Consider the following 72,089-nt stretch of genomic DNA (forward strand, 5'->3'; position numbering starts at 1 on the left):
TTTAGACGTAGAGCAGAGTGATATGGCTTAGTGGAGGACTTATGGGGCACAGTTTACACCGACGTGGTTACAAGGCGCTGGGCGCCCCTCCCCGTGCCCGGCGGGCCCCGCGAGGCGCCGCCGCCCCGGGGCTGTTTCTGGGCAGAGGCCGTGGGCGCAGCCGCCGCGGCCCTGGCACCGCCCGCTCCCTGCCAGCCTCTGGGACCCGGCGGGGGCGGCCTGGCCGCGCCGCTGCCCCGGGCCTGCCCTGGCCGAGCAAGGGCCCCAGGTGCCCCCATAACACATGGGCGGGCGCTGCGGCTGCGGCGGCTCCGAGGCGGCCGGCCTCGGCTATGAGGAGTAGTGCTTAGTGTCGTGATTACCCAGCTCTGATACAATCAGTGATCTGATATCAAGAACCATCTTGCTGATGCATGTTTATCAGAAAATACAATGAAAACAAACCCTGCCTCCTCTAAACTTCAGCCTGTGAAGTATGAGAAAAATATTTACATGTATTACAGATGATCTTAGAGGTTATTTCCCCAGAGCATTTTAATTGCAATGTAGTGTTACTATGCATATTTAAAAGATTTTTATCATAGTCTCTTAAACCTTGGACTTGGATTGGACTTGGATTATTCCTGCAGGCCAAGTCTCTGGACCTATCAACCTACATTCTAGATTTTGCTTCTTTCAAAGTCCAACCCCGCCTGTAGTGAATACAAATAGTCATCCACCTTGGTGATCCCACGTGGATGGATAGCCAGTGCCACTTCCCTGGTATTAGAAGAGTCCTTCCAAGCGTTTCTGTATGTGCCATTTTCATGTTAAGTCAGCCATGGAACAAGGCATGGTGGTAGGCCACTGCCAGCTACTGCAGAGTACAGCCTGGGAAGTAAGCAGTTACATGTGTTTTCTTCCTTTCTCAAAAAAAAAAAAAAAAAAAAAAAAAATCTCAAGGAGAGGCACTTCAGATGAGTCAACAGGCCTCTATGCTGTCAGTGCACTGACAGCAGGATCAGACTGGACAGTGCATACAGACAACACATACAGAAGAGGGCCATGTTAGAGAGGGGTTACTTCTGAGCACTGCCACTGAAGTCACATGCTGAGAATTTTGTTTATAAAGTGAATTCCATAGGTACAAGTCATCAGGAGAAGAAAAAGCCCCATGGACAATATTATATAATCCAGATAAATTTACTAATAGGGGATTTTCCAGTGGAAGAAACCTTACATCATGCTTAAGCAAGTAAAAATAAACCTGGCAGTTGCACTTGTTCTAAATACAAGAAGAGTCTTGATGAACTACTAGTTACATTTTTTGGCTAATTATTAGTCATGCTGAGCATTGTGGTGTTAGTTGCAAACTTATTCCATAAATGCCTCCTAACCTCAATATTAAAGTAACATAGACATTCAAAATCAGTTTCTCTGTAAGGCTCGCTGTTTCCAGAGAAGAATGCATTTTCCTTTCCTAATTATTCCTAATGTTTTAGCCATTATTGAACATTTTATGGCCTTCCGCAGATAATAAAATAGCAGTGTAATTTGAAAACAAACAAGTTACTTGTGAAGTAAAAGAAAATAAAAGAATAAAATAAGGTTTGCATAATCCCCCTCATCCATCCCAACAAGTCAGATACATTTAATAAATTTTCTTGTAGATGAAAAACAATGACTTTCACTGTATTTTGCATCTGAAGGTCAGTAGTGAAAGAAGATGTGGCCCAGTGTTAATAGCTTGCTTTTTTTTTTTTTTTTTTTTTTTTTTTTTTTTGTTAAAATAGCACATGAAAAGCAAAAATTTTACATTGTTTTTATGATAGAGTGAAAATAAAAAAGATGCAGAGATTGAAAAGGATCCAAAGTGTGACTGAAAAGGGAAGCTCTGGCCATAAGAACAAATAAACACATAAAAGGTCTGTTGCCTGGGAAGAAAGAGAAAGAAAGAGAGAAAGAGAGAAAGAGAGAAAAGAGAGAAAAGAAGGAAAGAAGGAAAGAAGGAAGGAAGGAAGGAAGGAAGGAAGGAAGGAAGGAAGGAAGGAAGGAAGGAAGGAAGGAAGGAAGGAAGGAAGGAAGGAAGGAAGGAAGGAAGGAAGGAAGGAAGGAAGGAAGGAAGGAAGGAAGGAAAGAAAGAAAGAAAGAAAGAAAGAAAGAAAGAAAGAAAGAAAGAAAGAAAGAAAGAAAGAAAGAAAGAAAGAAAGAAAGAAAGAAAGAAAGAAAGAAAGAAAGAAAGAAAGAAAGAAAGAAAGAAAGAAAGAAAGAAAGAAAGAAAGAAAGAAGGGAGGGAGGGAGGGAGGAAGAACGAATGAACGAAAGAACAAAAGAGGGAGGGAGGGAGGGAGGGAGGAAGGGAGGGAGGGAGGGAAGTAGAAAGGGAGGGAGGGAGGAAGGATTCTAAGTCTGTAACTTTTGATAAAAAATGGAATAGCCAAGTAGACAAGGTGCTTCTATTGACTCACAGCATCACTTGAAAGCACTTGGTGAGGTAGACACAATTTTCTGTGACTGAGCAATTTAATTATCCAGAGAGAAAAGCATATTTGGGTTTGGCAAAGCCTAAATGGCTACTTTTTATTTACAGAGCCTTACCATTAGGTCCATTTGAACCAACTCCATCTGAGCAAACTCAAGGTTGTGGCAAAGAGAGGTTGTTTGTATGAAAAGGGAAGTCTTCTGAACCTCTGCTGCATAGAGAGCCAAAACCAAGGTGGGCTTGCTTGGGTGTCAGTTACAGCTTGTATGTACTGATCTTACAACCAAGATAAGTTACAACAGCTTTAGACCAACTGGCTGCAAGTCCCAAAGGGGCAGATAAGAATGAGGGAAATGCAGATGTTCCTTTTCCTTCACACATCTTTCGCTGGGGGTGGACAGTGCATCATATAGAAGTTGGCCGGTACTTGTTGCAGCTGTCTAAATTTGGCTATTTAGCCTTTCCCTCCACCCCCACCTTCTCCTCTTTCCAAGTAGCAAATGGAGCATCTCAGCAAAACAGCTGACCTGAAAAGTCTATATCAGGTACAGGGGTTTCCTACTGGGGATGGTCATTCCTTTACCACCTTTACCTTTGCCAAAGGGATTTGCCAAAGGAAATAATTCCTGTCACATGTGAATTCCTTTTCCTACACTGCGTCTTGGCTTCACTAGCATCTTAACCACTTCTTTCAGCTGGGAGAGAATCAGCCCAGCTCCTGTAATTCTCAAACTTGTTCCAGCTTTCTTCAAAAATAATGGGCTTCTGTTGGAGCTATTTCCAGGCAAGTAGAGGTAGCAAAGTCTATCCACAGTGGACTGTAGATTTTAGACTTTCTTAGAAATGAAAATAGCAAATTTGATCATGTCACACTCCTGTCAGTTCCCAGCTGGCAGCAAGGACTGAACACAGCTATAGCACGCCATCTCAACACCCCTCAGGAGAAACCTGGAGAAGCCACATCAGCTGGCACGGGTGTTCAGAAGAGGGTAACTTACACATGCCAAGCCAACCTTAAGAAAACAGACCGTTTCTGAAAGGAGTTACGTGGAGATGCAACTCTCAGAAGGCCACCAATGTCCCTCTGCAGTTTCCTAGGGCACAGGAATTAGAGTTGAAGCTCTTTTCTGATCTATGCTTTGCTAGCTGACTCCACTCTCAGTTGAAATGGTTAACTGTGAGTGAAAAGCTGGTGGTCTCTATATAGTTTTATATATCATCACGAGTGGACCTTCAATACCTTCCTTTCAATGAAAATCTTGAACGTGTTTTCCTTTCCTCTTCTATCTGAGATGGTTACAATGGTATAGGTGGAGGCAGCAAGAGTCAAACTCAAAAAATAGCCACTTAAAACTAAGTGGCTCAATGAGGACATTTAGTTTTGGATCTGTGAACTTCATTGTTAAATATATATATATCCTTATACTGCAAAACCTAGCACTGAAAAGCAATGTATAATATCCTACCAGCAGAATATGAAAGGAAAAATTCTGTCTTGGATGGAATGTGTGGGAAGTTTATGTCTCTGAATTTGCCTCTGAATCTTGAATATTCATTCCCCCTGACCTTTCTACACAGTGCATGTTCCAGAATCTGGAATCTGATTCCACATCAATCTAACTTAAAAAAAAAAAAATATATATATATATATACATATATACACACACACACACATATATATAGTTCTGATACTTTTACAAAATAGGAATATTATCTTGCAGTTTGGATTTTCTTCATGAAAGTATTCACACGTTCTTTTTTTGTGCTGACCTTTGGCTTTGGGTGATGATGCCAATAACCCTTCTGCCAACATGCTGATGTAAAAGGGGAAAAATGGGGTGGGGGGTTGGGGTGTGTGTGCAATACTACTGTCCTAGCAATTGGATCCAGCTGGCCTCCTCAAATAAATTCAGCCACCGGGGGGCGGGGGACACGACAGAAAACAACTTAAACATAAAAGCCATCATTTCCAAAGGTTTTGTGCACCAACAGCTTTTATGAATTTGGACTAAGTGTTCTGCATGTTTGGAAATCAGTCCCAGGAGTAGAATTATTTTATGCCAAAAATATTATGGGACAGCTATTGCTGACTCCCCAGTTCATCCCCTTGCATTTTTCATGATATGTTGATGTGTTTTTTTAGGTTGGAATATAAGCTATATTTCTTTGTACCTGTCTTTCCTAAGCCTTCCTTCCTGATTGCTCCCCTTTTCACCTCCCTTCTTGTTTTCTCCCTGTGTTTGTTTCAGCCACTAGACTGATACTTGTGGGGAAACTAAAATCCTGAAGTCATGGGGTCATGGATTTTACAAGACTTATACAAAATGACTCTGTGGCTTCCGCTCATTTTTTAATACCTGGTGCAGTTCTTGTTTTGGCAAAGACCTGCAGTAGCTTAGCTGAGATCAAAAAGCCTATTTCATATATCCTACACACTGGGATGACCATCACTGGGAAATAATTGTGAGGTTCTGTGGAGGTGAAATGGTGATCTAGACATGAAAACTTTCTATATCTGCCATCACCTACCAGAACTTACCAGAACTGAAGTATTCAGCTGCATCATTTCTGTCTTGGCATCTGATGGCAGGCACTGTCAAAGAGCTTAATCTGGGCAGAGAAAATAAAGACACCAAATAAGATGTTTCTGCTGACTCAGATGTTAGCCGCAGGGAGCCTGCGAGTTTTTAGCCCTGCTGCGTGTCTTCCAGTTCTTTGAGAGGTGTGTTTGTTTGTAAGAAGGGGCTAGGAACATGCCCAAAGTTGGATGGTATCAGAGGACCTCTGGGTTTACAGAAGTGAGAAGCATGCAGGAACACTTTGTCTTTCTCAGTACAGCTGCAAGACTGCCACCCTAAGGCCAGAGGGATGCACAATAGTATCGTTTTGCTTCCTCTAAAGGCTCACACATTTGTCAAAGATGCCTTGATCTTGGCAAAACCATGGGTCTATCCAGATGCTGCATTAATTCCCACAACGGTCTGCTCTGCTTTCATGTTTTAGCAGGATGGCACTATTTCCTAAAGCAAGTTGGAAGGCTGGGTACACACCTGTACAAAGCAGAGCAAGACAGTGTGCATGCTCAAAAGCAGCGTGATCAGGAAAATGTGGGACCACAGGGCAGTGTCTCCTGCCCATACACTGCCCAGCCACCCTGCTTTGCATCAGCCCTGGGAAGGGCAAACACTCTCCACTGGAAAATATGCCTCAGTGCTTTATTGACTGCCCGAAATTCACATTCAGCAATGTCACCAATCCCAAGCTTCACAAAATACTTGGCCATACCTTGGAAAGCCAATGAGGTTGAACTAAGATTATGAAATGGGAACTACCATACATTTACTTTTTTTTTTTTTTTTTTTTTCATTTTATTTACCCTCTGATGTTGCTTTATGCAAGTTTGTTTCACAGGCTTTCTAGGACATTTCAGGGAAAAAAAAAATAAAAAAAAAAAAAGGTACTGAAGAACAGAAATAAAATACTGAGCCACATCCTCAGAGGACATGAGTCACCTTGACCCTGATGACTCTAAAAAAAGACAAAAAACAGAATGCTCAGCTGTTCCCTATTCCACACACTCACATCTTGGCTGAAAACTGAGGCTCTGCCATGTAAAAAGCTGCAGTGGCACCATCAAAACCCGTAGCCAGAGTGCCCTCTCTGCTCACACTCAGCGTGTCACCTCCATCTGCTGTCCTTCACTGACAGACAGCTTGGGTGAGTCCATGGAAGCCCTGTTGTATCACAAGACATGTGGAGGAGTTGTCTCCTCGTTAAAGCTGAGCAAATGTAGATAGAAGGTATTTGGTTGCATTGCTGGGGTTATCTTTGGTCACATTTGTGTTGAAGGAGAAAAGGTTGCTTCACAAGCTCTAATTTTATGTCTCATTTGATGTTCACTGAAGACAAAGAACATTCTCCCCTGGATTTTCGCCCTGTGCTTTACATACTTCAGGGCACACTATTCACCCCTATTTCATCTGTTTGGTCCAGTGGGTACAAAGATACTTTAATCTTTGCCAGACCCCCACCCTTATCATTCCTGTACACACCGTTGTGCTTTGTGCTGGTTTCACAAAAACTGGATTCTGAATTATTAGCGTTATGCAAAGTTTTTCTTAATTGAGCTTCCTCTTCAGAACCCTGTTTCTTCAAATGCTCCAGAAATAATGAAGGTAAAATTATTGTTTTAGGAGGGGAAGAGAGGAGGAATCTTCAGTTTTAGGTTTCGTTTCCTGGTATTTTGTGAGCATACTCTCGTATGTTCAGTTTTTATTTAGCGTCAATTACTTTCACTATGGGGGTCTCATCAAGCTATTCTTTTGCATGATGGAAGTCGTTATTTTATTTCTCAGACCAGAGGTATCATTTTCTTTCGCATTTCACTTGCTCTCCTGTCAGCCCCTCAACCAAGAAGCTGCACAGCAGTTGGAATCTAACTGCAATTTAAGGTAACACGTATCCATGCTGCTGTTCACGCTGCACGAGGTAAATTTGAAAGGTCAAAGCAGCTGGATTCCATTAGAGGAAAGCAGGGAACTCAAAATAGACTTTGTAAATATCTTCTTGAGGAATTCAGGCAGCTGCCTTAGGCACCCCTGGGCCTTGTTGTTTCAGAGAACTTTAGTATCAGCTTAACTCAGAAATTACTAAATTGTTCCCCCTCCTCCCCCAGAAGAGAAATTTCCTCTGGGTGAACATTAAGAATTAAGAAACAGTCAAAAGCAAAGATATTTCTGCTTTTACATTTTTAATAATAAGTTTTATTGCAATAAGTACTAAATCAAGAAAACTCTCTTCCATATGTGCTCAAGAACCATTTCCATTTTTTTTTCTGCACATATGACATTTGTTTTACAATGCTGCAGTTTACAAATCAAATAGTTTCTCACAGAGATAGTATGTTTTTATTCCATTTGTCCTATTTCAAATAGTCCAAACGGCTGTGGTTTTTTCATTAAAAGTCCAATTGGCAGACATATACGGAAAGTTTATGTTTTCCAGCTGGGCAACTACCAGTTACACATACTCATTATTATTCATATTATCATTATAGTGCTCATCATAACTGTGGAGGATAATGCCATGTGGCTTACACAGTCAACATTCAGCGATCAGCACAGATATTTTCCTGAAATCATTGGAACTTAACTCTTCTTAAGCTCTGTGGACTTCTAGATATAGATCTGAACCTCCTGACTTGACCTTTCCTTTAGGATAAAGCTAATGGCCACTCTGATCCTGATTTCTGGAAGCTGCTAGTGGTTTTAAACATTTTCCTTCAGGATAAATATCCTCAGTTCAGAATACCTTCTTGAGAAGGGATAGCTGGGGTTCATTTCTCCCATAGTGTATCTACCTCACTGTAATTTTATTGACTGTATTGGAATTGCTTTTGACCTACCCTGTTGGCAAAGCAGGGGTATACCCTCATCCCTGTTGTGAATGTTTTAAATCATGGTGCTATTTTGGTGGGATTTGCAATTGCTGTGAAAAATTCCAACTCCCCAAAGCTTTATTTTCCCCTCTTGCTCTAATTGTAAATGACCACACAAAGAGTACTCACTCTTGGACATAATTTTCTTATGCCATATTATAAATCACCAAATGAATGAGAATGTCAGAGAAGATGAGCAGACTCTAAACTGTAACCATCCTAGTGGGTGGTACTATTATACTAGGCTAATTTATTGTAAAGCTTCCGCTGACATGAGCATATTTCTGTTGTCTGACATAGAGTAGTTTATGAAGGATACCAGAACTTTTCCATTAAGTCACTTCCGCAGTATTCATATTGTGACCCTGTGCTATATGAAGAACATGATTGTGCAATTTTTGAGGCATAAAAACCTTAAGATTCCTAGATTTGTAGTTTTACTATTTGTTTTATTAAGTTATTTATTATTGTACCAAAGAAAGAAGATTGATGAATGGGCAGTCAGAGAAGTTTTTATTATTGGGATAGTAAGAGCAACACCAAGCACCGTGGGAGAACAGAAAAGCAAACTTTTCCCTCCCTTGTGTATATAGGGCCTATTTCTATAGGCTGTTGTGCACTTAAACACTTGGCTGGAATGAGATCCTATGCAGGAGAAAATTGGGTGGATGCAGATGTATTTTTCCCTTGATTTGCAATCAGAGAGGCAAGCAGATATATGCAGCTGTTCACATTTCCCCCAGGAAATATGGTCATCCAAGCTGAGAATATTGCCTTCCTAGATATCTCAGGGCAAAAATAAACCCTGCAGAAGCAATAAGGAGTGGAGAAAGCTCATCCTTGGTCAGCTCCCATGGCCAGCAGCAGGAGGGTATTGTGTAGGCGCTTTAGCCCTTGTCAATACACCTTGACTTTAAAAGACAACATTTTGAAGAATTCATGGAGGTAATGATGAGGATTGCATGACTTTAAACATTTTGCTTCCAGTTCAATGTGTTACCCTCTGTTAGGTCAACCTGCTGTGGATGGTGTTCTCAACTAAGAAAAATGTGAAAGACACGTTTTTGATGGAGTTCTTGGCAAATCATTTGATTACATTCCCTGATATTCAACAGATGTCTGCAACCCACATGGCAAACAGATCCATAGAGACAGTAGCTCACTATAGCCCTTGATATGAAGAACTGATATATAACATTTAATAGAAATGATCTATTATGTATGCCACACTCCCACAGCTTAACACCGCACTTTTTTTTTCTTTTTTTTTTTCAGGATAGCCAACAGTACACTGATCAACTTAATTTATATTTTATTTCAAATCATATCTAAATGTATAATATGAGAGAATATTGGAATCTGAGGAACCATACAATGAATGGGACATCACTTCGCTTAAAGATAAATTTGAAAATGAAACCATTGTTCATTGCAGATGTACATTCCAGACCATGACTTTAACTGGGGAACTAGAGAGGAAAACTAATTGGAAGCATTTAAGCGCATTCTGAAAATTGAATTTGAAATCATGTTTGGAAGCATTTTTGTTTCTTTTTAAGGATCATTGCCCTAAGTCAAATTTATTTTTTGCAACAAAAATTCCAGCTAACAGAATTATCAGAGTTCCCTAGATGTGTTTTCTAGTTGCTGTTGTATCTCAAATGCAACTATTAGATAGCTGGCTACTGGCAACTGTTGCCTTTCTTATTGGTCCCCAGTTAAGGTTTAAGCTATAATTCTTTCACATAAGTAAATACTAAAATTTGGCTCACAATCCTAATGAAAAACAGCATCTTCAGTTCTTATGTGAGTTATTAGGTAGGATTAACAAAACCTTTATTTAAAAGAAAAATACTTTTCTTTATTATTCACAAAATATTCACAAAAGACTTCCCAAATACTATGGAAAGAGTTCAGAAGTATTCCATTGACTTTGGACAACATCCAAACTTTTGGGGTGCTTATTATTTCATGTATTAAGTTTAGATGAGAAATGTACGTTTTCTGGGTGTACCTTTTTCTTTATTCTAGTTGACATGTATTTATACAAAAGAACTAGTGTATTTGCATTCACTACATATATAGCCATTTCTTTGGAGATACTAAGTGTGATATTTAGGGGATTGATTGCAAAGAAGAATGATATCCAGTTCCATTTATCAGAATTATAGTTGTATATGAAGAACTAAGAGTCGATAATGGAAAAATAACTGCTTCTTCCCCATAAAATTTTACACTTAGCCTTGCTAGTGCATTTGCTCTGCTAGTGAGACACACAGTGACAGATGAAAGCATTTCTTTTTTGATCTGCTAAAGAAATGACAGCCAACTTCTTGCAACTGCTGCTTCTTTTGTGGGTAACATCTTATTGCTGTTTAAATTTATTGAAAGCAGGTACTTTGTGAAATAAATTCATTATTCTGCCTGTCACAGACTCAGAGAATAAATAAATAAATAAATAAATAAATACATACATACATACATAAAAACCTCTGCTTTACACACATCTTGCTTCTTGACTTTTTTTTTTTCTTGGGGTTTTAGAATATTGTGAAAGGACAAGACCAGATGTTCCAAGCATTTGGTCACTACCAGCTGTTGTTCTTGAGCATTTGAAAAGCACGTAGGCATACTAATCAAATATCTCCACTGGAAGCCCACAAGGAATTCTTTGTTAGTAACACTGTTTTCTTCAAAATATAACAGTCCCTCATGGAATAATACTTACGCTTTTTCTTGTGTAATGTTTGTAGTATTTGTTTTCATTACTGGTCCTAGAAAAACTCCAATTTGACCTTTCATTGTAGAGTTCCTTGTTCTACAATATTCCACATCAGTTAAAAACACAGTGGTATAAATTAGGTTAAAGAGGGCAAATAGTTCATGCATGTTATTTGGATATGCAGCATATGTTTATACCTTATTCAGTATTAATAGAGGACCATAGTTATATGTTTGACGGCAGTGGCAAAGTTTCATATAAGTGTATAAATTGTATGTGAAAGACCACCATTTTCTTTCAATGTTCTGCATTGAACAATGATAATGAAAATTTTCCAGAAAGTATTGCTCCAGCTCCAAACAGCAAAGGTCTACACTGGTGGTAAGGGAGTAGTTATCTGTCCTGGTCCTGCAAAGCTGAAGTCAATGACCACTTTGATTTCTGAGGAAGCAGCAATATATCTCAAGTTTTCCCAAGCTCTTACTCTGCATAACACATTGCAGATGAAACAACAGAAAGCAGGCAGAGTCACTAGGCTCTTTTGCAAATTAATTCCTTCCAGGAAAGAAAATGCTTAAAGCCAGACTAATGGGCACTTCCATCTCTCCTTGCATTGCTCTACAATGCAAATTCTTTCACCAGCTGCCTCACTTCTGGCTGTATGAATTGTGCGAATGGCTGCCATGTTTTTGTCCCAAAGGGACTGGCATATGATATGAATTCTGCTTTAGCCAGTTGATAAAGCTGGTAAAGTGCATTGGGACCACACCAGGCAGACCATTAATAGATCTGTGACCTTGTTAACACCATTTCTTTTTTTTTTTCTTGACCTCTCTGTGCATGCTCCTTACTATTAGTCTGGAACAAGGTCATGAGTAGATTCCTGCTTTTTAAACATGAAAAGCTTTTCCCCTGGCATCTACTGGCACCTAATAATTCAGTAAATGCCTCAGACTACTCACTCTGGTTTTTTTTATTTCTTTTATTTAGAAGTTTTGTTGTTGTTGTTGTTGTTTCCTAAGGCTTGCTGTAAGAAAGTCCTTACAATCAAGCCATTTGTCCATTTTGGAGAGGGTACTAAATTACCCCATCTTCTTCCAGAACTGTCAAAGCTTGCAGTTCTCTGATAGAGATTCAAGAAAGCAAGTTCAAGACTATGTGACACTACTGACATTTTGCTCTGTCTCTGCAGTTTACGCTCAATTTTGAAGTGGGTCAAAATCGGTCTGAAAACACCTGTAGGCTGTATTTTTGGCCAATTAAATTCAGAATCTGATTCTAAGGTCCTGGCAATGACCCAGCTGCCTCAGCAACTGTCTCTTTGTTCAGGTCCAAAGTAACAGCTGTGGTCTGTAAGGCTGTACAGTGAGAGTTTCCAGGGCTGTATTCACCAGGGATCCTGGAGATCCCTGGCTGTAGAGATTATTCAGGCTGGGAATAGGGTCGACACTTCCTTAAGGTTTCAGTAAAAGAAACAGTGCTGTGGGACTTCCTACTGGAGGCAGGCTGTCCAGGCCACACTCTCCTTGAGGCAGACCAGCTGGGTGAGCATCTGTTATCCCTCTGCTAGCTCTGATCTTCTCTAGGGGGAAAAGGTGAAGCCTAGTGATGAATGGGGTGGATTGGGAATCAGGTCTCCTGAGGACTCTTCCAACAGCAGGATGCATGTGGCACGTAAGCTGTTAACAGGTGCTTTCTGAACTGGAGATACAGATGGCTCCATCTGTGTTTATGAGGTCTCTTAGCTCCGCTTGTCTCTGTCACATGCATTTAATTTCCTGTACAGCACTCACTTTAAGCCATAAAGGTTGTATCTGCATTGTTTGGAAAAACATATTTGGCAGCACCTGGGAGACCACATTCCCTCACTAACTGTACTCTGGTGTCATTGCAGATCCCCACTCAGAAGTTGTAGCCATGCTTTTATAAAATGTTAGGGACAAGCTACATGTTCATCCTACTTGTGTCTTAATCTGTCTTTGCTGGCACAGTAGTCTTGGGAAGAATGACTAGCACACAACTCTAACATCACAAGCCTGATCCCATGAGCTGCTGTTTATCCAAAACTTGAGCAGGGATATTAAGGCAGGTAAGAGGCAGAAATTTGGCTAACTTTCTAAATTTGGCTAATAATCATGTGGGAATCTTGGGTGATGCTGGTTAATCGCAGTGCGTTTTCCCACACTGGGAAGCAGATACGCTCAGCTTTGCCCTGCTGCACAATGCAGCTCAGCAGAGGATTTGCCACCCCCCAATTTCTTTACTGTACATGTACGGCAATTAGAAGCTGTTGCACTGTTTAGCAGAAGCCAAAAGGCACACCAACGGGCCTAGGTAGAGTAACAGGCCACCAGCCTGAGCTGCAGAGCATTTTTCTTTCCGTACAACTTCCTTAGCACTGTGGTGACCCACAGATCCTTAATATCTATGAAATTATCAATCACTTTTTCAAGCTCTTGCTTACTTCAGCCTCACAGCTACTGGAGCTAGAAGCCATAACTGAGAGGCATCCTGTAACTCTGTGTTAGTCTAAAGGGGTCTTGTGGAATAAGTGAAAACCAAGACCATTCCCTCCAGCACAGAATGAGAACCCAACTTAGGAACACAGCTGCCCAGAGGCCACGCAGCTGACACAGAGAAAGGGTGGCTACATGGCTGAGTGTAGGCAGTGTCTTTCTACCTGGTGTGCATAGCTCCTATAGGTATAACAATCGAGGTTTGTTACTTCTCCACCCTGAAAAAGGCACATTTTGGTTCTGAGTACAGTGACATGAAAAACTACTTATAAAGTATTTTTCAATAATCATTTATTCTTCTCAAATTTGCAGCTCAAAATTGGCAAGTTTATCAAATAAATTTATTTCGGTGACATTATTTAAGATGCAGAAAATATCATGTCTTCTGTTCAAGTAGTTTCTGAATCATTTCCAACTTTATCATCATTATTTGTGGAAAGCTTAAGTCAATTGCTTAAAAAAAAAAAAAAAAAAAAAAAAAAAACTAGATTTGTGTTGCATACATAAGCAGAGCCTTTTTCTATTATTTCAAATACTGTTTTGAAAATCTAAAATGTCAATATTTTAAATAATGATATAATTGCCATAAAAGGCACTCAATCAGTCTTCAATTTATTTCATTAGTTTAGCTATGCTTAATTTAGGTATTGATATTTGAAGCCTAAGGGAAAAAAATAGATAGCAAAACACAAGCCTCTCAAACAGTAATTGGTTTACAATGACAATTTACTACATATCTCTCTGTATGGTGCAGTAACTTAACCCTTATGAGCTCTCCAAATCTAATGATCTGCTCCTAACTTTAATAGGAACTTCCAAGGGTGTTACATGCTATTTGTATGTTGAAAACATTACATATTAAAGAGAGTCAGAAAGAGCTTACAGTGCCAAAGACAACACTAGAAGGGACAGAGAAGAACATATCTTTCCACGTTGTGCAGCATTTCTAAACACAACAAAAAGAGAGAAGAGAGAGGGAAAAAAAAAAAAAAAAAAAAAAAAAGAGAGGAAAAAAAAAAAAGAAAGAAAGAAAAGACTGCTAATTAAACAGTTTGGGATTATTTTAGCCACAGCAAGATAAAGTTCTGACATCAGAGGGTCCTCAAAAAATGTCACTAGGTGCTCTTTTTTTTGCTCTAGCTGTTATGTTTTGGTGACCCCAGCAGTGGTGATACGACAGCAGGAAAAAAAGAACTCTTACAAAAAAAAATGGTCTATGACCCTTAAGAAGCTAGCCCCTCTCTTGCTGGAATAATGGTGCTATGGCAACAAATTAACTAATAAAAATACATTTTTCATTCTAGAATTTCAAAGAAACTAGCTATACAGTGTCAGATATACTCATAGATGTTAAGGGCAGAAGTAGAGATTAGGTCATCCAGTCTGGCTTGCATATCACACATCCTATAATTTCACTGAGCTATGTCTCTTCTGAGCCAAGAGTTTGCATCCAACTGCAGGAGACCTTTCCTTTGTTCTTTGTTTTACTGGTTAATCTTCTTTGCTATTAAACATGTGTTACTGGTGTATAATTTGAATTTACCTAGCCTTAACTTTCAAGCACACATTCTTGCTAAACATTTCTCTGCTAGATTAACAGATCTTTGAATGCTTTCTTCCCCTCTCTCACTCTGTGAGAGTAGCTACATGCTGTAATCAAATCATTTCTCACCAGTAGGCTCTTTTTTTTTTACCAAAAGAATATTTCTGTGGCTCTTTTTGCCACAAAACTTGATCCCATTGAATATAAAAGGTTTTAATATTTTTTTCCAGTAAAACATCCAGTTACCAAAATATGCTCAGCTACAGGCCATCAAAGAGCTGTCTAATTAACGAATATGAATTACATACCAGTTACAATATGATATGCTCAGAATAAATCTACCAGGGGATCTAAAGCTTCATCTTTGGGTTTTTGAAGGCAATTGCTGTGCCATTTGAGCTAATGGAACATTTTGCTTGGTCAGCCCAGAAGAGGGGCTTTATATCTTTACCTCCATCTCCTTAAACAGTGTTGCCTTTCACTTCTCTAAAAGGGGAATTCTCAGCGGGGCCTTCTTTGAAACACTAACATTCTCCAAGACGTTCTAGGGAACATGATATTACCATAACTTGACACCAAGTTAGAATTTGCCCAATAAATGTTTGCAAGTCTGCAATAAACTCTGTTTCTAATAGTGTGCTTCATGCTGTGCTAGCAAAGTGCAGAGGAAATGACAGGCGGGAAAGCTTTATGCGGTCCTCAAGAAGGAGACCAGCAGCACTCCGTGTACAGCACCTCTGCAGAGAGGCAGCCCGGCCCTGAAGTCCCTGGAGAGCTGAGATGCCCTTCAGGTGAAATGTGGAGCTGCTGTATTACTTGTTCTCGAGGAGCCTTAAGCAAACAGAATTTATTTCAAAGGTAGGAGTAAATGGTGAGGGTTCTAAGAGCTTGTAGGAATCCTCCTAAATTGCTTGCAGGGTCTCTTTGGAGAATATAGCGTGTCCGTAACAAAGTCACATTAAACATACTGAGCTGTGCGGTTTCACCCTTTATCTGCATGCTGGTGCTGCAAAAACTCATCTGGCGTCAGCAGCTCAGTCTAGGGTTTTTGTTTATTTCTTTCTTTCTTTTCTGAAGAAACCCCTTTCACCCGAACTTCATGGGCAGCAGCTACAAATTTTCCTTAACAATTAGCCTTCCCATGATAACTAAGGCTCTTGTAAGTGAAAATCTGTTCTTGAGTTATTGGTGATATACTGATTCCAGTACACAAAAGTTCAGGGAGCTTTCAAACATGCATGCATAAATAAATACATACATATATACATAAAATGCAAGAAGCATAGAAGTCCAAATTCCTCTCATCCATTGCTTTCTTACTAGACCTTTGTGGCCACCACAGCTTAACTTTCTTTTCATACAAAAATCCCATCCTCAGCTGACTTGGCTGAACTCTGGCTTCCTCTCATACAGTGATATATAAAGTAGCTTTATGGCACAGCTATAAATAAGGCCGATTCATTTAGAGTACTTAAATTCTTGAACATTTCAAAGAAGAAGCCATTTAAAGAAATCTCATGGGGTCCATTAAAATATAGAAATATTAAGTCTATTTCATAAATGGGGAACTGAGGCACTGTGAGGTTAAATGGTGATATAAGGTGTCCACAGAAAAGTAAAGAATTTAGTGTAGATTTCTTTAATCACAGTATAGTGCCTTAAGCAAGAGCACATCATTCTTGCCTTGCTGCTTGGTGCTGGGATTCAAGTTGTTCTTTTAATAAACACATTTATATCTTTTTTTTTTTAAAAAAAAAAAAAAAGCAATAAAAAGCAGTTACAAAATCCATATTTTTGTGCTGAGGCCAGCATATTTGAACTGATTTTAATTTGTTAAAAAATTAAAAGTACAGTTCACCTCCTATTCAGAAAAATGAAGCTTTGAAAGTGAGACAGAAATTTGATCTTTTGAGCATGGCAATAATGCTTAGAAAAACATACCATACATGACTCAGTACAGTTTATCTCTGTGTCCAAAGGTATGCACAAGTCAAAGTCAAATGAGTGTGTTTCACATTCATGCATGATAAGTTTCTGCTTCAGTAGCTATGTTAAATAAGTTTAAGAAATGAGACTGATGAGGTCTGTTTTTGAGTTTGCAAAAATACCCCTGAAGTCACTGGTGGTGTTTTTCAAATATGTGTGTGTATATATAGATATAGATATAGATATAGATTAGATATAGATGATAGATATAGATATAGATATAGATATAGATATAGATATAGATATAGATATAGATAACAACTTCAAAATAAAGTAGGGTTCACCCAGAAACATGTAATTGGCATTTATCACATAAAATTACTAGAAAAGAATTTTAAAGTTAAAATAAAATGATTTTTCTTTAGTTTAGTTAGCTAAGTCATTATTAAAATCATTGCTATTGTTCATCTAACTAGAATTATGTTTATTCTTAACTCCAATTAAAATGAATAAAAACAAAGGACTAATCTGCCTAGTCTTCAATAAAATTTCTCCCAGTTAGCCAGCAAGACCTTTAGGTATGTGTGTCTTTCAGAATCTGAAGCACACTATTTACTAGTGAAAAGATTTTCAGACTTACGAAGACCAAAGACCAAAGTAGATTCTCTTTATAAATTTTAAAATTCATGGAAAGGTGTTTTCCAAGTAAATGTATTTTGTTCTGAGTATCTGGCAAATTTCTATTTGTAATTAAGATTATGCATACTTGTGATTGTAATCCTTGTATACATATCCTGAGCACTAAATTCACAAAGTGCATGTAGACTCTTCAACTGACTTTTGGCATATCATCCAAGTCCAGTCCTACCCATAGATCAGGCAAAGGAACAACTTGATTACCAGTCCCACATTGTGAAGTTGCACATTGGGCAGTTTGGAAAGTAGAAAACAATGACAGCAACCATCACCTTCCCTTTTTCCAATAGACATATTCAGTGATGGTCTGATATAGCTAGCCCTCAAGCTTTAGGCAACCTAGCCTTAAATCCTAAGGGAAAAGAGGCAGTTAACTCCTTTTAAAGACAGCTCCATGCTGTAATTTCATGAACATTTATATGTTGTTACAAAGCAATACCATCTGTTCCATCCTCCTCATTGACCGCTTACACTCCTTCCCAGATGCATTTTTTTTTTCAATCACTAACATTAACATACTGAGTTCCCAAGCCACCATCTTGGGAAAATCACCTGTACTAAGGTTAACCCAGCAAGAGAGAAATTATCATCAGGACAAATTCTTTAAGGTGATTCATTAAGGAGTATGTTAATAGCTTTTGCCAACAGAGGACAGTGGTGATGAAGGAGGAAAGATAAGTGATGCAGGGGTCATCAGTGATCTGACTGCATATTTGGCAGCAAAACTAACTTCAGATGATCAACATGTTCAGGGAAAGGTGTCTTCAGTGACACCTCACTACTGAGTATTTGCATTAGATCATCCAGGGCTCTCCTGCCTTTCTATGCTGACAATTGCAGTCTGTGCTTATTTACATCAAGGTGTATTTGCATGACTGAATACAGGCAGTCATATGTTCACCCTGCCAAAGATCCACACAAAGTAACTGAAGCTTAGAAGCCATAAAGTCATTTAATGCAGTCTTATGTCTAGAATAACTGACCCCATGTCTCAAAAGGCTGTTTTGGGTGGGAGAGAGGGTCTGTTTTCATTTGGCAATAAGGGATGAGTTGCATGGAGTATGTAATAGCCGGTTTAAAATATACTGCTGTTTCGCAAAGTTTCTTTCCTGTAAAAGAAATCTACCTCTCCTTTACCATGACCATGTAGCTAACACACAGAGGAGTTGTGCCCTCCTTTCCCTTTCTATACGTTTCATGTTTGTTCATATCCTGAGCTTCAGGCATGGAAATGTATGTACAATGCTTATAATCCCTTCGCTTCTTCCTCATAATGTCTCTGGTTGCAAGTCTCTCCTATGCAGGAAGCCAACACAGATCTATGCACAGCTTAAATCCTACTTAAATTGCTAGGGCTTAAAGTCCCACTAAAATAGCTCCTGGGCCTCACTCTAGCCTTCTATATGGGGATGAATTCCACTCATATGGAATTCCTCAGCATTTCCTCCCTTGCTTGTTGGAAGGGCAAATTAGCCTCTTCTGAACTCAGTAAGACAGTGTTTAGCCAGTGCTTGTACCAAAGTTTGCTTCATACTTCAACAATAAAGAGCAATTGTTATTAAAAGTTGGTATGATTGAGGGCATAAAATAATAATAATAATAATAATAATAATAATAATAATAATAATAATAATTATAATAATAATAATAATAATAATAATAACAAATCCTACTGTTCTTAAGGGAGGGTCAATCAAAATACTATTATCAACACTGTGATTCACTTCACTTACTCTAAGATGAATCACTTATGACCATGAGAATCGGAGTAGAATTTACCAGGAATTCTGTCACACATCAGAAGTAATTATTGCCAAAGATGATTTGGGCTTTGCTGGACTCATGGGAGAGGCCATTATTCTTAGAGTTCACTGAATTTAAGACTTGGCCCTTCACTATCCTTACATTGCGTCCTGTAATATATAGGAAAAATGTATAACAAAAGCCTGAATATGCATGAATATTCATGTGAATAAGGCAACTGAACATCACTTATTATTTCAATGATATCCAGATGGTGAATCCTCACCTCCTGTTGTCCTTTCCCTATGAGATGATCTCTGCAATCAGTACATCCATCAAAAAAAAAAAAAAAAAAAAAAAAAAAAAAGACAATAGTGATTGATTTCTTTCTTTTTCCATGGGATTCAGTGCTGCATTCATTTATTTTTAAAATCTGTCATTTCCTTAACAGTCCCTCTTTTTTCCCATTTTCATGCTAGTTCACAAATGTAGCTTGGTTTTCTCATGCAGAAACACTCTTCCACATGTCCACATACACAGGTATTTTTATGTACATTCACATTAGAACCAACTACACAAATCTTTAGGAGATCTTCTTTTTTATAAAAGTATTAGTAGCTCACTCGTATATTGATGTCATGGGACTCAGCTGGCCAGCCTTGGACTACAGTTAATAAAAGATGAACAGTTGGAAAAAGCCATCCATATATGTTCAAATGTGTCAGGCAAAACTGTGGAGATTGTGCCAGGGAGCTTTATATGACATGAAGGAAAAGAAACTTCAGCATGAAGAAGAGGGCAGGAAAACTGTTCAACTTGGTTAGTGCTATCTGAACTTGGGCAGCTCTCTCCTGTGCATCACTCTGTCTGTTCTGCTGCAGTTCCAAAACACCAGGGAGCAGGGCACAGATGTGATAAAACAGAAGAATCCCAGCCCAGCCCTGGCAGCAAAGTGATCACAGCATACTAGGACTTTGACTCAATTGACCTTCCCCAGTATTATTTATAATGTTTGTTGTTGTTGTTGTTGTTGTTTTGTCTTGTCTTGTTTTGTTTTGTTTTGTTTTGTTTTGTTTTGTTGGTTTATTCTGTTTCTTGCTGGTGGTGTGGTTTTGTGTGTGTGCTGCTGGTTTTTGTTGTCTTGTTTGTTTGGTTTGGTTTGGTCAATGAATATGTACTAACTGTTATACAATGCTTACCAAGTTTGTTCTGTAAAATTCTAGAGGCAAAACCTCAATCCAGGGCCCCCCTCTAAAGATTTTTTAAGTTCCTGAGGGCTCTGGGAGCACATCCAAGGATTTTTATTGTTCCCAGAAGATATATAGAGATTATTTGTCATTTGGTGAATGTGTGTGTGAGAGTGTATTGGGAGGAGTGGTGGGGGTTTCCTCTGCTAAACACAGTATTGTGTTGCTTTCCTGGAGAGAAGGTGGGATTCAAGGGTTCAAGGGTGACCTGAAACAGATGCTGAGAGAGGAGGGAAAGTTAAAAAATATATCAAAAAAAAAAAAAAAAAAGGAAGGAAGGAAGGAAGGAAGGAAGGAAGGAAGGAAGGAAGGAAGGAAGGAAGGAAGGAAGGAAGGAAGGAAGGAAGGAAGGAAGGAAGGAAGGAAGGAAGGAGGTATTGGAAAAGAAAGAAAACCTCTGAGATCTGTGTTATGCATTTTATGAAGGTGCCTTTGATATTACTCATCCAGAGTAAGCTCTCACAGACCTTATCAGATTTCTTTCCTTTTCATATATTAACAATACAGCAGCAAGGAACTGACACTTGTTTTCTGTATCAAGCAAAGTTTTGTAAGTCTTTTTTTTTTTTTTTTTTTTTTCCTGGCTATCACCTCAGCTTACATTTTACACTGAACAATAATTCAATTTTTATGGACATTGTCAAATGCTTTTTAATAGAGATTCTCATTTTTTTAAAAAAAGTTTAATTGTTAAGGGTCCCTTTAGTGACTGGTCTCATTTTGGTTATTGAACCTAGAGAGTCACAGGTGCAGATAACTGCTGGAGCAATTAATGGCCCTGAAGAGAATCCTGTCCACACTGAAATCAGTGGGAGTTTTATTAGTGTGACCAGGAGTTCACCCTATGCATTTAATATTTACCTCATCCTCATCTGGACTCACAAATAGTCTGTGTCAACCCAAAAGTTCCAGTGACTTTCATAATCACCACTGTTTGATATGCCCAGAAGAGCTGGTAACTAAATATTTTCCTTTCTGATGGTTCTGATTTTTTTATATATATATATATATATGGCAAACTCTGCTTCATATCTTATTGGTTGGCTTGTATTACAAGCAACTATGATCTGCATCCAAGGGGTATAAATCTGTAATATCAGCATATTATCACAACAGCCCAGAGAATTCAGGCTTGCTAATTACCTCTTAGAGTAGCTGAATGATTGTTTTGGGGACAACACTTTGAAATAATGCTGGAGTCAATATAATAAAAGACATTCCAAGGCTTTAGTAACCACGTTGGTGGCACAGTAGTTAATTTTTCTTTTCTGTGATATATTTAGAATCTGGAAGAGTATTATGAAATAGATTCTCATTTCAAGATTGTTGGACAGAGCAGCCTGTTAACATCCTTCTAAATCTTAAGTGTACAGTACCACTGTTTCCTGAATTTACAATGATTTTTGCTGCATTTCTAAACAAAAGGCATTCAGTTTTACTAAAAGAGGAATCAGTTGCTGTTGCTGGACCAAATTCAGTCATCCCAGGCTAACTTTTGAGATGTTAGATAAGCAGCTCTTTAGAAGGCAAGAGGAAACATAAAAAATACTAGAGGTTAGTAAGTTATAAAGGTTCATATTAGGATATTTGCATTCACAGCACATAATTTGTTTATGTGCAGGAGGGCCATGGTGTCACATCGAGGTGAATGTGACAAAAGCTTCACCGATTCAGGCCATAGAAACACCTCAGGAATTGAAAAAGACCTGTTTGAACTGAAAAATGTTCTGAGCTCTTGACAACTAGATACATGTGCAGGGATATCACTCTTAGAATATGAACAGATCTCTAAATGCTGCTCCAAATTACCTGTGGCCCACTTATTTGAGAAGCAATGGTCTTATTTCCAAATGAAATGTGGTAGGGTTTACTGTATTTTTTTTAGAAAAGGTGATGATCTATATTATACTTACATCAGAAAACTTGTTTTCAAGTTTTTTTTTGAATTTCAAGTTTTCTTTGCATAGTCAAAGCTGTAACACTGTAAGTTTGCCCTTTTTGAAATGGCAAAAAAAGCCACCATGGCAATCACGTAAAGTTCCAGCTTTGCCTTCTATCAATTTCTTATACGAATAATGACAATTTTTTGCTCTGTTTCCTCAGTGAGGTTTTTTTTGTTTGGTTGGTTGGTTGTTGTTTTTGTTTGTTTGTTTGTTTGTTTTAGTCCACTAGCAGACTAGCATATTCTTTCTTTTGTTGTACAGGGGGAGCATTTCTCCAGTAGCAAACAGGAGTTCCTGTTGTAGATGCTGTCAAATCAAAATTATGTCTCCTCCTATGAAGAGCCTAAAGTGTAAGTGCCACACAAGAGACAGTAGATAAGGAGTAGAAAGAACAGAGACAATCCTGGCTCTTGTGTTATAAATACAGGAGATAACTAAGTTCAACATCACCAGAGCAACAGAGAGTTTTGAAGGAGGAGTATAAAGAGGTTTGGTTTCATCTCTAGAAAACTAGTTTTATGTTTGGAAAAATGGAAGAAATGGTGAAGATGTTTGCTTGAATTGTGGGCAATTAATAAGTGAAGTGTGGCACAGTGGCATGTCACAGACAGCATATAATGTGTTTGAGAGTATCCAGAGAAAGAGAAATGTTTGGGAAGAGGTGAAAAACAACCTGAATTTTACATCCTATCCAAGAAAGGCAGCAAAATAATCCACAAAACTCATGAATCCAATTTTTAATGGTAGTCAGAAGTAGTGGGGATTCTCATAGTTAATCTGCTTTCCTCAAATTGGTAGCCAAATAAAGTCTATTATCCCTCTCAGTAGATGAAGAAACTCTACAGATGAAACTAAACGAGCATATGTTAGTGACAGAGAATAGGAGATATCATAATTCCTTTCATGCCCAAGATTGCTGTAGCTTTGGGTGATCTATCTTTTAGCTATCTCTGCACAAAAAAACAACCTGTGGATCATGTTACAGTAGAAGGAGTACCAACCAAGTCCCAGATAATTTGAACTGAAATAAAAGTTCTCTTTAGGCCCAAATCTAGCAGTTGAACACAGCTGGCAGTTCTAGCACTAATCTTTTCCTTCTATATTTTCAGTATTTGCCATGTGACAGACACAATACAAAATGCTTCAGAGACTCCTACTAGAATATTCTCTTTTCCTGTATTTAAAAGCATTATCTCATCGAAGCATGGTATTTTGATCTTTCTTCATTAGTTTTTGACTCATGTCCCTATTTTTCTTTTCCTTCAAAAATTGTAGTAAAGCATGCTCTCAAAACTGTTGAGTTTGTGTCTTTTTAGTGCACAAGTCACCATTCTATGTCCGTCAGTTAGAGTTACATGTGCTACAATTCTATCACAAGGTAACTTTTTATGCAATTTTCTGGGGTAGTAAAATCACTTTCTACTAGAGCTGATGTTTCATATGGCAGTTCTTGCAGTGCTCTGGGGAGGAGATTAGTCATTTCTTCTGATCTGAATGCATTAAGCTTTGTGAGTTGTTTTTCCTCTACCTCAGCACGATTCTTTTCTATCCTCTTGTTGCTGTTAGCCATCTGGCAGTGCTCTACTCCACCTCCAGACCTCTTCTCTGCAAGTTTCCATTTCCTGAGGTTGCAAGCTCCAGAAAGTTTTGAGTTGCAGCATGCTGAGCCTCCTGCTTGCTGATATTTGGGAGTTCTGAAGTCCAATTGACTTCATGGACCGAATATATTAAGGTCCTGAAGTTTCTCTTTCTGAAATACAGAAATCTTGTTATTGGTTTGTTTGTTTCACTTTCCATTTAATTTAAACTGACTCAACTTCTGATCAGTTTGATCCAAGGTGATTTTCTATGACCAGTGCTTTCATAATGTCATCACTGCTTGCAAAAACAGTGTGGCTTTTGTGACTCTATCTTTTGACTTAAGTAGTATTTCCATTAATGCCCTTGGCTTAAGGATTAGGGATGAAATCCATGAGTCTATCCTTTGCTGTGGTCCTTTGTAATCTATAGCTTGGTTTCATGCAATGCACACTGCACTCTAGAATGTGGGAGGTTTAGCTAGCACAGCGGGCATCTGTCTGCTGCCTGGCAGACACAGCCATAGAAAGAATGCTACTTCAGTTCTTCTCTGAAAGAGATAGCTTTTAAGTGGCAGCTAGATGCTTGTCTTGGCTACCTGATATCTAGGCTTTCACCCAATGGCTGACATCAGCTAGAGCATGGAAACTGCAGATTCAAATATCAATGTGTTCTTACGAAAAACTTCTTAGATCTGTCACTCACTTTTTCTCACTGGCCTGACAGAGCCTGTTTGTTGACTCTGCAAGTCATAAAGAAAGGCCCACTTATTTTCTCAAACCATTATACACTGAATGCTTAATGTTGTTTGGTCATATTCATGCAATTAAGAAATCACATTTGAGTGGTCCTTTATCATGCCTAATAGAGCACGTTATCACAGCAGGAGTCACCAACTTGTGCTGTAACATAAATGTGTTGCAAATTGCCACTTTTAAGTAAGCAGGAAAGCTTTCCAATTTTTGAAGAAAGTCGACTCACAAATTTTCTGCATTCTGAATTAATCACCATATTCAAATTTTCATTTTTGTTATCTTTTGTCAAATTGAAAGTTCTTTTCTCTGAATTGGCTTTTTTCATTATGTCTATAGCTAACAATTTAAGCAATGCAAGAAAAGGCTTCTAGCTGCTGGATTTGATTAGACTATTTTACTGTACTGCTTAGTTGTTAGACTAGTCCACAGCACAATAGTATCATTCCTGATATGCTTTTGACCGAAGTCAATGAGCCATTTCTTGAAGTGAGATTTCTACAAGAGGAGTAATTTTCTCCTTCCCATTTGTCCGTCTGGGCCAAACTAGGATTTAGAACAGGCCAACTTTGCCCAGTATTGGTGACCAATCTTTCTTTCAGGAGCCAGTAGTCAAGGATATACAGTTTGGATGCCAGGACAGAAGCAGAAGTGTTATCCTAAAAGACGAGACATAAGAATTCATTAAAAACTGTAAATATTACTTATTTATATATATATTAATAATTAATGTGCTTAATATTAGGTATATGAACAATTAGAGCATGTGAATTTTTCATATTTTAAACCTAGAGATAGATATGAAGAAAGGGTAGATCTAGACATGTTTTGCTTGTAATGGTATTGCTACTTCTTTTTTTGAATAAGTGTTCAATAAGTGATCTGTAAACTGCTTTATAACTTTTGGCTTTTATTGAATGATTTTGAAACACTGGACAGCAATGTCCAGTTCTGATTGGCTGGCAGTGATGTCATATATGTGTCACTATTTCTTGCTAAAAGCACAGGTATGACCTTTTTACCTTGGAGTTTCCATACCATAATAGCTATAAGGCACTCACGGTTAATAGATTTCTGAGGGATTATTGCACTCTTCGAGTAGCTGAAGTTGCTTGGCTTTTGGCTGGTGCCTCGTACTGCACCTGAGGTGTGTGATAATCCCTCAGAAATGCACTGCTTGTTGAATCTCATGGCTTAATTATAAACATTAACTGAAGTCAGCTACACATTAACTAGCTTGCCCAGATGTTTCTGTACCTGATGGATGTATGTGATGACTGATGAAAAGAAATCATGCAGGTCTGCTTCTGGTGAGTTCATTTGCCATGGAAAAAGGAGAGCAAAGCACTTGCACTACCCTCAACAAGGGACTCAATATTACTCAGCTACAGGAGGATGCACAACAAATTTCGTTTCAGCTTTCACGTGCTGAAGAAGTGTCTCAGTTCAAAAACCTGAGGGTCACTATCTGCTCCAGCTTGTACAGGGCCCTCCATCTGGAGTTCCCCTTAACGAGGCCCATGGGCATGTCACTCCCTTATGTGCAACGTTACATCTAGGATGCCTTGGAGGCAACTCCTTCTCTAAGAATTCTTTGTGATCCAGGAATTTTGCCTTCTATCAAGGAAAACGTCTATTTTCTTTACAGAGATTAAGTCTCATTTTCTGTCTTATTTTTTCTCCCAGTGCTGTCCTTTACTGATATTTTATTGCTCAATTTTTTGTGATATGATCTTGATATGTTGGCAATTGGTGACTCACATTTCCCTCATGAGTTATTGTAATGCAGTCATTAATGAGAAACAATGGGGATAGCCCTTCTTTTAGATGGTTTAACAATAGTACCCGTTACAATATTTACTAATGATAAAAAATTCTGGTTGATTTTAATTTCCGTGAAAGACTGAACTCTTAGAAAAGCTACTTACAAGTACGAGTAGCTTGGACAGGGAAAAAAAATAATGGCCACCCTTCAGATCCAGGCCAAGCACTCAGCTGAACTAATTTGTAAACCCACTCTAAAACCCACACTAACTAATTGATAGCTGCTCTAGTTTAATAACACCTGCAGTGATAGAATTCATGCCTACAAAGCATACCTAAGCATTAAGCTAACATCTGTGTCTCTTACTAATATCTTGCAGAAATTAGTACTATGGGTTGTGCAGATTGCCAGGGATACCTTGACATTAAGAAAAGCCCCAGTGGCCCTGCTGGGGCAGTTTTCCAGATGTTTTGCCTGGGAAGCAAAACATATCTGTGAGAGGAACCAAAGTGTAGTAATTTTGTTTCAATCAGTATTTGTTATCATGCCTAATTAAACATTGATAATAGAGTTGCCATCACTTCTTCCATAATAATATTAACAACATGGTTAAATGATATGAATCTAAACATTCATAAAGAGTCTTTGTGCTTCAAAGTATAAGACAGATTCATTTTCTGATGTTGAAAACAAGCATTCCTCCATAAACATTTCACTGTATAATTGCCCTTAGAAGTTTCTTAAACCTCCATAAAAGCTTTGGGAGAAGGTTTTGAATTAAGTGAATCGCTAGTCTGAATCTTATTAAATTTTATTTCTATGGATAAATCTCTAAGGTGACTGATAAATGATAGGCTTGGTATGGTTTGCTGTATATTCTGTTATTCCAGCAAAAGCAGCATGCAAGCAGAGTGGAATACTGCATACCTTGACAGAGTTGCATTGCCAATGAACTGTACTCCTTTCTTTCTGAGTGAAAGGAAGAGATGTTGTACATTATTAAGAGGCACCACAATGTGAAGCTGCAGGAGTAGTTACATTTCACAAATGGAGAAAGGTTTGCATTATAAAGATAGTCATTCTAGTTTACTTTATCTTTGGCATTAGCTGCAGTAAAGTGAATCAATAAATGATAATGCTAATAAATCAAACAACTATCTTCATGTTTCTGTCTCATTCTGCAGGAAATCATGGAATTCCTAGTATCACCAAATGAAGACATACTGAATGAATTGTGTCACTACTGTAATAATAAGACATCACTCTGTTATTGCATTTTTTATGTCATTTTAGACTATGCGTAAGTATTGACCCCATGGGCATGCAAATGAGAATCTACTCTTTCTGGTGTTTGTCTATGAACTTGTTCAATGACTTGCACTTGGAGAAATTGTTGTGCAGCAAGTTGTGCTCCCTGAGGCTGTTCATTTCCCATGAAAACATATTTAGAGGGATGACCACAGTTCTTCTGGACTTTATTGTTTATTTGTTTATTTTGTTTGTTTATTTCATGTCTACTGTTCCACTGGAGAATAATTATTTGGTGAAGGAACGGTAAGAGGAATGATAAGAGGAAGAATTAAAAACATAACTCAATATCATTCTGATTCCAACCTCTACAGGTTCCTGGTATGGAAGGGATCAGTGCCCTCACAAGGATGTGCTGGGTCTCTGCTTTGTTGCTCAAGACCTGGTTCTCTTTGATTTCTATCTTCAGTGCCCTGTGTGGGGTGCCCTAGCAAGCACCCTGCAATGTGTCATTTTAGGAGGAAATCCCACCGAAGTACTCAGATCCTTTCTAATTGTTAAGAAACATATTAATTCTAATGAGGAACTTGCACCCTGTTTTGTTTGTCACTCTTTCCTCATACCCATGGGATATATAGCCAGCATTGCCTTTTGTTTTTTATTCTGCACAGTCAGTAAACATTTCCACAGAGATACTTTAGTTATCTTAGGGTCTGGACGAATAGTATTTAAGTATAGTTGAATTCTGGTGAGAAAAAGAAACCACATTAAGATGCTCCCTAATATCAGTTTCTTCTTCCCTGAGAGCACTTAGCCTTCACAAGGTTCTTCTAAACCTATTACTCTTCCAATAAGCTAAGATAACAGCAGTAGTGAAATTTCTTTCTTTCTTCTGTATGCAGTAGGACACTTCCCTTTCTATTTCCAGATGAGCACCCTGGCTAAAACAAGCTACCTTCCCAAGTTTTTGGTTGGTTGGTCTTTGGTTTTTTGTTTTGTTCTGGTTTTAATTCTGTCAAAAGCATAAGAAATTATGTGCCAGCCCAGCCGATGGATCCAGCCAGCTCACCGTACTGTCTCCAAAAATGATGAATAGTGGGATGTACAAGAAAAAGTAAGAGAACAGGCAGGCAGGCAGGCATACCATCACTCATATTGCCTCAGAATACTCTCCCAGAAATGTGTGGCTCAGGAACTTCCTGAGCTTTTTTCAATTTTACTGCATCCTTTTTGGGATGAGGAGAAAAAAAAACCACACATGGTACTTATGATGCAGATGAAGCACACAGATTTGTGCAGTGGCACAATTGTGGCTGATGTTTTTTCTTTTCTTTTCTTTTCTTTTCTTTTCTTTTCTTTTCTTTTCTTTTCTTTTCTTTTCTTTTCTTTTCTTTTCTTTTCTTTTCTTTTCTTTTCTTTTCTTTTCTTTTCTTTTCTTTTTTCTTTTCTTTTCTTTTCTTTTCTTTTCTTTTCTTTTCTTTTCCTCTCCTTCTCTTCTCTTCTCTTTTCCTCTCCTTCTCTTCTCTTCTCTTCTCTTCTCTTCTCTTCTCTTCTCTTCTCTTCTCTTCTCTTCTCTTCTCTTCTCTTCTCTTCTCTTCTCTTCTCTTCTCTTCTCTTCTCTTCTCTTCTCTTCTCTTCTCTTCTCTTCCTCTTCTCTTCTTATAAACATTTGTTGAGATGGAATTTTTGTAGAATTATTTCATTGAATTCTTTGCTCCAAATATAATTTTTACCTATTTGTACTGCTTTATATTTCCTTAATTTCATCTGCTATTTCATCTGCTGATCATTGGATATCATAAGTTCCTCTGCAAGGTACTGCAGTCAGTCCTTGCCTCTACTTACTTAGGAGGATAAACAAGTTTTATCACCTTGGTTTTCATGTCCCTTTTCAGTATGAATAGGCTGAAGACATTTGAAAGCTGATGATGATGAACATGCTTCAGGCCTGTCCACTGCTTGAAGATACAAGTTTTCTCTGATCAAGTATCTTATAAAACAATATTTTTCTTCACACTCACTGACTTTCCTGCATTGTTTAGTTTAATAAACAAGTAAGTAAACAAATGATAATAATTAATAAATATTAATAATACTTATTATAAGGATAGTGATCATAATAATTGTATGTTTTTCTTCAGTGTTAGCCTGATCTTGTTCAAGTTTAGTTGATTCCTTTCCACAGGATCTCTTTCTTCAAGAAAAATCCTGAGGGATCAGAATCTGCATCCTTTTTTCTTACATCATTGTCTCAATCATGCAATGCAATATTGTCTATCCTTTCTGGCCTTGTCTGTGGCACTGAGAACAATTCAGAGATTAACAGTGAGGGGATCCTGTATGTTATTCAAAATAGAAACTAAATTTTACCTGCAAAAGATCTGGGGCTACAAAACAAATAACAGAAATGCTTTGGTGTCAGTAGGTATGAACAAGGATGAAGTGCTGCTGTGTGTTCGGTTGAGCGATGGTTTCTCATTAGTTTCTAATTCCACTTGGTAGCTTGCAATTTTCTATGAAATTTAGGACAGCTCAAGGCTTTTCTAAATGGGAAGCCATCACATTGACCTCCACCACAGTTACATTCCTTTTAGAGAAACAAGGCTTAGGCCAAAAATTATGAAGATAAAACATTTCTTTTCCAAACGTTGTGGGTTTTTTGTTTGTTTTGATTTTGGTTTTTCTTTGTTGTTGTTTTGTTTTGTTTTTAAACTAAACATCATTGAGTAATACATTAAACCAATGCACATTCATGATTAAAGCAATCTCTACTGCTTGTCTGATTTTTTTCTCCATACAGACTATCATTAGCATCACAAGAAAAAAAAAAAAAAAGGTTTTAATGTCATTTTTTTTCATATTTCCTTATACCCTGAAGGTATATATCATTGTAAAGACCACTTTTGTACCTCTAAAGTAGCATTTTACAAAAATCAACAATTTAATCCTTGTAATATTCATGTTAATTAAATGAATAATAAATTTATGAAGAACTAGACTCCCATTTACCAAAGTTCTACTTAACATGATGTTTAACAAGGACAAGTTTTCAGGAAGACTTAACAGGCATTTTTGAGCTAGTTTGATTATTTTTAGAATTCAAGTTGCTATCACGCTTTTACAATTGAGAATCAGAGACAGAAGAATATTTTCTCATGTACTCTGGAAGAGGACCTCTGTTGCTGACTGCTTAGTGTCCCTGGCTTTGCTTGCGTTAGTGGGTTGAACCAAGTAATATTAAATTTTTAGAGGAACCAATTGACGGTGAGGAACAGTCGTCAACACAAGATAATTTTCAGGAAATACTTAAGAGTATTTTACTTCAGATTTGGTCTAGTTTGTTCCCAAGGAGAAAAAGTCCCTTAGCATTTGGAACAATTTTAGGTGAACTCCTGGAGAACATTTGTAAGGAAACCAAGTCCATGCCTTCCAAATCTGCCCAGTGATGTGAAACAGACTATTGCAAGCACACTGTTGAACTCAACTAAAATGCTAATGCAGACCTATGTCAGCAACGAAAATAAACTTGCGATGTACCACAAGAGATGCCATTTTCAAGGGCCATGTCTAAATGGTAATTTCTGTCTGAGTTTGGACATGGTAAAGGATTTTGAAGAGACCCTTGATATGACTTTCAGTTGGTTCCTACCCAAAGTCAATTAGACCACAAGCACAAAGCATCAAGCAGAATTTAGGCAATCTGAATATTATCCTAGGAATTCATTTCATTCCTTTGATGTTTGAAAAGCTCCTTTATGAGCTCATTAGCTGGAAACAAGAGCAAAGTGTGATACTCTTACAGCAAGGTGTAGACAAAATTCCTATCAAACTTTTCAAGATTAGTGAACACTTCAGCATACCACCTCTTTAAAATCTTCAGCACATGCTCATTACTTTGAAAAAAAATAAGCAAATAAATGAATTAAATAAATCCACCAACACATCCTCAAAATTCTAGCAATAGAATTTTTTTCAAATTAAGTCCTCTATTTTGTAACTCAGATTTTGGCATTTATTCATTTCCCAACCAGCTGCAGCATTTCATCTTCTGAGGAGCACAACTGACATCTGAGAGTTGAGTGCCATTGTGCTAACGACTCCATAAACAACCCCACCAAATCCTCTGTGATAAATTTCCCTCTGATTAGTTAAACAGATATTGTATCATGCCAGCGGAAGGAGTTCTTGTTGACACAGCATCTCTAGAGACAGTGGTATGTTTTCTTTTAGTATTTGAATGCTCAGCAACTGGAGTAGTGAGAATGACAGAAAGTCAGTCAACATTGTTTAATCCTGATGATCTTTCTTTCCTTCATCCTTTTTTATTTCTTTCTTCTTTCTCTCTTTTCTTAAAGCAGCCTCTTATTACACTGCCAGACTCTACTCTGTCTTGTAAAAAAGAAATGAAGTTGAATCTTTGAAGGACAAAATGTGAAAATATTGTTAGGTCCAATCACAATATCCTTTTATTTCTTAGTCTATAATCCATTAGAACTACTTCTGTGTTTTTAAAATGAAAGAAAAAATAGACTCGTTTTGTATTTTGAGGTTATTCTATTTTTAGTCTTCGAGTTTTACAGTAAATGCATCAGCAAGTCACTTTTGCACTTTTTTTTTTTTTAATCTTTGTAGTACTCTTTCCATGAGCATGTTAGTTTTATAGTGGAGTTTCCACTCAAGGCTGTTAGTAAATCTTTCCACAGAAGGCAGGTCTTTATAAATGACTATTGTTAAAGAAATATTACTGCCTACAATGGGTGTGACAATAAATGTGGGAAAGACCTGGCTTTTGGTTATTGCTCTTGTATCAGCTTTCCTGTTCAGACTGGAGGAAAAGGATAATTGTGTCTTGCCCTGCCCCCAGCACTTTCACTATGACAGCAGTTAGATGCATGGTATTCAGAGAGAAAAAAGGACACGTGAAGGACTATAATCACTCTGGCCTGCTCAGACATAAAATATGGATTCTTGGATAGACTTTCAGAATACTTTCAGAATAGTATGATGTGTTCCAGATAAACAGCAATTTACTGTAAAAGTGAATGCGAATTCAGTATGCAGTATCTTGGGTTCCTAAAGTAGTAATGTTTTTTCCATGACATGTGAGGAACATTTCTAGTGTTAGCTAACCCTTGTAAGGAAAGCCCATGTATGTGAGTGTCAGATCAACTGGGTTTTACAGTTGCATGTCATATAGGGGTCTAATTACTGTGCTTTGAATATTAGAGAACTCAACACTCTTTTAATCAATCCCATGGGTTCTGCTATTTCCATTACTTAGTCTCAATCCCTTTTTAAAAATGGGTACTGAGAATTTGTTTCACATACTTAGTGAATCCCTAAGTGCACTGCTCCTGAAAGCAGACACTCACACTAAATCTGGATAGTTTATATCCATTCTAAATGAAAACAGCAGAACAGTGGGATGACTGTGAGAAATTATGACATAAAGCTGATTCAAGACCTACTCAGACTCTTTGACTTCAACTGAGGGCTAAAGTGCTTTTATCTATTTGTGTTATTTATGAAGGAGCAGAAGGAATCCAACCCTCAACACAGGGGAGTCAAGACTGTTCAAATGTTTTCCAGTCCAGCTTCCTTTCTGATCAATGGCCTTCTATTATCATATTGAGCTTACTCATATTGAGCTACTCTTAAAATACATGGGTACACATATCAAATATGAGAAGCTGAACTGACAGAACAGTGGCCATAACTTGAAAGGAGAAAAGAGATGCAAGAGAAATAGGTAGGCTTGATATCAGTGTGAACAATCCTGACTTTTTCTGAATTATATGCAGTGAAGCACAGTGATTTTTTATTTATTTATTTTTGTACCCCTGTGGTGATGATCCCCAGCTGCACCCAAGAATTTTGTCCTTCTGGGAAACTGCAGTATGACTACAACAAGGGTCATCAGCTAGTGCTGAGATAAGTAAACTTATGGTATGTTCTTCCTAAATGTGAAACATGATTTGAGTCTTGGAATAATCAACTCTTATGAGGCAGCTGGTAATGTAATGTTTTAATGTGGCTTTTTCCTTGCTCCTAAAATAATGAGAAATTTTTATTTCATATTTTTATTTTATGCCATTTCTTGAAGTATTTGTTCCTTAACAACTGAGGATAGTTCATTCATTTTGACTGGGTAGTGACATATGTAGAAAGGTCTAAGAGCATCAATCAACAACTGAAACCACTTCCAAAATTCAAGATATATTAGGAGAAAGAATATATGTTAAAATATTTTGATACAGAGCAACAGTTTCTGAGAATCACACAAAAACAGAAAGACATGTCCCTATGCACATTCACTATAAAACTGAGCCTAAATCTCAGATAGTTAGAAGAAGGCTGTAAGATATTTACATAGGGGAAAAAATGGTCTGAAGGGTTTTTCAATACAGGAAAAGAAAAGTACGATTGTGTTTAAATCTAATACCTCTCTGTTGAGGCTAACAGTTTTTATGAATAGTTTGTCATATATGGAAACCTATTCATTAATACCCAGATAATGGTCCCCAAACTATTCCCATTATCTAATATAAATCTACCCTCTTTCAGTTTAAATTCATTTCCCCTAGTCCTATCCCTACACTCCCTAACAGAGTCCCTCCCCAGCTTTCTTATTCTTTCTTACCCTTTGGGTACTGGAAGGCCACTGTAAGCTCTCCCTGGAGCTTTCTCTTCTCCAGGCTAAACAAGCCCAACTCTCTCATCCTGCCTCGACAGGAGAGGTGCTCCAGCCCCCTGATCATATATCCCAGAGTGATACTGCTCTGATATTTGTTTCTCAGAAATGACTTACACCCATTTGCGAATTGTGGCTGAAAACAACTAGGGTAGACATGTATAAATCCATTGTATGCTTAAATTTAATTCATTTAATTTAATCTTAAATCTCAATTTGACTTCTCTGGGGCCCAAAACTCAACTTTAGCTGAGGATATTTGTTTTAGTCAAAGCTGAGACACTGTTGACCTGTTTATAAGTAACAGGTATGTTTTTTAGAAAGCTTGGAATAAAATACAGGAAGAGAAGTAAACATAACTTCCATTGTCAGAAATCCCACACATTCTTATTCAGTTTGCTCTTTCTCAGAAGCTTTTCATAGAAGATCCAGCTCATAGGCACTACTTTCTTAATGTTGAATTGTTTTCCCTTCAGAATAATTTTGTTTGTAATTGCAGAATGGCAAAGTATAATTAAATGCTCTCTTCCATGATAAAACTGCATCTCATTTCTCATTTTCTGAGTAGTATCTTCTGTTAGAAGCCCTAACTGATGAAGAATAATTAAATTTGAAGAGAATATTATCTGAAAGGAGTGTTTTGTTGGATTATATTGTTAAATAGTTGATAAATTGGTTGATAACTGATAGAAAATATTATAAGATGTATTTTATTTTGAATATTTGAATCACCCTTCCTTCTGAAAGCTTATTCAGCACTCACATATTTTTACTTCTGTATTTCTTGGCCCTGAAACACTGTCTTTATTTGTTTTCATTAGGATGATCATACTCTGCTATAGTGCAGCATTTAGCTAGCTAATATTTATAAATCCATAGCCACTGCTGTATCTTTTTGCTAAAATTATGCATAACAAAGAGTAACAATAGTAAATGTGTCAGCAATTTGCAGAATATATTATGGTCCAGATTTTTCTCATTAAAACCAGCTTTGGCTATCTTCAGTCTAAGGTCTAATTAATAACTCATTACAGGCAACAGAAAGGATTACACTGAGTTTTGTGCTTGCTATTCATTGATCTTTAAGTCAGAAACAATGATACCCAGGAAACAAGTGGTGACACCAAAGAAAATATCTCTTTTTATTTGCATCCATCAGCTGATCATTTTCACTTTTGCACTGCAATGCAACTGATGTTCTTCCTGAAAATACCAAGAAGTATGTTTCTGAAAAAGTGAATGTTGGAATATATTCTATAAACATCATGTAAGTTCTCATTTAAAGTTACATTTTATAGGAAATTTTACTGGTCTTACATCCATTAGCCAAAAATCTCAGGTTCTTAAGTCTGCGGAAAAATAAGCTACTGTCTGTTGAAGTTTCAATAAAACAGTCAAAAAAGTTGATGTTAAAGAAAAACTGATATACAAAATTAATAATATTTCCAAAACTTAAAGGATTTTTTTTTCTTTTTTTTTTTTTTTCAGTTTATATCAAGCACATTAGAAACTTTCAAATGTTTATTTCTTTCAAAGATCCTGGATAGCTTAGATATTAATTCTCACTTCAAAGTGATGAGAAGCAAAAACCCATGTTCAGAAATGTATTTTTGGATCTGTTTTAAAGATTGATTTAAAAAAAAAAATGCTTCTTTTTCCCAATATTTTCACTATATATATCTTTAAATATTTCTGATGTAGAGGGTGGTACACACAATGTCTCTTCTGAGATATTAATAGTGGCAAAAGAGTTAATGACATGATGAGTAGTATGGACATAACTTGCTCTTTAAGGTGTATAAATAAGACCAAGATAAAATCACATTTTTCCAAGATCTGGAGAATGTATTGCAAATCACTGCTTCAGTGTTTGTAGAATGCCTAACTGCTGAATATTGTTATCTTGTCATGGAGAAAACCTAAAGCTTCTATAATGCTTGTTTTATTTAACTACAGTTCAGCTTACTCAAACATAAGAATATTTTTGTAATATTATATTCTTATAACATAAAGATTTCCACTCTGAACATCAAGTAAACCCTTAAGCTCTCCCTCTCTCTTTCCTAATTTTTGAAAAAAGTTATTGTGTTTTTTTGCTTGTTTGTTTTTGTTTTGTATCAATGTATACTCCCGGAGAGTTAGTTTTATTCCTTTTCCTTAAGATAGCAAACAAAAACAAAAGAAAACAAAAAAGATGAGTTATTATTTACAGGGCTTGTTTTTCCTACTTGTCAGTTTTGAGCCTGGTCCAAGCTCTGTTAAATCAATGGGAAGACTCTGGATCACAGAGATCAAAAATAGTATACCCATTTGGAGAATAAACAGCATTTTTTTTTTTAATCAACTAAAATTAAATTTCCATGAAACTGTTGCTTTGCTGACTACAAAGACTGTATGAAATGATGAACTGAATACTAATCCCTGAAGATAAATGCATGTGCTTAGTATCTATTTGCGTGTAGTTTGTATAAGTCATTTATCATGATCTGAAAAGCTAAAATCCTGTTCAGCTAGTCTGTTTTCAATCGTCATTTAATGGTAGTCCTGCTATAGTCCTGCACTTCTGACACTAAGAATACATATTAAATTAGCTCCCTAAGTTTGTGACTAACAGTGTTCTGTTTTTTCTTTTGTTTGTTTGTTTGTTTGTTTAAAAAAAAAAGGGGGGGAGGGGGGAGAAAAAGTTAATAGAAAAAAATAAAGCTCTATTAAGGCTAATAGAACAATATTTATTTGTACCAACAAACATTTTTTTATCCATATTCCTGTATTACTAGAACTTCCCTGTCTTTAGATGACTTACAATAATGTATTTTCCTAGGGAATTATAAAATATAAAATAATTTAAATTACACATGTGAAATAAAGGAAATATATTTTAATGAGTTCCATCTTTGGGACTCATAAATATTTTTCTTCATGTAAAGTCTGATCAAAAGACCACTCAAATTAATAGAAAAGGTCCCAGAGATTTCTATAGATCTCATATTGGTCCCTTGCTAAAATTTAATTCCATGTGTTTAATCCAAATAAGTCACAGGTGGAGATGGTTGGGAGCTTTTTTAGTTCTTGTGAAAATTTTCAAGAAAAAAATAATACATTAAATAAAAATGTTTTGTTTCCTTTTCTGTTTGTGGGTTTTTTTGTTGTTGTTTGTTTTTTGTGTGTGTGTGTTTTGTTTGTTGTTGTTGTTTGGTTTGGTTTGGTTTGTTTCAGTGAAAGCACCTATAAACCCACAATTTAATGTTTTGGCTGTATCTTTGGCAACAAATTTTTCTGTCATTTCTAGATATACTATCTAGCATATAATGTTAGATAATAAATCCATTTTAGAAATTCCTAAATTGATCATGATCAACTTGTTAACATACACAGATTAAATATTTAAATTTACTATTAACTCTTAAAATTGTGATCTCAGTTTGAGTGCTCTTAGTGTTCTTGCATTCCAAATATGGTTTTATTTTTTCATGCTTTTTCTTTTTATTTCCTGGCTTCAGTATTGAGTATTTCTGTCTTAAATACCCCCATTTTTGCGTTCAGGTGGTATGGTCTTTTATGCCTTCCATGGTACACAATGAGAATTAATTTCAGATCTCACTTGTTTATTGGATGTTTTGTTACAAGATTAGAATAAACCCATGAACCTTCAAAATTTCTCATCTTTCTGCATATGTAAAAGATTTATAACTTTGCTCACGAGACCTTATGTTACTGTAGAAATACAGCAAATTGTTGAGCAGAGGTGATGAAGACAAGTTAGGAGGTTCTTTGGGGCTGTTTATTTTTAGAACTAAATAGTGATGTCTTATCAGCCACAGGACAGAGTTCCAGAACATTAGAAAATATTTATGTAAAAGACATTATAAGGTTACTTCTCCACACAGAATGTCTCATTTACAAACACATGTTTCTTGTCATTGCTGACCATCTCAACTCAGCCAGGTCTGGATATGAGGCTGGGTTCTTTCCTCATTATCTCTCAAAAAAACAGAAAAGTCTGTAGACCAAAGAAGTCCTTCAGATATGCCAACCCATGTTTTCAAGTGTCACCATCAGTGACAGAGATTCAGTGACTGTGATGTAGCTTTAACTCATACATACACTACACTATACTAGTACACTAGACAAGGTAAAGAGAACTGAAATGCAAAAAGCAGGCATGTTGCTTTCACTCAGCATAACATAATCTATCTCACTGATTCTGTTCTGAAAATAAAAGTGGGGAACATATAGGAAATACTTGTTAATTGATGCTTAGTCTCAGGGACTGACGAGATCATTACCAATGATAGTGGTGGCAAGGGAGCCATTTTCTGGTAATTAATGGTCAAGTGCTGAAAGCTGTTAACGGAGAAGAAATATCTGGGCTCCTGGTCATTTACTAATATCACACACCAGAAACATAAAAGACATAAAAGTAATTCCTGACTTTTCATGTAGTCCATAGCACTGCTTACCAGTGTTTTCATAGAGAAAATGCCTGTGCAGTAATTAAGTGTGATACTTAGTATTTTGGTACTTTCCATCTTCTTTATGAGCAGTCAAATAAAGAGGACTTCTGGTGGCTGCAGGAAGCCTCTATAATCTTAATGACAAGATTTCAAATGCTCAGGAAAAAAAAAATAAATTACTAAGTTTATACTTACTTTCTAGTCTACTTTTATATTACCACAAAACTGTCTGCTCTGAAGTCAGTGGGGTAGGAAGGCTCTGGAGGGCACAGTGTGAGCGTCTGAGCAGCCTGAAGGGTTGAAAGACTCTGGTCTAATCAGTCGAGGCATTTGAAGACTGACCAATTTGTACCAAAACTAGGCCATTCAAAGTTTTTGCTTGCATTTGCAAAGGGATGTGTATGTTTCCACTGACTCATGAAGAAGTCTGACTTTGGAAATCTATTTTAAATTAAAAAGAAGCATTCCAAACTACCAAGAACATTCAAAATCAAAATGCACTACCTTCTGTAAGACCCATATTTTCCACCTCTGGAGAAGACTTCCTGCAGCTACACAGGAGGAGAAATAATGACATCCAGTGGCCTTTAACCTCACTAGACTGTGTGGTTGTGTGTTGTATTCTTCGGCTTACCTGCCCAGTCACCAAAGCAGAAAATATTCAGAGAGCAGACTGTATACCATCATTCAGTATGGTCCAATTTGCAGTTGTTCAATTGAAAATGGTCAGATTTGTCCATTAACCACCCTATTGGTACACCCTGCTCACTAGACTTGATTACAAAAAGATACAGATTCTGACTTTCTATCAAGAAACTCAAAGTAATTATTTGGGAGAATAGTCAAAATATTTATTGGAACACTTAATCAGAACATTAATGAGAAACCATCCTTACTTTTGAAATAGAATAAGTGAATAACATATTTATGTAGCATGGATTTTTGAAATATATATGTATATAATGCATAGTATATATTTTTGTCTGTAAAAAAGAATAGGGTCAGAAATCCTTCAAGTCTTAGACAATGTCTATAAATGCATAGCTATATGGTGTAAATAGGTATATATACCCATACCTTGATTTGGTAATCAAATCCTCTCAGCTGGCATATTCATCTTATTTAAAAATATGCTTGTTTGTTTGTTTTTCTTGACAGAACAGGCTTAATCACAAATAGGTTCTGATCCATATGTGAAAAGGGTGGATATTTTAGATCAGACCTTGAAATATGCAACTTCTCCTTATTAAGACTCTACGTACTTTCTGTAACTGCTCACTTCAAAATTAAGGTTTGCCTCATTCATTCAAATACAATTTTCCTTCTTTGTCTAGCATTTTCTGACCCAGAAATGTCAGTATTTCCATTCTAAGGTTATTATTAAAGTTATTACTATTGTAGCAACACATGGAAACCTGACTCAGGGACTGGCTCCCACTGTGCCAGGTGCCGTCCATGCACAGAACAAAAGCTGGTTCCCTTTCCAGGTTTTTAAGCTTGTTAAGTGCTTTGGGTTGAAAAGCATTGAGTGGATATAAAATATTGCAGCCCGTTTACAAAAATTTGTTTAAAGAGATAATCAGGTTCTAAAGTGATCTTATTTAACAAATGTGTTACATATCAAATTTCACTCTGGTCCCCCGTGATTTCATAATGATATATGCAACATTTAATTCTCACTTATACTAAAGCCAGTTTGCATTGCTTCTACAATGAAAAGCTTAAAGTAAATGCAAAAATAGGCCCAGGGGATGCATTCTTTTCCTGCTGATATGGCCAACTATATGGTCAAAAAGAGATGGAGACTTGGAGCAATTAATTCTCGTTGGGCATGGGAAAGGGCCTGTAGAGACCAAAGAGTGCACCTCCTGCTGATGGTCTGTGAAAGAGTTGCCACCTTCTCTTTTCCTCTCACCACCTCTTTCTAATTGCTGTGGTCCTCCCTATCTGTTCTACTGTGGGTATATTAGTGTTTCCATGATGAAAGCAGACATCTTCACCTGTCTGGAATTATACAAAATTATCCAGTTTTAAGAACATTTGGAGACTTTAGAGATTTTCTTGATTTTTTTTTCCAACAATTATTTAATAATTGTGCATGAAATCATAGCCATCCACGGACTTTCAGATATCATTGTGCTCATTTCAGTTATTAGTACATGGAAGATAATATTGGATCAACTCAGTAGTCCATTTACTCTGACCTCAAATTTCCTTCAGAAGCTTGTGGATATATATAGAGACGACACATCTTCTATCCAATTCAGATAGCTTCTATCCAATTCAGAATTATGAATTTCTCAGCCTGAAGTTGTATGCTGGTGTTTTTCATTGTCCTCAATGACTCTCTCTCTCAAGAATTTGTCTAGTGATCTTTGATCTTATGTAAAATTTTGGTAACTACAGCATTCTGGAACAAAGAGTTTCACTGCTTAATTGCATGCAGAGTGAACAAATAACTGTGTGGGTGTTTTACTGTTTATTTTAGAACCTGTCACCTAACCAGTATTTTGGGTTCCTTCCAGTTATAGGAGAGAGTGAGCTACTGGTCCCCTCTCACTGTCTCCCTGCCCCTCTCACTGTCTCCCTGCTGCTTTGGAGATCTCCCCTATATGCTCCATCCCCATCAAACCCCCTCTACTGCAGCTCAGCTCTCTGGCTGACAGTGAATGCACTGAGAACACAGCTATGCATGGAGACATGACAGCTTATGTTAGGACTGCTTCACTTAGGCGGGAACAGGATACAGAAATCAGATATATTTTGGTAGTATTCATTACACTTTAGATGGAGGAAAAAAAAAAGATACTAAAGCTGTCAAGTACATTACTGTATATATATTTAAAAACTGCCCTAAAAACAGTTGCAGAATCAGCAAGGATTTGAGAAGATCACTCTTTAGGTTGAACTTCTTATGCTGTTCCAAAACAGTGAAGCAGCCATGGCTCCCACAAAGAGGATCAAAAGGCATGGGAGGAACATGTCTGCTTAAGCACCCAAAATATTATCTGTTTGGGACACCTTCCCTAAACCCCAATTGTAGAATAGCTTGAGCATTAGGTATTTTTAATTTGTTATAACTTGTGAGCAATTGGCTAATCTGGCAACTGCAAAGAGGCTGGGACTGTATCGCAGTCTAATAAAAGCCCTAATAAAAGTTTTAAACTAGTTCACACATCTGCAGTCTGATGGGGGGCATTACATAATATGTGCTGTTTCTGCCGTGCTCCCCACTATCCTCCTGGTTGAAGGAGGGGGAAAAGTGTTACTATGATGTCCTGCAGGCGTTTTTATGGCCTTCTCTGAACTACCACCATCTTCAGACAAACCCCATGAGAATTTATTAGAGGGATATAGGTAATTCTCTGAAGTGCCTATAATTCTCACTTTCTGAGATTCTTTGAACATATTATAACCTACCCTCTGGTCCACAGATTCCTTCAAAGGGAGATAAAAATACATGTCTGGTATTTTTATATCTTGGATAAAAATAATCAAGCTGGTCCTCTGGGTCCAACCAGTGTTTTAAAGCATTTGTTCCTTCAAGTGAGTGCTATGATTTCACAACACAGTCCACAAAAATAAAGTCCTTAACTAATTTCCAAGATCCAAAAATGAATGGAGGCATTTAGGTCTATCCGCATCCAGAAGGGTAGGGAAATCTTAAGAGCTCTGAATATCATTAGAAGATGAAGTAGATTCAGCTAATGGTGTTGGCCATCCTTGCTTTCTGCAGGTATTAGTGTGTTATAGACACTGGGATTTACTGGGGGACATGACATTTTATTATGTGATAAGGTGGGTCTTCAGACCCTGCCCAACTGAGGCAGTTTTCTAATAGTCAAAGACTATGACAGACAATAGAAAGATACAATCTTTGCTTTAACTATGGAGATCAGACTCCATTATGCAGACCTCAGGCTCACACCTCACCACATTTCATGATTCCATGGAGCTGTGCTTCCACCATGGCAAAAGATGTTGAAAAGTTGTGCTACAACACCATCTGAACGCTCTCTGTACACAGAGCCTGCAGTGATTCAAGATGCATTTTAAAGATGTGGAAGTTGCCTTTCTTTCTCTATTCTTTCCATTCAAAGGAAGTAATCACAGTAAAATGCTGAGGGGCCGAGGGGAAGCAACGTCTGGCAGAGGCTGGTAGAAATTCACTTTGAACTCTGATGAAGAACATTTCCACTCTGTTTATTACTAAATCCTCTGGCTGTAGATGATCCAAGGCTCATAAACTCAGGTATGATGGGGCTCCCCAGAGAACAGTTGTACAGAGAGGCTCTACACAGATACGTGCGTGTGTGTATATATGTTATTTATCTCTTTCATTCTGGCTGTGAGAAAATAGTGATCAGATGACAAACGTCATTGTGCGCTCTGTACATTGGTACACAGCAGCTATTCTCAGAAGAAAGAGGAAAGTGAACATTAAAATCTCAATATCACCTCTTTATTTCTCTCTCTCTTTTTTTTTTTTTTTTTTTTTTTGAGCTGCCTGGAAGTGTCCCCTGTATATTTTAGAACCATTTTGACGATTATGACAGACTTTTCAGCAATTTATTTCAGAAAGGAAAATCTGTCTTACATAACAAAGTAAATCCACACTGCCAAAGTAAGGATGAGGGAGAAGCCCTGGTGTTTTTCTTTTTTCTTTTTTCTCTTTTATCTCTTTTCTCTTTTCTTTTTTCCCTTTCCTTTCCTTTCCTTTCCTTTCCTTTCCTTTCCTTTCCTTTCCTTTCCTTTCCTTTCCTTTCCTTTCCTTTCCTTTCCTTTCCTTTCCTTTCCTTTCCTTTCCTTTCCTTTCCTTTCCTTTCCTTTCCTTTCCTTTCCTTTCCTTTCCTTTCCTTTCCTTTCCTTTCCCCTCATCTGGTTTAATTCATTAACTCACATGAAGAAATCCATGTGTTATCTTCTCAAAACATTCCTGGGTCACATAAGTTTCAATCCTAGTTGAGAATGATTATCTTCAGTTTATTGTTACATTGATGGGAGCTGAAAGATCCAACTTAGTGACACTGAGAGAGAAGTTGCTAAGGAGGGCATTAGATGGTAACCCAAAACTCTGATCCTGAAAACCCTTACTCAGCTCCCACTTCTCTGTAGAAATATTTAACCATCATTAGCATGTTAATTTTTGAAATTCCTCAGACATCAGTCCACAAAGGCAAACTAAACTAACAATAATGCCATTCCTTGGGGTAGGAGAAGTTCCAAATGTTTTGTTTTTTTTTGAGGATATTTTCTTTACTGGCTGCTAAATCAGGACCTAGGAAGTAAGAGTTGGCACCCAGGTCCCCCATGCCAAACTGAGTACCCCAGCATAGAGGCTGCAGGAGCAGCTTCCTCTGCCTGCTCTAACAGAAGCCTGGTGGCCCCAAGACAGTAATAGATGCAGATTGCAGCGACCTCAGACAAAAGTGGGAGCTAAGCCCAGGTCTCCTGCATTCTCCAGAATACTGGAGCTTCTGGCCATTTTTTTAAGAGAAAAACATGACTCTGCTTTGGCTCTGAAAGGACTGACAATGATGCTCCTTGAAAGTAAGGACTCAGTGAATTCCTCTTTGGCACCAAGACTTCAAAGAAAAGATGAGTTAAGGCAAAGTCCCAACTTCATTGTTTCTCACCAGTATAAATACACTAGGAAATTCCCCAGTCAGCATGCAGGTTGTTTTGGAGTGCTACTGGAACACATGGAGTAGACACTGGAGAGTAGAGCACAGACACAGGCTTCTAGAAGTTACTGGTGTTTATTTGAAGCTGATAACTCCTTAAATAGTTAGTTAGAGCTGGTTGGGTAAAAACATTCAAGAAAAAGGTTAATTTAAAATGACTCAAATAGAGGCACTTGCTTTAAATCAAAGTACTGCTGAATGAAAGCCCAAACTATTTTGAAATCTGAAGTTTGTATTTGGTGTGACAGAAAAATAAAAATGTCTATCAAATTCCTTCCTTTGTCTCAACCACAGCACAGGGTAAAAATATGTAAGCAAAAATAAAGCTTTACAAGCCTTTTTTGTGAGCTTTGATTTGGGTATATAAAAGCAGTATTAATACCTGAAAAAAATGAAAGTCAAACTTATCTTCCCTGTCAAATTTTTAATCCCTTGTTTGTGCTCGCATGATCTCATGAAAATAGAAGACCCATTCAGCAAAGTGTTTTACTCAAACAGCTCTTTCCAGGGGTAAATAAATAATGAATTAATAACAACAACAACAAAAAGCATTTTAGCATGCACGGTTACTTTCCATGGTGAAAGCAGGTTTCAACAGAATAGGAAGGGTACATGTATACATGTGTTTTCACTTAGATATGTTTCCTTATTATGAGTATGTTAGATCTTCTTCTTTGTTGATTGTGAAATAAAATTGTGTTTAACATGGCTGAACACAGTATTTTATTATCACTGTAATTATGTCAACTATTACCATCATCTTAACGTTCAGTTAGCATCAGGACGTGTTTGGCATGGTTCAAACATAAACAAATGAACCAGTCTCTAATTTAAACAACATATGCCTTCCCCATAGATACAGGAGGTGGGGCTGGAACTCAGTTGAGATGACAGAGAGGGAAAGAGTGACAGCTGAAGGAATAGCCAAATATAATAAATACCTATTAAAATCAATAACAGCTTTTCCATCGGCTTAAGTAACTTTTGGACCAAGTCCTAAATGTACCATTTGGAGGATTTATAGGTTTCTTTTAATAGACATGAACAAAAGTCTTTTTTATTAAATTATGTATTTGCTGCTGTGGCTTATGGAAACGGCATGCATATCTACTACTGGTGTGACAGACCTCAGCTCTGACAACACTTATGTTTTTGTTTAGTTTTACGTGGTGAATAGGCTTAGTGTGTATAATTAAGTATGTGAAAAGGACTGAGACCTTTCTTAATTGCATAATAACTTTATCTGGAGATGTACCAAATCTAGGCCTACTTTTCACTGATATTTACTTTTGTTTTTAATCTTGACTCTCTGTTTCCTTGATTCTGCCTTTCTTTGCACAGAGGACCACGGGGAGCAGTACTCACACAGAAAGGCCTGGACCCTTGAGGAGAACCAGGCACAAAACATGGGACTCTTGCTCCTGCATAAGTACTTGTGGGACTGTAGGGTTCATGAAACACCACCAAAGAAAGCCAAACTTGATGAGTTATTTGTAAGAATGACTGTAGTTTTCTCAACTTTGAATCTCAAATAAACAAACATCCCTTGAGATGCTTAAATTTAGGAGAAAGTATTTCAAAAATGTATTCCATATTTCAAAAAAGCAGTATGCTTAGGTTCAACTGTTAGGTAATTTTAGAACACTGTACACTCACCACATAGATTTTGCAACTTTATTTTCATAGAATCATAGAATAGTTTGAGTTGGAAGGGACCTTAAAGACCTCATCTAGTTCCAAACCCCCTGCAATGGGCAGGGACACCTCCCACCAGACTAGGTTGCCCAACACCCCATCTAGCCTAGACTTGAACACCTCCAGGGATGGGGAATCCACAGCTTATCTGGGTAACCTGTTCCAGTGCCTCACCATCCTCTGAGTGAAGAATTTCCTCCTCGTATCTAATCTAAACCTACCCTCTTTTAGTACAACACCATTACTCCTTGTCTCTTCACTACAATCCCTGAAAAAGAATCACTCCCCAGCCTTCTTATAGGCACCCCCTAGGTACTGGAAGGCTGCTATAAGGTGGCTCTAGGCTAAGCTTTATGTCTTCATGGGATCTAGCCCTTATTTTCATTAAAGAAGAAGGCAGTAATGAGAATTTCATCTGTATACTTAACACAAGCAGAAGTCAGACTTACTTCTTTCTCATAAATAAGTCTTCCTCTTTTATCTCTGTTTCTTTGAGTTTCAGGTACTACCCATGGACCAGCAGGGCAGACACTTCTTCCCGAGAGGACAGGGCATCCCAAGGTGCTATCTTAACTTGTAACTGGAGAGAGAACAATGCTGAGAGCTCAGCTACTGGGAAGGAGAAGAAAGACACTTTGTTTCAGAAGCAGCTTCTGGTAATGTTGGTTTCAGTCCTGAAGATGGTTGTAAAATAATGTGCTCACTGTTCACAGCAAGCTTCTACCACTTGGGTCTGAACCTATTGATAATAGTAAAACAACATTTTTCTAAGGTGGAAAGGAGGCAGGATATCTAACTTTCTGAACTTTCTATATTTCTGAAGAGAAATATATCATGTATCACAAGGTCTTATTTAGCCAGCTCTGTGAAAGGTATTTATTTGTTAATAAATATTGTTAATTGCATGCTTATGCAATTAATAACGCTAAGAAGGCGCTTATACTGTAGGCAGACTGAAAATGGATAGATATGTGCTTAACAAATAATAGATTCAACTGCCTAATGGAATTCCAGCCTTAAAACGCTGCTGATAATACATAGAGACCTTTGGAAAATATTATTTGTTAACATTTATACAGACAGAAAAAATGTTTACTCAGGATTTTGTCCTTCAGGTTCTCTTCAGGTTCTTCTCTAAAAAAGAATCTATTCTATTTTTAAAAATCAGTTTTAGAAAGTAATGCCATTACATTACAGTGTTTTTTCCTCAAACTCTGAGCAAATTACTTTTAAAAAAATGAAAGTGATTTAGCTGAAAAAGTTCCTGAAACTGCTGAAGGGTAAGACCCAGTTTTTCTATCTTCTCTACAGTGCTCGAATCACCAGATCCTACTGCTGCTTTATTTCAGTTTGTCACTTCAGTGCCAGGAATATCTGCAAGCTTAATGAAGTAATGCTTCTTCCATGTTAAGTTAGAAGATAAACCCAGCAGATGTTTCAGACTGACTCAAAATCACAATATTCAGAGATTTAATTCATCCATAATATGTTTTCCATTGCTTTCACATGGCTTCTGCATTTAAATTATTCACATCTTTTAAATTAGGGGCTTCTTGTACTGGATGAATTTAAATTAATAGAAGAAAACAGTATAAAATAATGGAAGGGAAGGGAAGGGAAGGGAAGGGAAGGGAAGGGAAGGGAAGGGAAGGGAAGGGAAGGGAAGGGAAGGGAAGGGAAGGGAAGGGAAGGGAAGGGAAGGGAAGGGAAGGGAAGGGAACCAGTATAGAGTGTCCTTGATAACTTCTTCAAAAAAATATCTACAGTATCTTTTAGAAGACACTACCCTTTAGAAGAAGACTAGGAAAAAATCACCAGTAAAACGTTTTTGAGGTTCAGAAACATGTAGTTAGGTCCTTACTTTTTCAAATTCCAGTATTGTATATTTCCAAAGTCCAGCCAGAGTTGGATGTAAATATGCCAAAATACTGTGAGAAAGATTAATTTAAGTGTTGCTGGACCTAACGGAAGCTGGACATGGAAAGAGAATCATGAGAAGTCCTTATTGCTGGAGATTTATTGATGATTTTGTAGGTCCCAGATGTTTTAATGATTTATGTAAGCAATAAATATTTGAAGACTAATCCAGAATCAATTCCAAGATTTTCAAAATTTGTCTATCACTTTTCTTAATGGCCCACTGAACCTGAAATGATGAAGTCTGGTTTCCCTTAAAATGTGGAACAGCTGATGAAGCCAACAGGAGAGTCAAGAGGAATGGAATAGTTGTTTGGATCTATTCTTCAACCAGAGACCCAGACAATCCGTTGCTTGTCTATTGGGACAACCCACACACTACATAAATACAATATCTGGGCATGCCTAGGATGCCTACATCTCCAGCTTCAATGCATTTTATTCTTGACATGAGAACCTGCTGGGGAGTCAAGATCCAAAAAAACAGTTGTATCTGTACATTGCTTGCCAGGGACTTGGTTATGACTTTCCTGTTCTCTTATCCTTTGTATATAATCAGCAGTCATGGTGTTGAATGCACAAATACAGTAGCTGTTCTCCGGGTGAATTCCTCAGAGGGGTAGAACAGCAGAAAAAAAAAATCCTGTAAAAGTTATTATCAAAGTTACTTTACCTCTTTAAAATGTGGAAATCCTTATTCTTCTGGCATTACTATGCAACAATTTAAAGAATAAAATGTATTCAATATTTTGCAAGGAGTGACTTCCATCAGACTTCGAAGGAAGCTAATAAATCAACAGAAACCACTTAACTGAGCATTTTCATGGGTCCAGTGGAATTCTAAGCAAATAACAAGTTTGTAAGAAAGAAAAGTCATTTATATTATACACACAATCTAATGTTCAAAGGAGTGTAAAAGATGCTTAAGTGTTAATATTTTATGTAGACTTCGTTCTCAGTAGTAATTGCAAGCCATTAAAAAGAATGTTAAACCATAGCTGTTAGCACTGGCACAGCCCCAAGTAAACACTGAACCCTCACAGAAGGGGGTTAATTGCTACGAGAAGAGGTAATTTATTAAGGAACACTGAAACCCTTTATACACCCAAAAATCAGGCTGAACTGCAAAAATCATGTGTGAATATTACATCTGATAATCATTTTTCTATACCACACTTTAGAGTCTCAGCCTATTCAGAAAACTGAAAAACCCACAAGCTTTTTTGACATGGCTCCTATAAACCTTTACCTGGTGCCCTTCAGTCTACCAGTTCCCCCTTTTCCCTCCTTAGAAAGCCTGTTTCTCACTGAAACACAAGATTCCTGGTAAGAAAAGTCAATGTGACAGTCAGACTGAGTGTGTGGAAGTCCCATTGCTTTCTTCTGCTAAGTTTGGCAGAGTGTGCTAGAGCCCCACATGTCCTGTCCTACAACCCTTCCCTGGATTGGTAAGCATCCATTTTTATAGATCTTCTGTGAGGTTCCTGGTATCCTAAGGCACAGCAAGGCAAATGAAAATGGGTAGCAATCAATACTTCTCATCAGTGTCATATCATAAAATAGATAGATAGATAGATAGATAGATAGATAGATAGATAGATAGATAGATAGATAGATAGATAAATGAGTGTTTTGAAAAACACTGGTCATTTAACACCAGGAGTGTTCTGCATTCAAATCTTCCTGCAACACTGTATACCTTCATTTTGACAAACCTAGGGAGTCTGAGTCAGCAGCACTCCATTAAGAAAAGCTACCAGGAAAGTCTATAGATCTAAGGATGATATCCCATCTCTGAGCTGAGAGAAAGGGTATCAACTTTTTGTGTTTCTTTCTCTGGCACATTTGTTTTCTTGATCTGTCTCCTGCATATCTGGTGTTTGTTTAAGTTGTACGTGTATGCAGAGCAGAGTACATGGCATAGATGTGCAGTTTGGAAAGGCCAAATTTCATGATTTGGTTGTTAGATATTTTGTCTTTATGAAATTTTATTTGAAGCCCATTGAGGTCACTGGGAATTCTTCCATGATGCTCAGCAAGCTTTGGATCATGACCATGAACTAGAATATCTTTTAAAAGCCCATGCAAACTAAAAACAGACTTCTGAAACCTCTCAATTTCTGTGTTTTACCTCCCACAGAAAGGTAGCACAAAAATAGGAAATGAGGAATCTGATAGTGGTAAGGTTTTCTTTCATAGTAACTGCAGACACTCCTCTTGATCTCTAGAGAAAGTCAGAAGGGACATATCTATCCAAATTATTTTCATAATATGAACTAAAATGGTAGTCTAACATGCTAAAGTGATTTGTAATTGTATCTGTATGCTAAATGCTCTTACATGGGGTGGGAACATATCTATTTTACATACAGGATATTCTATTTACTCAACATTTTGCCTCAAAAACAACAAAAAAAAAAACCACTATATTTTCATAGGTTTGATTTAAAGGAGTACTTCATTTCTGTAGTTGCAGATCACACTCTTGTAGCTTTTTTATTATATAGTTTTGGCAACAAATGATCTACACTAGCATAAAATTGGTGCATAAAAAAATAATAATAATAAACCAAAAAATAATAATAAACCAAACCTATGCCATAACATGGAGACAATGGACAAGGAAAAAAAAAAAAGTTACTACTTTTTTCACTTCTAATTCTGATTCATGGGACTTTACAAGGATTTTGTCTGCAAAACTGAAACAGGTTAAAATTTTGATGAGATTAAATTATAATTTTGAATAAAGGTCCTAGTCATTATTAGATTTGCTGGTTTGTCTATTCTCTTCAATTCATTTTCTAATTTTTTTCTAAGTTTTCTTGTTTATTCTTCATTTTTAATTGCTCAGATATAAGGCCTTGTGGCTTACAAGCACAATTCAAGAATTTGTTATCCAACTGTATTAAAAATATTATTCTAAGCATTTATTTTCCATTAAAATATCATCCAAGAATATATTACATAATTCTAGCCTTTATTTTGGCATTATTCATATTTATATGAGCAGAGTTGCTAAATTCTGTATGAACTGGAAGTAAAAGCAAACAGTTTATTTGAAAATAGCTATTAGGCACCAGTATAGCACCTGGAGTATATCCCCACTCTGACTTACTAGTCAGAGACGTGCTAAGAATAGTTTTAATAACACTACATATCTGCAGAAATTCTCTCCCCCAAATATATAAAATGAATTCTACGTGAACTCAAGGGCATTTCCAGAAATATGTATAGATATTGTTGAACTTTTTAAGTTTCTTTTTTTTTACTTTTTTCTTTTTTCTTTTTTTTTTTTTTCTAAAAAACTACAGAAAATATCATTAGATTTTTTTTTTCTTTCCCAGGATAGTGTTTGTGTAACACATGTTCTACTAGTAAGAATTATTCTATCCTTATTAGGCATTTTTGCTGTTTGGACATCTATTAAAATATGCTATTGGTATTAACATGGTACAGGATGCACTGTAGATATGAGGAAGGGAGACTGGAGCAGTCCTTCATTCAAGAAGGAGCCCAGCTACAAAACTTTTGCTTTTTCATGACAGTGCTCCTCAACAGGCAGGTTAGCAAATTGGTTAACAAATAAGTTACACAGAATATTTCAGTTCAGTACAACAATATTTTAATATTCCCTTGAAGTGCAAGCCAGTCTGTTAGGAATCTTTCACTAAATATTATGACATTTCTGCAAAATAATCATTTATCATGGCAGATTCCAGTTTTGGACAGAAGGACAGAAGTGTTTTTGGACAGAAGTGTCAAGAAGCTCTCATTTAAATTGTCTGGTACTTCTTTCTGACTTGTGTCTACTCTGAGCTGTGTGCAGGTCACTGCAGCACAAAATTCATTATGCCTACTAAGAACAGCCATGAAGTCCTGAATAAGCAGTCCAGAAATGTCAAATTGCTCTTGTAAGCATGTTGCTTTTCATCAGTCCCATGGCTCATGTTAATTGGGAGTATGGTCCCCAGATGATTACAGTTCCATGACATGTAAGCTATTATAAAATTTATTACTACAATACTCTATAGACCATATCTTTGTCTTGTAATAACTTTTCAGACCCAAATACACCAAGATGGTGCAGATCAGATATATGCAACATAAGTTAGTAGGATAATTGATACCATGCAGATGAATACAAAGACAAGACGTGAAAATACAACATCCTGTATGTACAAGACCTAAGGAATGGGAAACAAGAAGTAACTTTGTTGATATGTAGGTTTTTTAACATGAACTTGAAGTTCTGTTGAAGGATTTGCTCAGATCTGTAGTTTTATTTAGATCCATCTCTAGTATGGGTGCAAATCATCTGATGAACTTAAAGGCCTCACACTGTAGCTCACTTCTGCCTTGCACACCTTTTTCCAACATACATACATATATTTATAGTGGTGTGGTAGTACAGTCTTTATGAATATAAACTGAACCTCACATGAACTATCAGCACACAATTAGCTACTTTGTATTAAAACACATATTTTGTAGATAAAAGGTACTCAGTATACTACTGTAGCAAAATTTCATAAAGATATTAAGAGTTATTGCCTTAACAGCCCACAAAAGTGTGTTTTCATGTGCACTATTCTTCACTACATTCTTTAGTTTTGTTTATGTTTCAGCTCTTTTGTAGGCTGAAGTGAAGCAATATTTTAGCTAAGAGCATTATATCATGATATACAGTGTTATCAAGAGCAGCATATACCTTTCAAGGCAGATATAATGCTCCATTTGCATTCACCATATGAGTCCACTTTTGAAAATAAATCTTCAGATAACCCACAAAACAGGGAGGCAAAACCAGGGAAAAAACAGAGGCAGTGAAGTTAGTGGATAAAAAGGAGGCTCTGGGGAAACTCCTTCTAATGTTACTTACACATACATATATCATGCACTTCTGTTTGAAACATAAGGATTTATCTTTTTTATATGCACATATGCCATAAACCATATGAATGAAAGTATGGTATTATTTCATACAGAACAAAGAAATCAAAAGATCCCTAAATTTCAAAATCAGAAGTTCCAAAGGTAAGAGATGTTCACAATAGCCTAGCTTGCTCAGCTTTTCCTCTTGTTCCCTCTCCCTCCTGAAACTCCTTTATCTGGGTCTGTAATTACAAAATGACATCCTATCTACACAGGATTTCTGTTTTAGACCATGTACATTCAGGGGATTAATAACAGCAAATTTCTAGTGAACTACCAATTGGGTCAGTTATTTTACACAAAACTAGAATTATCTAAAAAATAAAAATAAATTCTAATTCTGCCCAAAACAGATCCAAAAAAAAAAAAGCTGTCACATTGACTTCAAAAATTTAATCCAAAATGTTCACCCATTTACACAGCAAGAATGCATGATGAGAGAAAATCACTGAGTGACAGAAAAGATTTATTGACACTTATTTGGGATGATGTATATAAGTCTCTTAGGTCTTTATGACTTATAATACAGTCATCCCAAAATGATGCCACTAAAACCTGCACTTTAGATCACATCATCTTCCAGTTAGACTGTGTATGATGCATGCAATAGTTTAAAGGAAAACAACAGGAAAAAAAAAATAAACAAAACCAAAACCAAAACTCCATTAAACAGATTTTATGAATTTCAGACCCTTTTCTTATGTGTGCCTTACACTTGAGAGACCAGGTGCTTTAGCTACTGGCTCTAGCTGATTGGGACTCAGCAGCTTAGCAGAAATCATTGAAACTTCATAAAATGATCTCGAATCACTTTCCTATACATAAAAATGTCATGATCTTTAGGCTTTTTCTCCCTGGACTCATGTGAACTAGGAGAAGGTCATCCTGGAAACCTGGGAAAGACTGTTTTCCAAGTCTTACATTTTTAAGTTTGACAAACTGTAAGATAAGTAGCTGAAACACGTCATTTGTCTAAAATGAAATAACATCCATTTTGGACATAATACTGTGATGAGAACTTCCAGATCAGAAAAAGATGGGAAACAGTGATATATAGGATGCTTCAGATTCCTTAATGAAATCTGTTTGAGAAAGGGTAAAAGTACAGGATATTAGGTATAATTTCAGTAAATAGTAGTTGGTATGCATCTGTTAAAGGAGAAAAGTGAACAGTATTTTTCCCATAACTAATTCTCACTGATAAAGTGGGAGATTTTCATTTTTATGGTGCTGGACAGGAACTATAGATCTCAGTGTTTTCATTCAACCCTGTTTCATCTTTTTTTCTTGTTACTTTGCAGGGAGAAATCTCTTCAAAGTAATTCCTTTTTCCTTCTTAGATCAATGAGAATTTTAAAACTGGAACCACATTTCCCTTTTAATCATTTTATGACATCTCTAAAATAAGTACTAGAGTAAGATATGTTCAGAAGTGTTTGTGACCAGTTTCATAAAAGTAACAAAGTTCCAGGTACAGCTGGGATTGTATTTTGCCGTACTTGCATTTGGGGTGAAAGAAAAGAATTTTCATCCACTAATAAAATATAGTTGCCCAACCTCCTTATGATCCCACTTGATGAAGTAGTTTGCATGGCCAGAATAACTCAAATTAATCTTCAGAAATCACAGATTATGTTAGATATATGCAAAAGAAAAAATATTTTGGCATGGTATCATAATTTTCACCCAATAAAAAAAAAAAAAAAAAAGAGAAATCTGGAGATTTTCAGATTAACAGAAGTGCATATTTCTTCCATTCCTTGTCTGTATCTGCATAGGTCTAGATCTAGATGTATACCTCTACATCTCTATATCCATTACACTCCTTGATAATCACAACAAGTGTAAGGACACATACTTTAACAGAAAGGAAAACAACACTGCTTCCTATGAATCTTTAATATGGCTCTAATGGTGGAAGGAGTGGTAAGTGGGTGGAAGGCTAAACTCTGTGACCACTTGGATTAGAATATAGATGATATTCTAAGAGAAAAAAAAAAAAAAAAAAGTCCACTGGGTTTGCATGAAGCCACTTTAACATACTCAAATCCAACCTTCTTGTTTGGATAGTCTTTGATACCCATCATAAAGTCTTCTGGGAAGAACTCAAGTCTATTTGGTTTTAAATAGCAGTTAAATTACAGAGTCTGCACTAGACAGTAAAACTATTTACTTGAGTATCTTTAGGGTGTGTTTCAGTCCAGTGGCAGGACTGGTCTGGAAAGATTTTACAAGACCAGAGGCCTTAAAGGTAAAGTATTATTTTAGACCTAATCGAGCCTGTTAGTTGAAAATGCATGAACACTACTGGGTTTCTACAATGACATTCATATGCCTTCAGTGAGAGAAAATATGCCATTCTCTTCCCTGCTGGGTATAGAGTCTTTAGATGGAAAACACCCTGTGCTCACTAGAAACATTTTCTTATGCATTTTCATTCTAGATTCTATGAGACATTACTGGCCATACTGACTTTCAGGATCAGAATGGAATTGATACCATGAAAAATTTCAATTTTTGAGAACTGTGGTGCTATGCTCTTTATTGTGGGTGACATTTTTTCAACTGAACCGGGAAAAGTAAAATATTTTATTCTTTCTTCTTCACCAGATGTGCACAGAAGACCCAGAAAAAATGGATATAAAGGTATCATATGAACTCTAGGTCACTAAAGTATGCCTGTGTATGAACTCAGAATTCCCAGCAGGCTTCAGGAAGAGTTATTTTTCTTTCAGGGAAGCCATTTGTTTTCCATTTCAGCCACCTTCTGTTAACATTTTTCTGTGATGAGACCTTGTATCTAATTGTATTCATCCACAGCTTAGCCTATGACTGACTTTCCTGGCATCCCATGTCTGTATTTGTCCTGAATCCAAGATACTCCAGGAACTGTGTGACTATCTATGCTATCTATGATCATTTCTTCTCCCCAATGCCAAAATAAAATAAAATAAAATAAACCTATCTGGAAAGAGATAATTGAATTCCCTCCTACTTTAAAGTGAGTACTAATATTATCATGATCCCACAGACAGATCATGGGAGCATGAAGAGTCTTCATAATTAACCAGGACTATTTTCAATTGCCTGTGCAATTCTTAAAATGAATTGTTTCATGTGTCTAAATTTACCTTTTTGAGGGAAGACTACAGACAGGAAAGGATGATCTACTTTATTCATTGTTCTCTTTTTTTTCAAGTTTTGCCAAAGAATTGCATTTCTGTCTTTTGACATCTTGTGTATTTTCTGTTGAGTTTTACATTTAGAAATAGAAAATCCTTTTCTATTTTATCTTCTCTGTTTTATTCCTATAGTATGGACAATTCTTTACTCTGATCTTTATGTACCTGACTTCTGCTTTTGAGACTTTCAGACCATCAAAAAGCTCTCCTTAACAGTTTCCTATTAGACTTACACCTTTCTTTTGCTTCAGTGTAGGTTGCAAGCATCCCTTTAGAAAAACCTCTTGAAGTAACTGCCATTTCTTCCACAGCTTCTGTTTTTTGTTATGCTTTTGTTATGCTTCCTCTCTTGCTCATTCAGTGTTCCTAGATTAGGAAACTGAAGCATTTCAGACTCACTTTCATTCAAATCACATTTTGCTTCTACACACTCAATCTAGTCTTCCATACCAGTCAATATTAAATATAGAATATCTGCTGCTATAGTAACTCCCTTCTGTTTCTGAGATAAAATGTTTCCAATACTTTTGTCCAAAACATTTCAGCTACTACTTCACTGGGATGTAGTAGATTTTAGTAGTATATTTCTATTTTTCTTCTCAAATCTGTGTACACTTACAGGCATACAACAAATTAATTTCTTCCATATTCCCAAAAACACTGCTTGGTTTGTCCAATCCAGTTCTCACAATCACAGGCAACCACACTTCTTCTAGCAGCCCACAAAACATAGTGCATAAATCACAGTATACCACAGGGCATAAAATGCTAGAATAAAATATCTTTAGTAAAAACAAGAAAGACACTATTGTGTCCCACAGAAAGTGACCAGAAGGCATCATGAGTTACCCTGTGATAGCAGCTCCTGGATAATCAGAACAAAAAGATGCATCCTTTAATTAAAATGTAAAAAATCTCTTCTCCCCATCCTTTCAAAACTATCAACCCCTTCTGTAGATACTCTGATTTGTCTCTGAGGATTGGCTTTGTGATAAAACTTCATTTCTCCTTTTTATTTCCCTGACCACCAGTTATTATTTATTTATGTATTTCTTCATTTATTTACTGAAATTGAAGTCCAGATATATTATTTCCCTTTTAAAATCACATTACTATTATCTAATCTGTGAAATTTTGAAATACTGAAAGGGGATTTGAAGGCCAATATCTTCTGGGAACTCATATAGAGAATTCAAGCAGAAGCAACACTGCTTCATGACAGATCTCTGTGTCTAGAAATAAGATGAGCATCTGAAATAGATTAATGGCAGTTTCTTTCCCGTGTTATCATTCCATACAGATGCTGAATTAAGGACTTTTGATACTTGAAAATTTTGAAAGCTCCCATTCAAGACAAGATGCCAAAACTTAATCTGATCAAAGCAGTATTTATGCCATTTTCATGGAAACAGAGAGACAGATAAAAATTGGAGGTCCAGATCCAGACAGCTACACTTGTAGGACCTGCAGATAGTGCTGAGAAGCTAGAGCCAAGACTGATACAAACTGTGTTTATTTTGAAAGAAGTAGTTTCTACTGAGGGGCTTAAAAAATTGGTCCATTTTACCCTGTGATGTACATGTATATACCTTTTGTGATACTTGCTATGAGCTAGGAGATATACAGTAATTTTTTTTGGATGATGGTATAGCTTAGGCTTTCCATTATATCAGTAAGAGAGCCAAACCAGGAAATGACTTGCCTGAGAGGCAAATCTGAAGGTTCAGAGACCATCTACCTGCCTGAAGAAGAATCAGTCCATTTCTATTGGGAAAGGGTTATCAAGCTGTGCAGTGTTTGGGCTGAGTTGAACCACACATGAGATAATGATCTTCATCATCATGTGTCTGTCAGATGACAGTTCTATGTGTTTGCCTACTTCTGCAGTGAAAAACACTTCCAGAAGTTTGCAGTTCTCCTCCTGTCTAAGACTGAAGGATCTTTTGCACATAAAATGCAAAGAGTTTGGAATAAGTTTTAACTTATCTATGCATCTTGATATGTTAAAAAAAGAAATATTTTTCTTCCCAAGGAGTTTCCAGGACAATTCATCAGTGTTTGCTTGGTGCTACTTTAGCAGTAATATGCACTAAATAAATATGTAGACAGCTTAGTTTCATTACACATATATCAGTACCCATGTGTTATAAAAAACAGATTGAAGTAGAGGCCATATTCTCTGAAACACACTGTAGCTTCTTCTGTTAGTTCCCGGCGAAAGAAAAAATTACCTTCTATTGATCATCTCTTATTGACTTAGCAAAAATAGTGAAAAAAGGGATAAGACATTAGAAGCATTTACCAAATTTGACCTGAGTTTGCAAAATCAGTGGAAACTTGCCATGCTTCAAAAGGTAAGCAAAAAGAAGTAGAAAAAGAAAATAAAAAATAAAGATGCTAAAAATAAATTGGTAAAAGAGAAAAGTTCCTGTAATTTTAGGTTTAAAATATGATCCTGAGTAATCAAGGAAAGTATTTTTACTGCCCTGTCAATATTTTTCCTGGAAGCTCTGGTAAATAAACTTTCTTTAGATCTGTAGTGTGCGTGCCTAATGGTCTTAGGTGTCTCTTACCACAGAAAACTTTATCCTTAAGAAATACAGTAAACAGGAACTCTGTGGTTACGTAGTTCCTGAAAGGAAAAACAAAACAAAACAAAAAAAAAAAAAAAAAAAGGAAAGAAAAGAAAAAGGAAAGAAACAAGGAAAGAAAAAAAAAAAGAAGGAAGAAAGGAGGGAAGGAAGGAAGGAAGGAAGGAAGGAAGGAAGGAAGGAAGGAAGGAAGGAAGGAAGGAAGGAAGGAAGGAAGGAAGGAAGGAAGGAAGGAATTGGTAGGAAGATCTGCTCTTCCAACTCATGTGTAAAGCAAACATAGTGCTAGGTACAATCCTAAAAGATGTGACCTACAGTATTGCACAGAGATGCAAATACATTATGTTAATACTATCTGAAAACCAAAGACCAAGACAATAATCATAAGCAGCAACATTACTTTTAGGTTCTAAATAATTTATTTTCATAACTGATACATTCCTTTGGGGTTAAATCTGTGTTCCCCATAGCACTAGCTGAAGATCTTGAAGGATGTCTATTGGTCTGTTGGGCTAACTAATGTCCAATATGTTTGTAGCCTCTTCCTAGTTAACTTTATTTTTCCTGGATAGCAGAGCTCACAATTTACTAAATCTATTTTCCTGAATGTTGCAAGAAACAATCAATTCTTCCAGTATCTTTTTTCAGTATTTTCAGTAGTGTTGTTTTCTTAAAAAAAAAAAAAAAAAAAAAAAAAAAGATATTGGGTTTAAAGTTTTTTCTAACTAAAAATTTCCAGTTTGTCAAAACTGGAGTTTGAACAAGGGGATTAGTCGGGTTTGATGAATATCCCAGTCATTTTAGAGGTGAAAAAAAAATCAAATCCTATCATTATCATTTTCATAATCAAAAGGTTTATTTTACTTGGAAACTGTTTACTTCAAATGGGGACCAAACACTGGGAAAGTGAAGGGGAAAATTAAAAAAAAAAAAAAAATCAGAAGAATTTTCAAAATTTCAAATATTTACACAAAATTTTGATGGGTTGCTGATAAAAATTTTTAAAAATCTTTTACCTCAGTAAGTTTCTAGTTGCAACAACTAAGGTTTTTTTTACTGAAGTAAACTATATGATTGCTTTCAGTGACTTAAGACAAATGATATTCTGATTAAAAAAGTTTTTTTCCAGAAAATATCTTGACTGAGTTTTTAGAGTGTCCCACTGAAAAACAGGCAAATTTGTTGAGGAATTTATTAAAACTCAGAGAGTGCTTCATAGAGTGTATTTTTGTTCTGAACCATAGAATCATAATATTATGAAATGGTTAGGATTCGAAAGGACCTTAAAGGTCCTTTAGGTCCTTAAAGGACCTAAAATTTAATTCCAATTCCCCTGCCATGGGCATGGATACCTTCTACTAGGCCAGGTTGCTCAAAGCCCCATCCAACCTGGCCTTGAACACCTCCAGGGATGGGGTATCCACAACTTCTATGGGCAACCTGTTCTGTTGAATCAGCACCCTCTAATTAAAGAATTTCTTCCTCATATCTAATATAAATCTATACTCTTTTAGTGTAACACAATTACTTCTTATCCTACCACTGCAATCCTTGACAGTCTTGCTGTACTTCTGCAAATCCAGCTCCTTCTTCTTCATGAATCCAGCACTAAGAGCTCTCACAACTACCTCAGTGATAGCTGTGCTTTTACAGCACATAGCAGCAGTGCTCTGACCAACCAACAAGCACTAGATCAGCTCATATGAACAGAGTTCTGCAATAAACAAAACATTAACTGTATCAGAAAAACTTCTCTCTGTTCAGCTTTCAGCTCTGTACTGTTTATTTTTGTTCAACAACAAAAACAGATGTTTTCTAGTGTTTTTGCTCCTCCAGATGTACCATTTAAAATGTTGTCAGCTGTTCAAAGACACTGCTGATTTTTGGAGAGCTGAAAGAGCTGTGGGAAGTTAGCTATCTGGCACTGGAAACTGAATTTTCTAGGTGCACAGTCCATTTTATTCTAATGGACACACCATGATTAAGGATTCACTTAGGAGTTCTTCGAAGTGTCCCATCGTGGCTTAGTCCTGCCATACAAACTACATACATCTTAGCAAATTGGACTTTGGCATGAGCAGAACATGTATTAACGTACAGACCACAGCTGCCAAGACATACAAAATCTCTGTGTGATCACTTGGATTTCTGGTCTCTCTCTTGTTGGGAAGGAAATGTCGTGATCACATGGAGACTTAGCACGAGAGGCCACTGTAAAAAACAAATAAAATAGAACCATATTTTCTGACTGGAAACAGAAACACAATTTACCATTTGATTTTTACTGCATCTAAACTGTTATTATTAAAGTAATACTGTTCCTCTAAATTTTAAGTAATGTTACATTTTTTCATACAAAAAATACTATTTTTTCTGGTTTATATTTGTTCGACAAAAGCAGAGGTGAAAGGGTCTGACTGAGTTTAGAATTTAGATTTGGAGAGTAGTTTCCTTGAATGTATATATTTTATGATTCCTTACTTAGGTCGGTACTGATATCCCATTAATGTGTTTGACTGTACATGTGCAGTAAGATGAAGGATGTTTTTATTAACTTATAGCTGGTGTGAATCCGTTACATCTCAAAAACTTATATTTGGCATTTATACTGACAACACGGGAAAGATTTGTATTTGCCAGAAGGTAATAGTCCTGATAACTTGAAAAAACAAAGACTCTAGTTACTTCCATATTTTTGCCTGAGGATCTGAAATCAATAGTGGTTCCTTAAAATTCTATTTACTTTTATGTGTATTTAGACTCTTACACTTCAACTTACCAGTCTGACATGTCGTGTAAGGCACTGCTGTAGAGGTGAACCTGATGAAGGCTTAATCCTAAACTTCAGATCAATTATTTAATGCATAGCTACACTGTAGTATAGATTAAAAACCTTCCTAACAATAAAACATACAGGATCATTTCTATTCTCCAGGTGGATTTCTGTTATGCCTTCTGTATCAATTGTAAAACCAGTGTGAAAGAATACAACTTCACAGTTTTAGATAAATGTTTTGTTGGGTTCCATATCAACTGTATCAATTCATTGCTTTTGGCCATACCACCTAGAAGAAAGACAGCTACAGCTTACATGTTCAGTCCCCTGACAGATACCATATCTTGGTTCCAAGTTCAGGAATTGGGAATATCCAGCTGCTGTAGCCCCAATAAACATAAAAATTCCTGACCTTAAAGTAGTTTATCAAGTAGATTGCCTTAAAACTAGATTTCCATTCATTCTACAGAAATGTGGAAATGGCTGGGTCTTGTTCTAAACTGTAATAAAATAATCCACCTGAAATGTAAATAAATAAATAAATAAATGCAAAGCAGAAAACAAAGAATCATGAAATGAGAGATTGGCCTATGACTTTTTTTAACTCTTAACCTTTTTACAGTAAAAGGAAGCCACTGATGACTCAATCTATTGATGATCTTGATTGAAAAGGAGCAAATTTAAAACTAAATAAGGAAATATTTTCTTTACATTGTGACTCTTTCTTCCTAAGAAACTCAACACTGCAAATCAGCATGGAGGCCAGACATTCCTAGGATTATAGAAGTCTATTTGCTTGGGTAATACAATCGTTCTGAGTTACAAGTAGAGATTAAGAAACTGTTGGAACAGAAACTGGTTTCCAAAGACAAGCCAGTTTTGAAGTGATGGAAGAAACATTCCTCCTGAGTAGATCAAGCTAGATCTGCCTTTCCATGCTTAACTGCATGCTTCTGATTAGTCTGTGGTATTGGCCACTGTCAAACACTCATGTCAAACTGCAAGAATTGGTTTGGTTCAAGCTTATAAAAGTATACTGAGAATTAAGGGTTTATAAAGAAACATTCAGAATACAGTTACACTGATCTTGATCTATATCTCCTGTTACAGTGAACACAGAGTATTCTAAAAAGAACGTGTGTGTCATCACACATTGTCCTAAACCTAAAACAGTAAGACTGGTAGAGATTTCACATACCTGCAAAAAAGGCAGTATCAGCCATCTTCACCATTCCTGAGAAATGTTGGTCTAGCATATTCTTGAAGATCTCCAGTAACTACCAGTCTCAATAAGTAGTCTACCTCCTCCTACTTAAGAGCTTTTTTCTAACATTTAGTGTACATCTCTCTTGCTACACATCAAGTACATTATTTTTCCTTCTACACATTTTTAGTGGGAAAAGTTTCAATTCTCCCCTTCTTTACGGTAGGCTATCCCGTACCTGAATATAGTTATTACACTGTCCTTCCCATCAACCTTCCCTTTTAAAACAAGCATTGTTCAAACTGTTCTAGGCTATGCAAGGCAGAATACTTCAAAAGGTGCTTCTCATTAGTCAATTTCTATTGATTATTGTACAGTGCTTGTCTCTTTATGAAGCAGGAATTACATTGATATTTTTCTTACTCAAAACCTCAGTGTGCTTATTTCATTATTTCAAAAAACTTTAGTATGACAAATGACCAACTTGTAAATAAGGTTTGGTCCAAAACTGACTGAAATCAACACAAAGAATTCATTTACCTTTTCTGGCTTGTGAATCAAAGCCACACCAAGGAAATAATTTAATTTTCTTGTAGAAATAGCATAAATGTTTTTAAGGAAAACCACTTCGCCAGCTGTTTCCTTTGCCCTCTTATTCCCCATCTCAGTTCCAAATATGTTCTCAAGTTGACCACGTTGTTACTACAGACATTGTGGTATGTTTATTTTTGTCATTGTAAGTGGTATGTTATCTGAAGATTTTAATTTACTGGAGAAGCTGAGTTCTTTTAAAACCCATTTCCAATAAATGATCATCTTATCAGCATTGGCCCATTATAATGACATTTACTACATTTCATTACAATAAAACTTTCAAAGGGTAGAAAAAAAAGTTTTGATAGATGCTAAGCTAAGTAAAGGTTGTAACATTCCTGTATTTATCAGAATAATCCAAACATGAAGCAATATTTTCTGTTGTTCCTTTCCTGGTGAACAAGCCATTGGAAAAGTGAATTTCAACATATGTTTCTCCTATTATGTATTGAAAATATTTAATTAAATCTGCAATATAAATTGAAAATAAATAAATAAATAAATAAATAAAACTTCATTTTGCCACTGTCATTTCTTCTCTTAAAACCATTTACACTGCAGTATTAGTAGTATTAACACTAAGCCCATTCCATGTCCATGGAGAGGTAGCATGTGGATCACAGGACTAGAGCAGGCAGTGGAGTGAGGCTTCTCTTTAGAAGACAGGTATTGCACAAGCATCATCACCATGATCAGCAGCCAAATAATGAGATACTAGGAGGGGATCCAGTCAATTTGTTATAAGCAATACCAAGTTCTGTGTAGATAGAAAATGAAGAACATCCAGTGAGCATGTGCTTTATCACAGCATGTTTTGTTGACCTACCCACTGGTCAGATATATGGAGTTTAGCAACAGCAAGAGGAAGTAGTCTGTCACCCCTTTAACCATTCTTGTCTAGTTAGTCAGTTTTCTTTGCACTTTCCTTGCTTCTGCTTCCTGCTCAAAAGTCAGTTCTAACCAAAAGAAAAACGAACCCTCCAAAATATGCAAACAATAAATGCCCAAATGTGATCGCACAACTATGATCACTGAATTAATCTCTATTTGGACAGACCAGTTTCCCATAATATTCTAGAAAGCAGACAGAGAGCATCTACTATGAAGCCACTCTGATATTTTAGCTGAATTTCTTCCCACTTTGTTTCTCTTCATATCTGATAAATGACCATCTATTCAAATGACAGGCAAATTGTGAGAGACTCAGACTTTAAGTTTGCTTCCACTAAATACCTAAGTTTTAGATAATTATTCAAAACTTATCCAAACAATTTCAACGTCTTCAGTCAGTACCCCTGGCTGGAAATCTCACAAGAATATGGAGGCTGTCTTGTGAGATGTCCAGTACTTCCTGTTTCTGGTTAATATTTTGGCCTTTCTCTGTTCCTGTCTCGGTATTTTGGCTTTTATCTGTTCCTGTCTAGGTATTTTGGCTTCCTTTGGTTTCTGTCGTAGCTGGAAACCAAAAGTGCAGATGCATGCAAAAATGAGGAATAATGAAATATTTCTGAATATTTCATATTCTAAATGTTTGATTCAAATTCAGAGTTTAAAATGAAGAATAATTGGGTTACCCCTTATTTTTTCCAAACTCACACTTCTCCCTGACATAAAAGCTCTCAGAACAGTATTATCTTCTTCATGCTATATGACAGCACTGTACATTTTGTGATGATTAAACCTCCAAAAAGATGACACTTGAAATCAGCCGCATTTTTCTAAGAAAGTAATTGATCCATGTCTTCAAGGGGAAAAAAGGTACAGAAAAAAAAAAAAAATGGGTCAAGAGAGTTCCTACATGAATTTTTTAGGGTAATTAGTGGGTTAGAGTTTCCTTGCAACAAGCGGGTATTTTCCAGCTGGCCAAGGGCAGCAGTGATTTCAGATCCAGCATGTCTGATGAGTTTCTAATGAAATCCAAACATGTCTGCCCTGGCTCTTTGCAAACAGAGAATTCTGTGCTTAAACCCTGGAAAGCTCTAAGCCATGAACTCTTCTGTGTCAGTTTGGAGATTTGCAAAGGTTTGCAAGAAAAGAACTTCCCAACAGTCCAATGAAATGGCTGTCAGAACTGCTTGTTCTCCTCACCACACTTGGACACATCTTTTCCAAAAACACCTAATCCAGCTCAAAATGAAGATTGGCTTATAGGCTCTGACATCAAACATTCAAAAGTAGCTGTAGTTGGTGAACCTTAGTGATTCTGGAAGGGTCTTTCAGATGTCAAAGCACAGCTTATCTCAGATCCTGGGAGCTCCCTTCAGTGAAGGGTGGCCAAAAAAATAAGCAAGGAGATGAGGGATTTAAAAATAAATCATATTACTGTGAAAATACAGCAATAGCCTGTGGACTGGGTTATTTCTAATATTTATAATATCATTTCCAAAAATTTAAAGACCAGCTGCAAAGCTTTAGGAATGGACAAGTAAACCAATAAAATGAGGCTAAGTACTAATGTGAGGCCACCCAGGTTCATTCCCTCAGTAGTTACCAAAGCAAATGTGGGACAGGAGTAGGTGTGTCTTCTCAGAACTGTATCCTGTCTCAAACAGGGATTTCAGGCACCCTCCAATGCTACCCACTGCTGGCACAGCTATATGACTTTGAAGCCCTGGGCAAAGCATGAAGTGAGACAGAAGGAGCAGCTGTGCTTCTAAACCGACAAAAACTGCTGCCTCACAGGAGCAGGAGAGCAAGGCAATATGTAGACAAGCAAGATCGGCTACCACTGACAACTCACTTCCACAATGGCAGAAGCTCCCAGCAAGTACTAAACTGACATAAACCAGGAAGGCCCGCCTTTTCACAGGAAGCCTTGGGTGCCTGACAGAACAGCCATACCCAATTTCCCAGAGCTTTTGTGTTCCTAAAACTGCACAAACAGCAGTTATAGCACTGCACAAGGACCTTTGGAGCCATTGCATCCCGCACTTGCATGAATATGAGAGGGCATTTCTTTACTGTGAGGGTGGCAGAGCACTGGAACAGCTTGCCCAGAGAGGCTGTGGAGTCTCCTTCTCTGGAGATACTCAAAACCCACCTGGATGCCATCCTGTGCAATGTGCATCGTGCTTGGCAGGGGGGTTGGACTGGGTTATCTTCAGAGGTCTCTCCCAACCTCGGCCATTCGGTGATTCTGTGAATGATCTGGCCTTTGATTGTGAGTCAGTCTTCAATAGTCAACAGCTTCAAGCCCTCTGGAAAATTCACCAAAACAGAAAGGTGTGGCAATGTTCATACAGTAAAATGGCCTAGAGAAAAGTAGCCAGATCAAACATATGTAATCTTCCTAAAAAAAAATTTTTTTGGAAGATCAAACATACGTAATCTTCCTAAAAACATTTTTTAGCAAGGGATGAAAACTAGCATTATAGTCAACATACAAGAGCTTTGCTTTGACTACACAATGAAGAGCTACTTACCAGTGACTGATTGTATAATATTATGAACAATAATATAATTTGCTGAATGGTCACACTCGAAGAGTTGCGATCAGTGGCTTGATGTCCAGTTGGAGACCAGTGATGAATGGTGTTTCTCAGGGGTCAGTATTGGGACTGGCTCTGTTTAGTATCTTTGCTGGAGACATGGACAGTGGGATCAAGTGCACCCTCAGCAAGTTTGCTGATGACACCAAGGTGAGTGCTGTGGTTGACATGCTGGAGGGAAGGAATGCCATTCAGAGAGATCTTGATGGGTTTGAGAGGTTTATCTATGCAAACCTCATGAAGTTCAATGTCCTGGAAGGACAAGAAGGACATGGACCTGTTAAAGCAAGTCCAGAGGAGGGCTATGTAGTTGATCAAATTGCTGGAGCACCTCTCTTATGATGCCAGGCTGAGGGAGTTGGGGTTGTTCAGCCTGGAGAATAGAAGACTCTGAGGAGACCTCACTGCAGCCTTCCAGTACCTACAGGGGGCCTACAGAAAAGCTGGAGAGCCCTCTGTCAGGGACATTGGTGGTAGGATAAGAGGTAATGGTGTTATATTAAAAGAGGGTAGATTTATATTAGATATGAGGAAGAAATTCTTTAATTAGAGGGTGTTGATCAAACAGAACAGGTTGCCCATAGAAGTTGTGGATACCCCATCCCTGGAGGTGTTCAAGGCCAGGTTGGATGGGGCTTTGAGCAACCTGGCCTAGTAGAAGGTATCCATGCCCATGGCAGGGGGATTGGAAATAGATGACCATCAAGGTCCCTTCCAATCCAAACTATTCTGTGATTCTATAACATAATATACTGAAAGGCAGTAAAATATTACTACTACAAAATGAGAATTTGGCCTCCAGTGAACAGCTCTGTCCTGGCTGCCAGTAGGCCAGGACACCACTTGGCCTGCAAAGCCTAGTGGTGCAAAACTTATTGCAGAGGGCATGTATACCAATACTCAGTTATTATGACCCCATTATCAGGGGACTGAGCTGTTGGCACTGGAAAACAATTTTCTTGAAGGAAAGAAATTTTTCCTGGGAATTAATCTGTACTGTCTAATCATGTGTGCGTTCGAATGTTACTGGCATCAGTGCAGAAGAAGAACATTCAGTGAGACTTGTCTGGACTCTTCATTATAATAGCTCATCTCCTAAGGTGACAGGTATTTGATGCCATTCTCCATCCTTTTCCTTTAAAAGTTTTCATATCTATTTAAATAAATAAATAAATAAATAAATAAATAAATAAATAAATAAATAGATAAATAAATAAATAAATAAAGGAGGGAAAAAAAGAAAGAAAGAAAGAAAGAAAAAAAAAGTTTAACATTCTAGTGAAAATCTGAGTAAGCAAATGTATTTGGCTCTAATATACATGGAAAGTTTATTCTGGAGCCAGAGGTGGTTACTCTGACCATAATTTTACACAGACAGTTACAAGCAGTTATCTTGGTGGGTTCATACTATTTTAATGTGAAGTACTTTAGTGTTTTACTTTTTAGCATTTTTCAATAAATAAAACAGAATGAACTCCAATGATACATGCTGCCAACTACTTTCTTAACCACTGCTCTTTGCAGAGAATAATTTATAATGATCAAAGATAAACTAAAATATTAGGCTTGAAGAAATAAGACTTTAGGTTTAAAAGTTCATTTTATGAGGTAGATAATCTTTAATATTTTCTTCAGACCTTGTAAATTTGATTGCTTTTTCCTTAGTTCTGTAATTGTTAGAAAGGCGGAAAGTTCAGAAATACAGTTTCATTTGTATTCCCAGGAGTTTCTGATTGTTGTGCCATGTAGGTGCAAGATCATAGGCCCTGAAGATCACAGGTCTTCATAGGCACTGAAAGTCTATTAGTGACTATTGCATTTGTATTGGAAAGGACCTATTCAACACTTCTCTGACAACAGCTAATCTGAGCATGTGATAAATCTTCCTCCATTATATGAAGGGTACAATGTCCAAAAATCTGTTTGATGCCATTTATTAAATATTAGCACAATGAGAAAGATAAGATCGATTACCGATTTTTTTTTTTTTTCCAGAGAAAAGGCATACATTAAACTTGTGCCAGACATCAAACAAAGAGTTCCTAACGAGGCAAGGGGTAAAAGCCAGCACTCATGTTCTCACATGCAGCTTCTCATCAACTTCCCATAATGGGTACTGGGGGAAAGGGATGAGGTGTGCCCATACACATACCCTTGGTGTGATCTCTGTTGACTTCTCTAGAGTTACGCTGTCAGTATGTGGAAAGGCAAAATACATCTCTCTGCTCATAGTTGTTTAAGCTTTAATCTCACTCTGTGGTGAATCACTTCACTGCCTTCTTATAAGTGACACATTTCTTTAAAATATATAGATATGAAGTATATAATTTTGAATTGCTCTGTCTTGTTTTAATTAGTTATTCATACATTTCACTTCTATTTAAAGACATCTTCCTAACCTCCTCTTGAGTGACCTCATGTTTTTTTAATGTCCTCCTAAATGATGCATTAGTACATGGAGGGCAAGAAGAGTTCAGAATTTCATTCTGATTAAGAAGAAGATGCAGCAAAAAATGGAAAGCTCAGATACCTCAGATTTTCAGCACTTTTTGTACTGTATTTAACCCTGAAGTGCAATCTTAAGCATATAAGCCACATATTTCAATAGAATTAAAATCCAGGGGTCAAGAAATACTGCATTACAGCTTTTATCAGCAGTAGAACCTAAAGCTTATTAGAAAAGACATGCAGTTCATCATCCTCATTTCTGTGTATATGAACCATTTGTGGTTATATAAAAACATTACATCATAGTTCAGAACTCAAACCTGAGATGGAGTGAATAAGGGTAGGGAAAAGCGAAATACCATTTCACTTTTTATACATCAAAAAAGTGAAATATTGAAAAATATCAGTAGAAGGTGAATTCATCCCCCCTGCAGGCTTCTCACACTGAGAGTTGAAAAGCTGTGTTCACAGGAAGTGTATTATTCAAAATTTTCAGCAAGCCAGATTTGCTGATTCTTGTGCAACCCATCTGCAATGATCTGCATGAGATGAGAGAACGGATACATTGCCCATCCTTGCATCCTGTAGGTGCGAGAGAAGCATGGTGAAGGGATTACTTCTGGGGAAGATCTTGACTTCTGCACACAGGACATAAACTTTTGAAAGCACCAGGAGGACACTTTTCTTCTGTTGTCATGGCAACATGATTCTTCTGTCCTGTCACTTCTATTGCACCATGTCTTTGAGATCTGGCTGTCAACTGGCAGTTCCACGTTCAACGTAACAGCACATGGACAGTGAGCTCATTACTGACTGAGTTTCTGTGAAGCTTTGTCTATACCGTGCAAGCTCAAAAAACATCAAGGCATTGTCTGAGGTTTCTGCTTCTAAAAATTTTGCTTAAGACTAAAGTCAGGACTTACACAAAATGTAAAAATCGGGCATTCTTCTGGTTACTATAATGTATTTCTAGGTCATTCCAACATGATGTCATTTAATGTTAAATACTTTTCCTTCAGGAATCTACTGCATTAAGTCAGTGGAATTTGTCATTATCATGACAACTCATAATTATCATGACAAGTCATTATTATGACAATGTCATAATGTCATTATCATTGTTGTTATCCAGTTTTAGGCAGCTGTGGGCATTGTTGAATTGTTCAAACAACATGCAAAACAAAAGTGATATCTTCACTTTCCTTACAATGTTAATGACTCTGTGTGTGCGTTGTGCACATGAGAGCAGGGAGGAAAAAGGACAGAAGGGTGGAGGTGAGAGAAAGGGAGTGAGGTTATGAGGTTAATTAGATCAAAAATTAATGACAAGAACTCTTGTGGCACCTGTGACAACCAAGATTGATCAGGTATTTCAGAGCACAGAAACACAAGACATTTGGCAACCTCTGATCTCTTAATTCAATTGATTCTTTTCCAAGAGCTTTTCAAACTGATGACCTTTCTGAACCTAATTAGATGGTAGAAATCAGAAAGAGGACACTGGAGGATTTTAATAAAAGGAATTGAATTGTTTCTTCATCTTCACAACCTGGGATTTATGAGGGAATTGCACTGGCTTTGTAGCAATGTAAAATAAATAGACATTAGATGATGACAGGGAAAATAGAATTGCTGCCAAAGCTAAAAAGAGTTTGGCAAAAGAAGAAAGAACTACTACATAGTCAGTCATTCTTTACTGTACAAACCTTTTCATAAGGCACAGAAAAGAGATATATAGAAATAATGGACCCTTGCTAAAAGATGAAAAGGACTTTCTATAGCTTACATTTTTCACCAGCAAGAGCTAAGATGCATCTCAGTTGCTACAAAATCTTATTGTTCTTTTTTGCCATTGAGAAAACTGATTACAGCTCATATGGAGCATTTGCAGCCTGAACTTTTAACATCAGAAATAAATAACTGAAACAAGAGTTCAGGAAGAGAACAAAGTTGTTATGAGTATAAATACATTAAAGAGATATCAGTCAAACTCCATTCTCATACATATCCTTTCTAACCGTGCCTTTCTGAACTAGATAGAGTGATTTTTCATACATTGAACTTCAACTAAAATTGTGTTTCCATGCATGTTAGCGCTAATATGTTCATACTTTGAAAGTTTCAAATTGGAACAAAGAAATCAGAAATGGACGAAGTCTTCTCCGTCATGGACTAGGATGTTTTCACCCCATTTTTATTTATTCAGCACCCAGATATAGTCTAGAAACTTAGTACTCAGTGAGCTTATTAGCTAAGATATAAAACACTAGAAATACTTTTATCTAACCTTATATTTGCTTCTTATGGTCTAAATCATTAGATAGAGTGTCTGACAGTGAAAAGTAGCATGGCCTCTCACAAATGAGATTTGTGTTACAAAAATGACGTTAAATGCATCAGATCACAGCAATCCTTGCAATGACCCACACTACCACACTTTAGTGTGGCTTCTTCAAGTGCACTTAAATGGATTCCAGTAAGGTGAATTATACCCATTTTTTCATGAGACCAGGATGATTTTAATTTGGCAGTTTTACCACTTTGAACCTCTCCCAAACTACAGTCCATTCCAAACAAAATTTTAAAAGCAGTGGAAGGGTCAAAGACAAATAAATACCTAGAAGTTTCATGAAATACCTGGAGGTATTTCCTATCCTAGAGTTTTCATGAACACTACCTCCTCCCTAGAAGAGGGTGCCAAGTTGGCATTTCTCACTTGTGGACAGATGATCAAGCAGAAACCATCTGCTGGACTTTTTGCCCAGGAGAAGCCCAGGGACTACTTACTGCAAATGTAAGTCAGGACTCATTCTAATGTAGTTGTGTCATTTTCAAAAAAGTAACAAAGGTGTTCAG

This window comes from Anas platyrhynchos, chromosome 3, assembly GCF_047663525.1.
Source record: "Anas platyrhynchos isolate ZD024472 breed Pekin duck chromosome 3, IASCAAS_PekinDuck_T2T, whole genome shotgun sequence".
NCBI lineage: Eukaryota > Metazoa > Chordata > Aves > Anseriformes > Anatidae > Anas > Anas platyrhynchos.